Source organism: Temnothorax americanus, unplaced genomic scaffold (genome assembly GCF_048541705.1).
Source record: "Temnothorax americanus isolate GAGA-0224 unplaced genomic scaffold, ASM4854170v1 Scaffold5, whole genome shotgun sequence".
In the NCBI taxonomy this organism is placed as follows: domain Eukaryota; kingdom Metazoa; phylum Arthropoda; class Insecta; order Hymenoptera; family Formicidae; genus Temnothorax; species Temnothorax americanus.
Genome location: NW_027509657.1, coordinates 4,157,754 through 4,218,506, shown reverse-complemented (window position 1 = coordinate 4,218,506; position 60,753 = coordinate 4,157,754). Strand labels below are relative to the sequence as shown.

General features: G+C 39.2%; 6 protein-coding genes across 7 annotated transcripts; 5 read left to right on the top strand and 1 right to left on the bottom strand.

Moving 5' to 3' along the window:
• Positions 1-2,929: 2,929 nt before the first annotated feature.
• On the top strand, positions 2,930-7,844 carry LOC143903763 (proton-coupled amino acid transporter-like protein pathetic). Its single transcript, XM_077417654.1, has 5 exons — positions 2,930-3,356; positions 3,897-4,339; positions 5,634-5,812; positions 5,901-6,082; positions 6,417-7,844. Exons 1-5 carry the CDS (start codon positions 3,099-3,101, stop codon positions 6,486-6,488), a joined length of 1,134 nt encoding a protein of 377 aa, XP_077273780.1. The 5' UTR covers positions 2,930-3,098; the 3' UTR covers positions 6,489-7,844.
• A 337-nt stretch (positions 7,845-8,181) lies between these two features.
• On the top strand, positions 8,182-20,284 carry LOC143903761 (proton-coupled amino acid transporter-like protein pathetic). Of its 2 annotated transcripts, none has more exons than XM_077417651.1 (8): positions 8,182-9,223; positions 14,154-14,216; positions 15,040-15,129; positions 15,948-16,305; positions 17,471-17,752; positions 17,987-18,165; positions 18,253-18,422; positions 19,814-20,284. In XM_077417651.1, exons 2-8 carry the CDS (start codon positions 14,161-14,163, stop codon positions 20,065-20,067), a joined length of 1,389 nt encoding a protein of 462 aa, XP_077273777.1. In that variant the 5' UTR covers positions 8,182-9,223; positions 14,154-14,160; the 3' UTR covers positions 20,068-20,284. The 2 variants fall into 2 exon arrangements, with proteins under 2 accessions (XP_077273777.1, XP_077273778.1); XM_077417652.1 differs by lacking the exon at positions 8,182-9,223 and adding an exon at positions 13,291-13,345.
• A 309-nt stretch (positions 20,285-20,593) lies between these two features.
• On the top strand, positions 20,594-34,211 carry LOC143903762 (uncharacterized). The gene is made up of 6 exons (XM_077417653.1): positions 20,594-21,380; positions 22,210-22,365; positions 27,415-27,653; positions 28,001-28,290; positions 28,406-28,676; positions 28,760-34,211. The coding sequence occupies exons 1-6, from the start codon at positions 21,240-21,242 to the stop codon at positions 29,025-29,027; spliced, it is 1,365 nt and encodes a 454-aa protein (XP_077273779.1). The 5' UTR covers positions 20,594-21,239; the 3' UTR covers positions 29,028-34,211.
• A 154-nt stretch (positions 34,212-34,365) lies between these two features.
• On the bottom strand, positions 34,366-36,182 carry Cpr19 (cuticular protein 19). The gene is made up of 3 exons (XM_077417655.1): positions 35,992-36,182; positions 35,473-35,730; positions 34,366-35,142 (listed from the first exon to the last, which is right to left on the bottom strand). Exons 1-3 carry the CDS (start codon positions 36,004-36,006, stop codon positions 34,672-34,674), a joined length of 744 nt encoding a protein of 247 aa, XP_077273781.1. The 5' UTR covers positions 36,007-36,182; the 3' UTR covers positions 34,366-34,671.
• A 3,937-nt stretch (positions 36,183-40,119) lies between these two features.
• Positions 40,120-42,648, top strand: LOC143903832 (uncharacterized). Its single transcript, XM_077417818.1, has 3 exons — positions 40,120-40,374; positions 40,739-40,838; positions 41,093-42,648. The coding sequence occupies exons 1-3, from the start codon at positions 40,363-40,365 to the stop codon at positions 41,929-41,931; spliced, it is 951 nt and encodes a 316-aa protein (XP_077273944.1). The 5' UTR covers positions 40,120-40,362; the 3' UTR covers positions 41,932-42,648.
• A 2,864-nt stretch (positions 42,649-45,512) lies between these two features.
• Positions 45,513-54,438, top strand: LOC143903737 (uncharacterized). The gene is made up of 9 exons (XM_077417598.1): positions 45,513-45,620; positions 47,614-47,740; positions 48,092-48,340; positions 48,428-48,704; positions 48,808-49,368; positions 50,791-50,821; positions 52,466-52,594; positions 53,617-53,662; positions 53,783-54,438. The coding sequence occupies exons 1-9, from the start codon at positions 45,609-45,611 to the stop codon at positions 54,280-54,282; spliced, it is 1,932 nt and encodes a 643-aa protein (XP_077273724.1). The 5' UTR covers positions 45,513-45,608; the 3' UTR covers positions 54,283-54,438.
• The last annotated feature ends 6,315 nt before the right edge of the window (positions 54,439-60,753 follow it).

The window sequence follows — 60,753 nt, the reverse complement described above, 5'->3', positions numbered from 1 at the left end:
TATCATGAGATGATGAAATAAAATAATGATCTTACTAATACCGATTATTTCGGTAATAATGCAAATAATTATTGCACTACTCTTATAAGAAATTAATTTGTCATAAATGTGGAAGATTTTATTCTGCTGTTGCATAAGATTCATGACAAAGCTTTCTATTAACTTATCAAGGACATATTGATCGAAGTGAATGCTACTTCCGACAAAGAGAAACTGATGAAGAAACTTTTTTCTTTCCAAGTAAAATGCCATTCTCTCACGTATTTTATTGAATTGCCAACGGAAACTTGAGACAATTTATCTTTTCAGTCGTGTGATTATACGAATAAGTGATGAATAATATATTTCCTATCATTTACGTGGTTGAGAATTCCTTGATAAAAGAAAATGCATTCCGATAAATAATTGCGCGGAAAACAAATCGTTTCGCCGTTGTAAGGCTTTTGTTATTTTCGACTATAGCAGCGACTTTACGTTTCTGCAGTATATTTGTATGCAATCATAGGTGAGATAAAAACGTTATAATTATGCATTCAGTTCCAACATCGCAAATACGTGTTTCCTCGACAAGTATTTCAAGTTCACCACTGATCAAGAAAACATTTTGCAATGTCTATGCGAAAAATTGCTTCTTCGAAACGCAAGGTTGTTATTATGCCCAGTTAAATTTCGCAATAAGACAGTGTAGCGCACTCACACCGTCATGTTAAACGGCAAGCAATTATATACGTCGGTTAACACACAACGGATGTCTCGTATTATTTCGGGAGAACACGTTGTGTGACCGCTGCCGCAAAATTGCAAAAAGAATGCCGACCTTTTACATTTAAACGTCTTTAATCTCAAAAAGTGATTTAATTTCAACTTAATAAGTCCGATCAAGAAAAAACACTATATCATTTTCTTTTAAATATAACAGACTCGAGAGTCTCGGTCTCTTTCTTTCCTTTTTCTTTTTTTTTTCTTTCAATTTCGCAGAATACAGGCGATTTAAATCGATAATTCGAGACTTCGTTACTTCGTACTCCTCGGATGTAAATGTCAATCAAAGTTACGAGGTAATTGTCCGTCCGTCTGGTTTAATCGCATTTTGTAATCGCTGCGTTTTTCAAAACCATCGCGTTTTCTTCGACGATCAGGCTGCGCGCGAGTGTTCTCCCGTCGGATTAAATGCCACTGCTTGTGTTAAACGGGTTTGCGGAGAGGCATTAATGCCACTGAACGTCACGCAAGCGGGTTAATACGTTAATAGATATTTATCGTTATATAATTAGATGGTTTATCGGTTGTCATCATCCGACGGGAGCGTCGAGCGTCGTGCGGAATCTCCGCGAGCGGGAGATCCGGATGCTTCGCGTTATCGAAGCTATCCAGAGATGCCGGCAAACCATGCGGGGTTCCAGGCAACGCGCGATATGATCGATAAGTAAGACGTCCCGTACTTAAATATTCAAACGAGATAGATACGTTTTCCCCCCGGACATTATTGAAATTCAAGTATACCGCCTATCTATGGCCATTGTTTAAACATTTAATATATTATGCCCTTCTGGCGTATCTCGACATATGCAGAATGAATGTTTAAACAATGGCCATAGATACGCGTCATACGCGGTATACTTGAATTTCAATAATGTCCGGGGGGGGGGGGCTATCCCCCGTTCCCCTATCTACATTCTCGATCGACGATCGACGACGACGATAGATCCCACATCTCAAGGAGACGAAACGCGGAAGATGTCCAAGTCCAAGCTGAACAGCAGATCCGAGAGAGCGAGTACGATCCCTTTGCCGATCGCCCATCCGCACCTCTGACCTCGTACGTTTTGTATCTGTATCATTCCCTTGATTGCCCTTGATCGTCAGTTAAAAGCTTTCTTAAGACATATGTGATTTTACACGTTAAACTAATAAGCGGACTAGCAATCTGCAATAAACGTGTAAACATATACCTAACCTAAGTCCTTTATAAAATGTCCTGTTGAAATTTAGAGCGATAAACTGATATTTGTCGCAATTGACGCATTGAGAAAATGATCGCAGAATAAATTATAATGATGCAATTTTTTGGTAAATGTATAAACTGATAAAAGGTACCTATCAGCTAATTCCGTATTACTACTCTTGAGCCATATATATATGCTTTCAAATCTTTGGAAAAATGACTTTTAAAAATCATACAACTTATTAATTTCCTATCTGGATTGATTAATCAATCGATTGTTTCAAGACAAGAATCAATACTTGAGTTTATGTAAAACTTTTAAAGATCCAAAGTGCTAACAGAGGCTAAGCTGCACTCACGTGACAAAATTGTTACAAAAAATTATTATGAGATAATTTTCGAAACGCTTGTCGCTTAGAGTCGTTCTCTTATTCATGATCTCTATATGTTCTTTTATTAACGAAATTTTTCATCAAGTTTATTAAAATTATTTTAATAAGAGTTCTATACCAACATTTCAAGAGCATAGTTAATTATATTGATTCGTGTGCCACGATTATAATTAATATATTATATGAAATAATCGTCAATTATATTATTTATTATTTATGCGAGAAACGTTTATCGCAATAAAATTGCGAAATTAATAAGGGTTTACGATTGGATCAACGATTCAATATTATCTTATTTATTATATTGATTAGCAAGATATCGGTAACAAACAGGAAGGTTGCACGCACATTATTCGTGATAAAACCGTTGCAGAGATTTCGCTGTGTTCATGCATCTGCTGAAGTGCGCGATCGGCACCGGCATCCTCTTCCTGCCGCACGCCTTCAGAAGGACCGGCTACGCGATGTCCATCGTCTGCGGTATCGTCGCCGGCACGCTCTCCATTCACACCGCCGTCATCGTCGTACGTGAGAACACGAAGAGCGAGAACTTTTTCTCCTCGAGCGTTATCGCTAGTGTTTAAAAAAATCATAACGATTGGCGAGAAACGAACACATAGGCATCTCTCTTGTTTATCATGCTTGTCCTTGTATACCGCAATGACTTAATTGTTTGCGAATCGGTGCCGCAATCGATGAGATAAGCTACATATTAGACATAGAGAGAAAGGAAAGTCCTGGATCGCGCAAAGCGCATCCGAATGCAGGCAGATTCTTTTTCTCTTTCTTTTTTCTTCTTTCTCGGTGTCCAGGTGCAATGCTCCCAGGCGTTATGCAGGCGCAACCGCGTGCCCATGCTGGATTTTGCCGAAACGGCGCAGTTCTCCTTCCAGGCGGGTCCGGAGAGGATTCGAAAGTACGCCAGGCTATTCGGCGTAGTTACCAACGTGATCATTTGCTTCGTGCACTTTCAGGCCGTCGTGATATACATCTTATACGTGGCCACGTCGTTCCAACAGGTACGACACGGTATATTGCGGTACCACAGTGGAAGTCGGAAGCCGGAAGTCGGAACGATAAATAAGTCGTGACGTCCGTTCGGTGATTTTTATACAAGTGAAAATCCTTTTACGTAGGGTATTCCCGGAACAGACGACCTCAATTTTAATGATCGATTCTTTGACGAAATTTTTTTTTCTTATGGAAGGTCCTTCGCTTCCACCGGCTTGTATCCGGAAATTATAGTTCAATGTTTCAATTAAGGAAATACCGGACCAAAGATTGCTCGAAGGATCTTATTGCAACTTACTCTAATTGCAATTAGATATCGCATTTTATTTTATTCTCCTCGGTCTCGCCTTATATTTTTTTTTATTATTGCAAAATGAGCGGACCTTTAGATATGATACGACAAAGTTGCGGGAAATCGATATCTTACGGAAAAATGATGATTACGAGCATTTTTTATGACAAAGTTTTCAATATAATCTTCGGATATATCTCTGATTTACAGGTAACAAATTATGTAACATATACTTCACGCTTTGCGGTATTTCCAGGTGATAGAATTTTTCTCGGGTCTCGAGATGAACCCGCGGGTCTATATCGTCATCTTCTTTCCCTTCACCTGCGCCCTGGGCTTCGTGCCGAACCTGAAGTATCTGGCACCGTTCTCCATTATCGGCACTGTCTTCCTCTTTCTCGGGGTCTGCATCGCGTTTTACTACTTCTTGGACGATGTGCCCGATCCCCGTAGACTTGATGCCCTGACGGAAGTTCTACCTGTGCCCATGTATTGCGCCATTTTTCTGTTCGCCTTGCACAATATGACCCTGTACCTGCCGCTGGAGAACACGATGAGGCATCCCGGTCATATGCCGCGCCTGATCGTCGCCAGCACGTCGCTCAACACGGTCATATACCTGGCATTTGGTTTCTTCGGCTACAACAAGTATCCGGACGCCTGCGACACCGTCATCAAGAATTTACCAATGGAGGAGACGTAGGTGGTATAATTTCTACCTTGCGAAATACTCGTACTACCGCTTGTCCATGTAATTAATACTTTAATATTGAACATATATTTTACTTATATTTCTCTCTCTTTCCCTTTCTCTTTCGATCAATTATAGTTAATTATATTTAGACCAAAAATAGCTGACTTCACAAACCATTTACACTATTTTCAGCAAACGAAATAGTCGAAGAAATTACATCAGTTTCTTGGGCAAATAAAAATTTATTATTTGCCAGGAATCGCAAATAAATTGTTATCAAAGGCAATTAAACTGTGCATTAACGTGCGACAATCGGCAAATATGTGAGCTGTCTGCTTTAAATGACAGCTGTATAATTAAACATCGCCATAATCTGTGATCACAGAACAGGATGTTAAGAACATTTACGCGATCGTGCGGCTCTCTCCACGCGTGTTCAGTATTCTCGACTTCATTCTGTACTTCTCGTAAGAATCGCAAGAATACGTATCCACGGCGAGTCCTTCGAACAAATTCAACAAAAGCGAAACGAACCAGCCAACCGTGGTAAAGAAATACGCAATCGTGAGGGTCAGTTTGACCGCGTAAACGTGAAGGACTCAAGTCTGACTTGAAACTAGTTTAAAGACAACCACAGTTAAATTATCACAGTCATTGCATCTGGACAATGCGATCTGACGATTTCACGTATCGTTAAGCACAATATATTGCCGCAATTATTCTAGGAATTATCCGATCGCAATTCATTAGGCTTACTTCACACGATCGACATACCTTGATTTCGCGTGGGTTATTAATTCGGTCACTTATCTGTACGTAATGAGTAACGTTCTGTATCATTATTAACACGTGTCCACTGATACATACCTTATCGTATAATTTTGTTATGGAATTTCTCTCTTGATCATCGAGTTGTATAACATCCCGTTCGATTAGAGATCAATACAGTTATACTGCATGCACGTTTCTGCGACGCTGCTGCAGCACTTTGAAATTTAAATAATAATAATACAACATTGCTAGATAAGTAATAAAAGACTGTTCTTTCGTCATAATTATATATAAACGTACGGAATTATACTGTAACATTTTAATTCTACTTCAGCGTTAATCGAAATCTTCCTCTTTCAATATAATAATTGCGTTGTGAGAGAATATCATTATCACATCTCGAATCAAAAGATTGCTTCACGATAAAATCTTAGATTTGTATCGATCGCAGACGTACCAAAATCGCAACTTATGTCCCAAATTAGTGTTCGTTTAATATACTATCGATTGTTTTATACTCTTTCGCAGCCTGGCCCAAGTAGTCAAGATAGCCATTTCCTTGTCGGTCCTGTTTACTGTCGGTTTGGCGTACTACGTCCCAATCAGCGTGCTATGGCCTATGATTCGCTCGAGAATCGTCACGAAGAATACGCTGCATCATCGATTTTATGAATACTCGCTCCGATTAGGCGGCTTAATAGGCACCAGTAAGCGTATTATAAGCACTCGATGGCACGAATGTTGAATGTAATTACCAGGAAATAACCTTGTTCTCGTCCTTCTTTCCGTTCGTAGCACTGTTGGCCATCGCCGTGCCCCAAATGGTACCCTTGCTGGGCTTATTCGCCGCCTTGAGCATCTCGACGATCATGCTGCTGATACCCATACTAATCGAGACGTCGACTAAGTGGGCGGAAGCCACGAGGACGATGCTCGTGAAGAATATCGCTATTTTCGTCGTGTGGCTGTTGATCTTGGTATGAATTTTCTAACAAATAAGAATACACGAAGAAATTTATAGGATTAGAGAGATTTCGTAAAAATGTGAAAAAATTAATTTTATTTCAAATTTTCCAAGATTAGTTTTTTTAAGTTTTTAAAAAGTTTGTTTAGATTTTCGAAATCTGTAATTTGAACCCTCCGAAGTAAATATTAACTTTAGTTTTAAGATTATCGGTTTTCTTTTTCAATTTCATCAGTCCTGAGATTATCAAGTATAAATATTGTTATTATTTGAGATAGTGAATATTTATTTTAATGCACGCGCCGTAATCTTTAAATGATGCAGTATACGCTTGTGTTACTTTACAGATTTTTGGAACGGTAGAAAGCACTTGGTCAATTGTTAGAGAATATAGCGGAACGAAGCAGGAGACATGTTGATCGACAGCTTGTTAAATTATTTGAGAGACTCAACACAAAATTACGAAGCTGCTTCTTGTGATAATATAATACGCTACGCAAAACAGTCTGATGTCACTTGCCGAGAGTTATGACTCTTACAATCACTAGCAAGATGATATTATGATAAAGATGAAGGACTCTTTAAAGCAGCGAAGCGAAAGGTGGATAAATATAATTTTTATAACAATGCTCTTTGATTACATTTGCTTTTCGCGCACTGTGATTCTATACGAGAAGAAATATCTCAAGCTCCACTCGTTACGAGAGCATTTCGGTTTGCGTGCCGGCATCGTAAGGGTGACATATCTCGGTCGTTCTTTTCTTGCGATTTTCTTGCTTTTACATGCCCGAGATCAGCGTGATCGATATCGACCGGTATCGAGGACCCTTAATTTCCGTAAAGATTGGAATGTGGCACTTGCGACATTCCAGGGGGAAGGGGGGACACCTTCAATTTCCCTCGGCCGGCGTTTACGTAACGCACAGCGGAGTTATGCCGCTCGCAATGTGGAACAAGAGCGGCAGCCTACAATGAGAAACTGCACCGCGGCGCAACACGGCGGTCCAGAGAAGGTGGGAGACTCGCCGAGGACCTTCTTGCAAGAGGACGAAAAGAGATGGCGAGCGCGCACGCCTCGTGAATGGAAGAAGATAAGAGGATACAGGTGAAAGGAAACGCGCGAGATGCAGAGGCGCGAATCGCGAATCGAGCTGATCGCACAGTCGAATAACCGACGTCTTTATGGGTACGAAACTCGAGGACGGTTACTGGACGTAGTATACTTCAGGAGCCGGAGGTGTCGACGATTTCTGATTCCGAGTGACTCGTCGCGCGTCTGTTTTTTACCGAACCTTCGACTGTAAAGTTCCGTTAATCAATTAATTACGCGGTGGCGAATGCTCGAGCGAGGATAAACGCGCAATGGGATAGAGAAGCGGAAGCGGTACCGCAAGGATTAGATGGAGGGAAAAACGTGAAAGCGGAAAGTGATGGTTATACGGTCGATATAGCACTTCGACATATAATTTCGGATGTTATCCGTCAACACTGAAACGATCGTTCATTCATGAAATCGCAAACATTGAGGTACCTCTTAGAGAGAATTTAAATATTATTTTGCAAATATAGTTCCCTCAAATAGGTTGTTTTCGAATATCTTCATTATTATTTTGCACGCGTCACGTTCTGTATGTTCGATATTTATCTCCAGCTCAATATTTTCGGCTTTGTAACTCTTAGCCATTAGAGACGATTTTTCTGATTTGTGTTGAAATACTTTACAACAATTCCATCAATTAAAAAAAAACAGATAAAATAAAGGAGCTAAACTATTATCCGTTCCCCGCTTTCTTCTTTGCATAATGATTGTATTAATTAATTGTAGATGTGGAAAAATATTTTACTTAACTCTCGAAGCTATATTAATTTATGATATTTAAGCACTTCGGGACGTCGAACCCTAACGCCCATTAATTGTCGGACGAAGCAATTTTTTGTCTATAACATTGGCAAGCAAATCCATTGGGTTTAATCCCTGCCATGTCGTTTATCGTGCGCACTTCAAAGTAACGTCGACTCGAGTACATTACATGCTGTCACTATCTACTCCCTCCCTTTCTGTTGTACTCGCACGAGTGAGGAAGCTCATGCTCGTGGTAGTCACTCACGTGTATTGACTGTCCGTATATATACCTGGCTAACGCCGAGGAAGTTGCCCAGTCGTGTGCGGTCTGTCACCGTTTCACGTTAATTTCGTCTCGTTACTCGTCGTTATTGCCTCCCTCCTTCCCTCAGTGACAGACCAGAAAAAAGAAGCCCATGGCATTATCCCGCGAAATCGACGAAAGTTATTTATCCATTACCCTGTGTTCATCGGCTACTTTGTGGTCTCAGACGGAAAGAAGTCATCAATCTTCCGGATGGTTACCAGCACTCATAAATCCGTCGTCGTGAGACTAAACCCTGTGATTGTACTATTGCGGAAACGGCGGTTATAATTTCCGATGGAATTCAAGGACAACACCTGCAGATGAGTTATTATAGACAGTTTATCTCGGAACCGCGAAATTCTATGGTGGAACCACGCACGAGTTTCCATCGTCGCCGAGGTGAAATCTACCTGATCGTCACCTCGCAGCGCGAGCGTGCGATCTTCGAATTATTTCCAATCTCGCTGAGAAATTCGCGCGACGCACATTTGCGACATTGATAAGAGATAGTGGTCACCAAGAGGATCAACCGGTCGTTGTCTTCTTTGCACAATTGTAAGCTGCGGGATTTATCAGGATCGTCTGGATTTTGTCTGGGAATCTTGTAAATCACACCTGGATAGCTTTAATAATCCGCCGATAAGTCATTATCTCGTTATATTATAAATATAGGCCTTTAAGAAAGGAAGAGGCAGAAGGGTACGAGACCTTGGATAGAACTTAACAGCTCTCACTCGATCACGAAGTTCACGTGAGCGTCTCGTGCTCCATGAGAAGAGGGAAAACAGAAAGAGACAGAGAGAAAATAAAGGCCTTCGAGTAAACGAGAGTCTAAACCAGAATAATAAAGTAAAGCGTCGTTTTTTAAACAAGAGGACCAATATTTTCATTTGAGCAGAATGACAATGTAAGGATTCGATGTACTCCAACGTCGTCAGAGAAAGAAATAAACGTTCTTCGTAAATTAAGCATCTACGTTCGCGTCCACGTCTCAATACACACAAGTAAGTATGACTTTAACGACGCAAGTCACGTACATTGCAAATTATTCGAAAATTTATGAAAATATATTTTTTTATCTAATCGTCGTCTGAAGATTGCGACGAAGGTCTTAACTTACGAATGGCATGTTTATATAAGAAGGTCAGGTGTTTACATTCAGAGAAAACAAATTAGTTCTGCCACCTATAATGTAATAATACTGGGATTTAAATATCCGCAAATAATTTTTATGTCATGAGGATGAGAGTAATTTTTTGAGAATGATTAAAATATAGTTACGACAAAAAATGACGTTGAATATTAACATTATATGTAAGTAGTAGTTGCATATTACTTAATTAGTAATAAATTGAATATAATAATAAATAGTAATAAATTTTCAATACTATTAAATAGTAATATATATATATATATATATATATATATATATATAATAGCAAAATAATTATAATATATATAGTTATACAGGCTTTGTACAATAAGTCATGATAACTATGTTCTTTCAATTCAAATATTTTTTTTTTGAATCTGTCATTATACCATAATAGCGTACCATGACACATTTTTGTGTTAATAATATATTTTTTCTTAATAAAACTATCTTATTACTATTTTTTGTATTTTATCTTACCACATTTTTGTTACAAAAAATGTGGTAAGATACGAACTAAGGGAACATAATAATTGACAATTATTATGTTCCCTTAGTTCGTACAACTTATTTTTCTTACTACAATTTCATAATACATAGTTGACATGCTAATTCTTCTCAATTTTCTAGTTGTGGTATTACTTTTTTCTCCTAGTGTATCACTTGAACATGTTACGTTATAGTAATTGATAAGTTATCAACGCATAAGCAATAAGCGAAAGAAAGTGGCGTATAAATAAGCTTCTTTTTCCATTTAAAAGACTGTATAGATTAATTTGCCTGCACGTGCGGCAAATACCACAAACATTCTTCTCGATGATTATATTTGCAGATTTACTTAGAGACTCTTTACGAGATCTTTATGAGTAATTTTAATGACCGATTTTTTGTGCGTCAGAGTTGGAATTGTATTGTAAGACAAAATCTTTAAGTAATAAAGTAAAATTGAAAATAATTTGAAAACAATTTTAGTGTTTTGTAAATGCAATTTGTAAGAATCTAAGAATGCTTTTATTATAACTTTATATTCTAACGTAAAACACAAAAAGTTTTTTTTTATTATTAAATATTTCTGACGTACAGTTTAATTATTTTTCCGAAATAATTAAATATTTCTGATTAGAGAAGTTTTGATAAAAATTGACTTATATTTATCGAACAATTTCTTAGTAAAATTCAACACTACCAAGATATCGCGTATATAAATCGTATTATTATACTACACATCTGAATCATGATAAGCATTCGTGAATGCTATGCTAATATTTTCCAAGAGATAGAATGTGACGTTCGACAGTTACGTTCATTAATTTTTTTATAAAGAATTGTATCACAGCAAAAATTTACCCTGTAAGCTGATAACAGACTCGGGCGATAACAATCTGTGCTGTGTGATCGATAAGATAATCATTGATTTAAGATGATCTCGTTCTCGACGCGGACTTATTCTTATTCTGAACATTAACACGATAAATGATATATTCGATAAAAATGAAGAGCAATATTTACATACTTGTACTTGTAAATATCATTGTAGATATTTATGTTGCTATCAAATATCAAATTTTAGCTATTGCGTACTGGAAGCGATCGCGGGATCTTTGAAAATGCCACACGGTTCGAAAGATACTTCGCTCTGCGATAAAACACTTTACGTGATATAAAGTGACTGCGTTAACTTACTGACTTGCTTAAAAAATTTAATCGCGTCGTGAGTTATTCTATCTGCAGTAAATTATTGGAATAATACAAGCATTAATCGTTCAGTGCCAGTGCAGGTAAATATATTTTGCAGGAATTTACAACGTATTATCGGCCGTTTTTTTTGTAAATAATCCTAACTTGTGAAAGTTAGAAAGTTTCAACTATCACACTGTTCAATTTTTTGCCGTAGAATACAAATAGTCTTTTGTAATAATGGGATGACTTGCAATTTCTAAGAGAGATAATATTGTCTATTGTAAGCGAGTATTTAAAACAGTAATTATTCAAATAATTACTTCTTGACTGTAAAAGACAATTTTACAACAGACAGTTGTATAGCAAATTAAAAGTTGCAAAAAAGTTATGACGCTTCTAGTCACAACATAACAAAAGTTGCTGAAGAAGACAAAGGTGTATATATCACTTGATAAAATTCTTTCGAAATCGCGTTGCAAATAATAAGAATTGTGTCCACTTGACTTGGTCTTGATGCAAAGCTTATCTGTAAGACTTCTGCGAAGTAATCTATCTCGGTACAACTAATTTGCTGATTAACTTACAAAGAACCGTTACGATTAACAAAATATGTCGACAGATCTTGCTACGTCATATCGATATGACATGTTATAGTGATAATTAGAAATAAAAATAGATATTGATTCTTTTTGAAGAGAGATTTCTTTCTCTCCTTTTTTTGATATCATTAGTTAAAGCGCTAAGTATATATATTATCGGAAACATTAAAACCCCTTAATTGGATCTTTAATCAAATTATTATACAGTTTAGCCTTTAAAAATGTCGAATTTATAATTATTCTACAATTTTTAAATATTAGTCAAAATTGCATAAAAAAATTTGCAGACGTAATTAATTACATCCACTTATATACATGGATGCTCTCTCAGTCATTATTATATATTATAATATTAAATTTTTTGTTATAATTCTTATAATGTTCGATATTTTTTCATGATTAAATTCTACCTCCGCAAATTGCAACCGTAGATTGTCCTTGTATTCTTTTGTCGGCATTATTCTTTGCTCCTCGTGGAATATGTATGAGATGTATGAGTTTTCAATTGTGCGAGTCCTTCGCGTTGAAATCTCTTATATATGCGCTGCGTATAGTCGCTTAATCAATCAAGGATCTACATTCAGGTCCATTTATCACTGCCGAGTGAGGTCACTCCGGTTCGTTCGCGTAATATGGAGTTTTTTTCCTGCCGTTTTTTCGCCGTAAAATGGCGAAAGCAGATCAAGAATCGGTCGCTATCGGCTGGCTGCAATCTTGAGCGCAGGGGGGCCGCGTCTTGCACAACTCCGACTTTTTTATCTCTCATTAATTTCCCACGCGAATCTCGGGTTGTCTGTCGAGTGTCGGGTCGCAATCCACGAAGAATTTTCGTCATCGGTCGTCGGAACAGCGCGCATGGCTTTTGTTGGCAAATAAACTTTGGGAGAAACTTTTTAAGAAAATTGGTCAAGGCGAAGCATCGTATAACATTCATTTGTCAGATGTGTATCGTGTATATATAATATATGTTAAATTTTTTTTTACGTAACCGGCCATTTGTCGATAAGTCTTTAGAAACTCGCATCTTTTTTTGCTGCATTTTTCATGTCCAAATTTCCTTTTATCGTTCTTATTAATATTCTGTATCTCAGAGTAAATCACAACATCCGATAAAATTGATGATCGATAATAATTGAGTGCAAACCTTGAACTATTAAATCGCGATTCACCGATAAACTTTCAACCAATTTTTCACAGAATTACTTTATTAAATTCTTGCATCTGATTAAACAAAATTGATATTCGATCTTTTTATCAATTATTTCTTTATTTGAGAGTTATATAAATTATAAGTGGCAAATTAAGTGATATATATCCAAGATTTCATTGCAGTGTGTTAATCTTATCAAAAAGCGATTTTGAAATACTTGAATTGTAGAGGGAGAACTTCTCTGAAATTCGCGGATTTCTGCAATTCAAGTATTTGTTAATAATTAATACCGACTCATACAGTTATCGGAAATAAAAAGTGTAATATATGTATTCTTGCAATTAGTTAATCCAGAACGTGACTTGACTTTGATCTTAGCATTTTTTTTTATCAAAGAATGTTAATAATGCAGCTATAGTATAGCGTATAATTAACATTGCGCGGACACTGTAGGCTTTTTACGGCACAGTCGATTTTGCGTATTTTAAAATTGTCTTCTGACGTTTCAACACTTAAAAAAAAATTTGCAACAGTTCTGGCCTATGTAAGTATAGAAATCATTTTTTGAAACCTTAAAGATACGTTTATAGACTTTTTTGTAACACAGAACCGCTTTCAAAAACCTTTTAGACTTAAAAGTCCCAGGGTGTCCGAGTGAGTGCTCCAAAAATACGGTGTCCGCGCAGTGTTAATAATACATCTTATTAATGTAAACTTCTTTTTTCGCAATGCAGACCTACGAGTGTAAAGACTTCACCAACATAATATCGCTTATAGTATTAATAATTAAATATAAAGAAAAGTTACAATCGCTTATGGGAAAAGCATGTTTATTTTTTTGAAAGCTGCACTGATTGTTACACTGATTCACGTCAACATAAAAAAATCGCGATCAACCAGTATTTGTTTAGCTGTTTGATTTATATTTACAATATGATACGACAACGAGGAAGCCTTCCGTTTCCAACATGCTTGATCCGATAACGCTTATCTCATTTGATGCGCCGGCAATTCATTTTATACCTAAGATTATTGATTTTTCGACAACTCATCTCACATTAACGAAAATTAAAAGACAGAACTGATGTGAATGTGAATAACGCATTTTTTGCTATTACGGAATAATAAATTATTTTCAAGTTTATTTTCATATTCGTACAATTTTACTCTCATAATAAAATAGTAAGCTTATAAAAATATACAAAGAATTTATTTATTTAATTCTGTAACAATTAATTAATATTAACGTAATAATTCACTTTTATATCATATCATGATTTAATTATTACTATATGTAGTTAAAAATAAATTTTTCTTTTTCAGTTTTTTATATGATATTGTTATTTTTACAGAATCACCATGGGTCGAAAGGAGAAAGAGCAATCAGGCAATCCCATGACGGAATTCAGTAGCAGGTATTTCCCTTATATCATTAATGTCCAATGCTGTATTATTTACACGATGATCCAAACAACAAAATATACAAAGATTAATCAGAATGTAAATTTTGTTCATTGCATCGTAAAAGATCTTGCTGATATTGTTCATGCATGATAACTATGTTAAAATCGTGCAGATAACAATTAAATGATCGACAACGGCTTGCTTAATGAGCAGAGTATGTCATCTTTAAGTGACATACGCGTCAATCGTAGATAACGCCGCGGCGACTTCTGAATACGCAGTGTCTGCAAAAGTAATCATTATTGATAAAGAATAATCGTCGGCTGGAATGCGATTGTATCGCGTTTTATGCGACGATGGCAAACGCGTTGTATCAACTTGGTTTTTCCCTATAACACTTGATTGAAATTCTTTTAATTTTTATTAATATTTGTTGTAAAACTTGACAGGTAGAATGGCAAATAACACTACAAAAATTTTCAAGATTCTCATTAAAACTATCCAAAGTTATATTTAACACGATAGTTATAGTAGTGTATTTTTATTAGAATTTAATTTATTTACAATATTACGATATGTGTGTGGAACTTGCAGTAAAAAAAAGCAACGTGACTTTTCAGTGAGACAAGAATTTTTTTTATGAGAAGTAAATTATTATTGCATAAATATATTTTCTTTTTTATCGGGAAAAATTACAAAAAAAGCGTCTTTTATTATAAACATGAATTCTTTAATGCTCCCATAATTGTATATAGATATGTTATTATATTTCTTACTTATCTCATTGTATTTTATTTAATGCTTTATATAATAATTTATTTTTTTCGTTTTTAGCACGAAGATAGCCCCGAATATTGGCGAATATAAAGAAAAGGATGAACTATACGATCCTTTTGAGCATCGCGATAAGCGACGTTCAACTTCGTAAGTTTCATATATTTTAAGTGAGTCATGACCATTATAATAACAATGAAGTAAATAGAAAATGTGCCTATATACGCCCTACAGACTGGATCTTTTGTGCCTAGGAATATTTTTTGCATAATTTTACGTACATTTTTCGCTTCGCAAACCGTAAGTTCCTCGTAAGTAACCTTCGTAAGTTTCGTTTTAAAGTCTTTATCGGCACGTGTCAAGCAATTATATTCTGACGACAAAGTACCGCGCATTGCAACATTTTTTATTTAACATACACATTAACATATGCATAGGCGTAAACTATATATATATTATGACCGTAATAATATTATATGCATTTATAAAAAGATGCAAACTTATCAGTTAATCTTGAAAATAACTTTCTACATTTTTATTCAAAAATATGAAAATATAGTTGCCTTTAGATGCGATAGGAAATCATTCAATTAAGATCGAAATGCACGTTAATGATTTGTATATATTCAAATAATAACGACAAAGTACTTTTGCAATAATAAATTAATTTACACTTAAATTTATTTAAATTTAATTAAACAAATTTATTTACATTATTTATATAATGTGGAAATATATAGAACATTACAAAATATACATTAGAGAAAATAATTGTTTTTTGAGAACAATTTTTTTCACGAATACAAGGTTTATCTAGTCTCATACTAAATAAATTTATTCCAATCTCGTTTAATCAAATTTTATCGGTAACATATGCGCCATTTTCTATAACCAATTGCATTTTGCACATGTAGCAAAGAAGAAACAAGCGTAAGTAACATAACTCCACGTTTTGTCGCGCGTTTCAGAGACCTGGGCTCCATGATGCATCTTCTGAAGTCCTCTCTGGGGACAGGAATCCTGGCTATGCCGCACGCGATAAAGAACGGCGGGCTGCTATTCGGCGGGATCGGTACGATCATAATCGGCATAATTTGTTCACATTGTGTGCACATACTGGTGCGCACGTCTCACGTGCTCTGCCGGCGCACCAAAACGCCACAACTGTCGTACGCCGAGACAGCGTACGCGGCCTTTCTCTGTGGGCCGAAGCCGATCAGGCCTTGGGCCAACGGCAGCAAGATGTTCGTGAACACGGCGCTGTGCGCGACATACGTGGGCGGCTCATGCGTTTACATCGTGTTTATTGCTAAGACCATTCAACAGGTATGCATCTTGCATAATTCATAACAGCAAGGTCGTCTATCTATGCTAAGACCCGTTTGGCGCGACGAGCGCAACTTATTAATACATTTTTGCCTCATTCCGCTACAACAATGAGTTTCTGTCTGTCATTAGACTTGTACCAACATGTATACAATCTAATGTAAGTCTAATGAGTACGAAGATGTCTTACATATAGTGATATACTATTTATCATATTTATCATGTTAATTTTTTTCTCATTATTTACCGTAAATATTAGATATATACATTAACGGGATAGATGAGAACTAAAGAAGGCGGGAAACTGATATTCAAATTAATAGCTCGCGCGAAGATACTTTACAAGATTATTTTGATGAATTAACTGTCGCTCTGCAATTTTTATGATTTCGCGATATCGAATAAATGTTTTTTCTTTTACGCGCGATGACTATTACACTCTTCAATCAGCAGATAACTTTAGTGTAGTTTATATTTGCGTTATTGTTAGTGAAACAATAATAAAAATATAATTTGATGATACGATAATTATCGCGTAGTTTATCAGATATCTTATTGTTAGATTGTAATTATTGTTAATAGTTCTTATTACATTTTTATATAGCATTATAAAATTCTTCCTCTTTATACGTAATTATTGATTGTGTATTGCAAACACATCCACAGTCATTATCTATCTTTTTACGTCGATACATTAATTGATTGACGTTTTGCGATGTTTATGGATTGTTACGATAATTTTTATTCTTTAAGATATTATACTCAAATAGTCTTGCTTTTTTTGTCTTTATAAAAATGTATGAGAAAATTATAACTCGAGATACGTATATTACACTACAATTGAGTTTATTCGGAAGAATCCAAACGATAGAACAAAAATAATGATAATTCTTAAAAAAAGTCAGAATGACTTTTAAAACATAAATGTGGACACAGAATTACAGAAATATAAAGTATTAAATGTTTTATTAATTAAACAATACAATAATAAGAAGAATTACATCAAATAATTTCGATCGGGCATCGCATCTTGGAGGAATGTTCTACCTCTTTTTGCGAATGTCCCCCGTCTCACTCGTTCCATACGTGAAATCGACCCGAGCCCTTGCATAAGTCGTGTGATCGAATCGATCTTCCGCGTTAGAGCATTTTGTTTTCTTTTCAGATCGCGAGTTTCTACACCAAGAGAGAAATAGATATACAGTTGTGTATCCTCTCGCTGATCCCAGCGTTGATACTGCTCGGTCAAGTGCGCGATTTGAAATATATGATGCCGTTCTCGATGTTGGCGAACATCTTCATGATGTCCGGCTTCACGATCACACTCTACTACGTCTTTAGTAGTAGCAATCTACTATCGTTAGAGAATAAGAAGCTAATCGCCCGGGTGGAGGAGCTGCCCCGTTTCTTCGCGACTGTGATATTCGCCATCGAAGGTATCGGCGTTGTAAGTTCCAATGCCAACTGCCACGGTGACGGTTAGTGTTATTAAACGCGAGTAATTAGTCGTCGCAAGCATAGGTGATTCTTTGTTTAATTAGAAAGGATAACAAAGAATAGAAATAGTTCAATATAGGAAAGCAACTGCTGCTTTTATAAGTAAATGATTCACAATTAACGTCCCTCTTGCGTCTTTCGTATTCTTGAACGCTCTTCGAACCCAGTACGATTGCAATCGCAGGTGATGCCCGTGGCGAACAACATGAAACAACCGCATCACTTTCTGGGATGCCCTAGCGTACTCAACGTCACGATGACGATAGTCGTGTGTCTGTACGCCATGATGGGAGTGTTCGGTTACCTCGCGTACGGCGAAAATTCTGAGGCCAGCATCACGTTGAATCTGCCAACGGAGGAAACGTAAGTGAGAACACAGCTCTCTTTCGCTAAATATTAGTATGTCGTTTTGATATACGCGTTGTAGACCGACGAAAAGCTATGTTTTAGTCTAGCCCAGGTGGTGAAGATCCTCATTGCCGCGGCCGTTCTCTTTACCTACGGTCTGCAGCTCTTCGTGCCGCTCGAGATCATATGGAATGGCATAACGCACAGGTTCAGTCATAAGTATGCAGCCATCGGCGAGACGTCGATGAGGGTATTCATAATTATGCTAACAGGTAAAGTACCTTACATCATACCATTACTGTAGTTAAATCTGAATAGCTTAATTGTAGGTAGAAACAAATTCACAGTCTGAGCTATAAACAAATTATTAAAATGTACTTCAGACGAGAGAATACTATATAATTCAATTTTATGAATATATATTCAACATATTTCGGCTATACACGCGAAGATAAAATCCTTTGACTATACAAAGCGAGCGACTATATGGCTAGTATTATTAAACACGAATAACCGGTCGTCCCATGCGTAGGTGGTTCTTTACCTGATTGGAAAGGATAACAGAAAATATAGAAATAATTCGATACAGGAAAGCAACTGTTGCTTTTATAAGCGGATGATTCATAAGTCGTCTGTATCGCGTTGAGCGCGACGTGTATTCTTTCGTATCCACAAATGGGTCTCTAGAAAATATGTAGTTTTTAAAAAGAATTAAGAGTACACAATTTTTTATTTAGAATCCATTTTATAGAATTTTCTTTTTCGCGCTAGGAGAGAATTTTCTCTTTCTTTTCTTTTCTTTTTTATCTTAACTCTTTGAGACGCAAATTACAGATTTATACATTTAAAACAGGAAAGTAACGTAACTGATATCGCAATAAACAAATTTTTTTTTTTTTACTTTTTTATCGAGGGGTTTGTGTTGCGTGAGATACAACTCTGATCTCTCACGATTGCAACAACGAGTCTAGCGAAATGGTTAGATATTCATCGAATACTTAAAGAGACGTGTTTTTCATATCAACGTGCCTCATAGAGCTAAACGCTGCTTTCCCGTAACCTTTTCCGGTTACGTTTTTTGCGTTTTTTGCCGCGAACGATATTCCAGCGATCGCGAGACGGAAAAACCGCGACGAATCACGCGTTCCTGGTAGAGAGGAGGTCGGTCGGAGACCCGATCGGTGAGACGATCGAATGATCGGTGTCACCCACTTACTCCGCGTGCATGTACGCGTGACGCGCCTTTTCATCACCAAGTGCATCGAGAAAGAAAGGAATTGTCTGCCTGTCTGCCCGTTTCGGTTCGGGTCAGCTTTTTCGTTCGGTCAGTTTGGTGCAATAGATTCGGCCCAGCACTTTGGTCCGCTTATTCCATTTCTCATCGTTGATAGATTTTTTCCACTTATTAGAAGCTGCCGATACGTCATCTGATCATGTAAACACGGTCACGAATATCTAAATACCGCCAAAAATGTGTAGTCTATCTGCAGCTTATTCTCTTTTATCTTTCCTTTAAGTACAATAAAAATGTCATGCTCGTTGATAACATTTCTTGATAATTAAGATGTGTTCTACATGCAAGTTTAATATGAATGTAAGCTTCGAAGTCAGAAGATAATGGATTGATGTGTTTGTGATATATTATTCTTTTTTTTTTTTACAGTGGCCATGGCGGTGTCAGTGCCCGATTTAGATCCATTCATTTCCCTAGTCGGCGCAATATTCTTTTCTATCCTCGGCATCAGTATTCCAGCTGTCGTCGAGACGATTTCGTGTTGGGAGAGCCATTTAGGCACCTTCAAATGGCGGCTATGGAAAAACTCTTTTCTATTTATATTTTCGTTATTAGCGTTAATATTCGGTTCGTGGATCTCAGTGCAAGATATAATCAAGTATTATAGTACGAGTAAGGATTGATAAGTTTTAGTATTTTATTTAGCGTTTTATCTGAATTTCATATACATCTGGAACTCCAGTGTCGACAAGAAACGCGGTTTTTAATGAGAAACAACTATTTAGCGCGATATACTTTTGTATATCCTCGTTATTTGCGTTTGTATTTGACTCGTGGATCTCAGTGTTGAATAATGAACTATTATAGTTGATAATAAATTTTACTGAGTTTATTGTTTCACTAGCGTATATATATATATATATATATATATATATTCTTCTCTCCTCGCTCGAAGCTTGCCGAGCGCGGCCGCGGCGGCCAGAATATCTCTTCCAGCTGGCCAGTTCGGACACGAACCATTAGCACGGACGCAAACCATGTGCGGTTACCGAGCGAAACGACGTAGTCATCCTCTGCGTTCGGTAGATGGCGCGGGAATGCCCCGTTTCTCGAGTCGCTTCATTCGGTTATCGGTAGAGAGCGTTCCGTATTGTGCGCCATGTTTGTCGCGTCCGTGCTTGCCGACAAAGTAAAAATTTGTCAGTTGTCCCAATCTACGGAAATATTAGCTCCGATAGTGCCAAAACCGAACATTTTATATACACGTAACATATATCTGACAAGTGGCTCGCGCTTTCGCTCGTCGTCCTCCTCGATCCAAGATCGCGGATCGCGGCGTCGCGGCGTTCGTTTGTATCTCGTATCGAGAGCGTCTCGTATATGTCGGATCGAAAAGCAGCGGGCGTCGAGTCGGAGTCGTCGGAGAAACGCGGGGACACGCGGGGACTCGACGTGGAGCACGGTGTGCGTGAGCGTGTGCGGCCGACAGTAGCGACTAGCGACAAAGAAAAAGCAGAATCGGCCGCGCTCGATTCTTTCGTTCTCGCGCGATACGGCTTTTCGTGCTCGTAGCTGAGCCTCCCAAAGCCGGGGAATCGCCGCGCGCGGGGACCCACGTTCCCACGGTGATTCGAGTAATCGCGTCCGCGTATTTTCGCGAATTCCGTGATTTTCCGTGCCGCCGGCACGCGCGTGCGGAATTCGTGCGGCACAGCGCGGCATAACCTAATCTCCCGGTGATCGGCGACTCGCGCGCGCGCGCGCGTGCGTGTGTGTGTGCGTGTGGCGTGTGCGCGCGTATACATATACATATACATATATATATAACCCTTTGCATTCCCCGTCGCGCGCGACAATGGCAATGAACGAGGACCTCGGTTTCGCCGAGCTCTGCAGGCTGTGCTCGCTCAAGAGCAGCCACCAGCTGCAGATATTCGACAAGGAGAGCGAGCAGCGGCAGCTGCTGTTCAAAATACGCTCCTGCGTGCCCATCGTGGTGAGTACAGACGAACGACACTTGCCGTGTACGCGGCCACCGCGTTGCCCGCCCGGGACCCCGGGACCCGAAACGACCGTCGTATTTCGGCCGAATTTGCCGAGGCGACGCGCGACAGATCTCGAGACGCGAGCTAGCTTTTGTGCGGGAGATCCTCTAGAAGTCTAGAATTACCCCACGTGCGCGAGAGATATTTCTGAACGGAGGTTCCCCTCGCGAGAGATAAAATTGTGAGTTGAATTATCGGAGCTCCCCCAAGTTGTTAAGAAAAGGGGTATCGTTAAGAATACCTGAAGGACAATTAAAATTGCCTCGCTTGATTGCCATGCACGTGCAAATGCAGAGCTTTCTGCGTTGGCGTGGTTTGTGAATAGCTCCTTGTTTTACGCTCCAATGCTCCAGTATTTGATACCTTGAACTTTTGTGACTAAAAATCGCAAAAAAAATAAAAAATAAAATAAGTGAATTGATCAATCAATCGAGAATTGTCGAAGTCGAAAACGTATTTCTATCGTTTTTAAATTGGCTGTGATTGATCGGTTTGCTCATTCCTTAACTCTTACTACTTATTTTTTTCCTATTTTCGATGACTCGTTCATTTTATTGCATTAAGAAGAACATTTAACAATTCTACGATTAAAACATATTGATTTTCTTGATCGTTATCTTAGCACTTATTTCCTTTCGTTTTATCATGTCCTCGTAACGTAAAGCTTGAAAAAAAAAAAAAGATCATTGAGAGTCAATTCCAAAGAATCCTGAAATCAGATTTACAATTTCGCCAGTCACCGTTTTAAACAGAGGAAAACATGAGATCATTTTATTACAGATAGCAAAAGAGGATGGACTGCCAAAAAATATTTGTCAGAGATGTATCTACAAGTTAGATATGTTCTACGAATTTCGTATCAACTGCTTATCCACAGAGGCAGTATTGAAGAATTATGCAGATTCGTTGAAGAACATTGTTGCGCTTAACAATCAGGCAAGTGAAATTTTCCTCTACGTACTAGGACAATGTTAAATTGCCTAAAATTGCATAGAACTTTTAATCATAGCAAACATACGTTGTTATAATATATCGCACGTGTAACAGGATTGTGTTTTATTCAGTTTTTGTTTATTCACATTTGTGCAATATTACATTTGTAATATTGCGAGAATAATAATGCCCTTTGGTGTCCATGTATCGGATATCGAAATGATTTTCGATTCGGCAAAATTGGTAAAACAGTCATGGGATTTGCTTTTGCGTGGAAGAGGGAAAATAAAATTTTCGGTTTTTTTCACGTCCAATTTCATCACAACTGACCGAGCTGTTTTGCCGGTGTACGAAATGGTACGAGCCTCTTCGACTTCGTAAAAACGCGCCGCAATATTACAAAACAAAGCGATTTTGTATCGGTGTAGCGTACTTAAAAGATTTTTTAACGCAGCGCTCTCGACGTTTTTTCTCTCTTCTGCTTTCTCCTTATAATGACTTGATAATTCAGTGATGCTCAGCATTTTTCCAAAAACCTTGCAACTGAATAGGTATATAAAACTAAAATGAACTTGATGAATTAATTGCCTCCAAAGGAATCAGCTACTAAAGCACCAATGGCGCGAGGAGTGTATCGCTAGATGCATATCTTTTTCTTTCTTCCGTACTCCTGGTAGCGGCAAGCTATGAAAAGGACAGGGTCGGTCGGACGGGAGCACGGGTCCCGTCGGATGGTGATCACGAGGGGGTAGGGGGGGAAGAGAGAGAGAGAGAGAGAGAGGGAACTCGCGCAGGGGGGGGGCGTCACTGATCGGTAGCTAGTAGAGGTGCTCGGGTCCCCCCCGCTGACCCCCCTTTCCGTGTCTGCTGCACCCGGCGGCGCGCGATCTCAATAATTCCACCCTCGCGTACGCAACGTAGACGGGCCGGCAGGAGGTGAGGAGGGATAAATAGGAGGAGAGAGAAAGGGTAAGACAGAAAGAGAGAGAGAGAGAGAAAGGGTGTGTGTACGTGTGTATGTGTCTGTGTGTGAATGTACGTGTGCGACGACCGACGTCGCGACGTCTATTGATCGGCGCGTCGCGACCGCGAGACGCGTCGCGCGCACAGAAAGCGAAAGTCGTAGTACATACAAGTATACTCCTTTCTTCGCTGTCTCGACTGTCTCTCCCCTCCACCTCCCCCCCGTTTTCCTCCTATCTCCTTCTGCAACTTATTTCTCTTTCACCTGCCTGCCGCGTTCCTCCTCTCGTCACGTAACACTCCTGCTTCCTTCTTAATTTCGCTGCGTTTCTTTCCTACACTTCATCTTTCTTCATCTGTCCCTTTTTCTGTTTTATCACTGTTTTATGCCCTTCAGTTTTATCACTCTTTTATCTTGTGCTACTTATTTATCTATTCTTATACGAACGTGACGCACGTTACTATTTCATTCATTTGTCACATTCATTGTCAAAAAGGATTCGTAATCGTAATACTATATAATGTTAGAGTTATCATAGTCGTTTCGCGACATTCCTTATCAGTTGCGTTAATTTTCTCTTAGATACATTTCTTTTACAAATATGCATTCGTTCGTCATGTTCCGAAAGGGTTTAGTCATAGAACACGGCATATAAATCCCATCCTCCTCTCGCTTCTCTTCTCCTCCCAGTCTCGCGCTCTCTCTCTCTCTCTCTTTCGATCCCGGATCGCTCGATCCTCACCGCGCCTCCTCCCAAGTCGTCCGCTCTCCCCCGGGCCCCGCCGATTCGGCAGTCCTAGGCACAGGTGCAACGTGAGTTGCCGTGAGCTCGCGCGGCCGAGAAACCTGTTTCGAAACCCGGGATACCCCGACGAGATCGACGCAGCCTCGTTACGTGGGTGACTCTCTCCTTCTCTCTCGTCGCCGGACGCGCTCCGGAATATCGCGAAACGACGTCCTCGTCGTCCCTGACGTCTCTCCGGTCTCTCCCATGAATCGCTCCCGTGTTGCTTTGCGACATGTGTGTGTGCGCGCGCGCGCGCGCGTAAGTTCTACCTCCCCTTTTGCTCTCCCCCTTCTCCTAGGATCTCGCCCTCTCTCTCTCGCTCTCTCAATGTCAGTGTCAAGGTCAGCGGGCCGACGCACCGGTCGCTGCCGCCGTCGCCGCCACCACTGTTGCACCGCGCACAACGGCGATGCTCCTCCTCGTGCATCCCGATATCGCTCGCTCCGCTAGTCGCGTATAATACGTATACGCTGAACGAGAGAGAGAGAGAGAGAGAGAGAGAGAAAAGGGAATCGAATGGAAAGGAAGGACAGAAGCGAGAGGCACCCCCACGCGTCCACCCTTAACGCCGCCTCGTTGTTCCTCGTTGTCTCGCGTCTCGCTTCCTCCGGTCCGGTCGACCGTTGGTTCGCCGCATTCCGGGGATATCCGCTCGGTATATCGTAACGCGTCGCGTTCGTGCGTCGTCGGTTATCCTCCAAGCGCGCCCGCCGGGGCGGTCCCCTTCTCCCTTCGGGCTTTTCTTTCCTCGCCCGCATTTTTTCTTTCTCTCCCTCTCTTTCTCTCGGTCTCTCTCTCTCTGTTACATCTCCCAGCCTCCCTTCTCTCGTAGCAGCGCGACGTTACACGTCGCGAGAGAGAGTGATACACACGAATCATCGCCCCACGCGCGCGCGCGCGCGCGTACATATTATATATATATATACATATATATACACGTATAAACACACACCTTGCGTTCCTTTCTGCCGATCGGTGGTCGGCCAGCGGGCCGGCCCCGTTTGTCTCTCTTCCCGCTCCCGGCCCCCCTCGTCGCGTCGCTTCCCGATCTCCTCGTCTCCTCGTCGTATTCGGCGTGCCCCCGCGCGCGCTCGCTCGCTCGCTCGCCTCTTCTTCGCTCCGTCGCTCCGCGCCGGCCGGCCGCGCGCGCGGTGCATTCCGCGGGGAGCCTCCGCTCGGCAACGTTTGTATCGCGCGTCGCTCTTCCATCGGTGTGTGTCACCGGCTGGCTCTGCCTTACTTCTTTCTTTTCTCGTCGCTTTCCCTCTTCCCGCCCCCGTCGTCTTCACGCACACGGCACGCATACATCGCTCCGTCTTTATCTCCGTTTCTCCTTCTCTCCCATTGAACCTTCTCTGTCTCTTTCTCTTCCTCTCTCTCTTCTCCCCCTTCACCCGCGGTTCCGTCTTTCTTTCCTCTCTTTCTTCTTCTCTCCCAGTCCGACGGCGAGGGAAACGTCTCCCCGGTTGTCTCGCGCTTATCCCCTCCGCGCGCCCGTCGGCTGCTTTTTTTTCGCCTCTTTGTCCTTGCATCCTCCCGCGCCGGGAATCGGCGGCGGCGGCGGCGGCTGCGGTGGAAGCTGCCAGCTTCGCGGCTCTCTCCTGCCTCGTGAACCCGCGGATATTCCTTCGAACGCGTCGCGAAAAGCACGAAAGCGCAACGTACAAGCTTTTTGCGCGTAAAGAGCCCCGCGAACGTGCATGTCAGTGTTAACGTTTGTACAGTGAACTGTCCCGCCGTAGCGTGCCGGTTGTCGTCGCTCTGGTACATCCGGAGTAATCTGATATTGCGTGAGTTTCTCAACTCCCCGAAAATAAACATCAGCTTCGCGTCATCGTTATTGCTACTTTACGTAGCTTACCGAGCTACTGCATCGGTGCTGTGATAAAAAAATCTCGGTCGCGCGATATTTTTTGGGGAAAAATCCGCCTCCCTCAGGTCGTAGGTGTTCTCCTGGCCCTTCGATTCCCGGAGCCCAACGGTCGTCTTTGGAACGTGGATTGGACTCCGTTGGTGCGTGGTAAGCGCGTCCAAAAAGACGGGCGCCCGTTTCTTTCGTGAGAACGATCGACTCGCGCGATGGCTTCTCTCTCTCTCTCTCTCTCTCTCTCTCTCTCTCTCTCTCTCTCTCTCTCTCTCTCTCTCTCTCTCTCTCTCTCTCTCTCTCTTTCTCTCGCTCTGTTTCTCTACTCTGTTTCTCTCTCTCTACTTCCGGAACGTCTCTTGCTCACTAATCGTTATTGCGCGATATATATATTTTTTAGATTACTTTAGATTATTTTAGTGCATTTAGAAAGTTGCAGAAACGCAGAAATGATTCTTGTCCTTTTATCGTAAATTACAATTGTATTGATAGTCCATTGGCAGTGAGCAGGATTGAGCGTGAAAGAATAATTGACCGACGGATTACGATGACGATTATTTGGATTGGAGCATTCTCCAGAGTCACTTCCCTAACGCGCGTGATAGCTTTCCTCATTGTTCTTTCCTCCGAGAGACCTTGACGGAGCTTAGCGTACGCTGGCGCCGGGATGGAGATGCTAGGATCCGGATGATAGGATTATTACATGAGAAAAAAAAAATTTGAAACATGACTGATATATTTTTAGACCATTACACGAGAGAAAAGTATCGTTGATAATATCAAATAATTACTTCACGATGAGCGTTTTAAAAGAAGTGCAATAATATAGGCGATAATAGCGATACGAGCTAACAATACTCTCGGAACACTGTTATTGTCGGTTATTATTAATAGATTATGACCAAGTATGGAACTGTATAACAGGAAAAAACATCCTTATTCTGTGGCAATTTTTGAATAATTTTATTTTATGTTATTTTTTGTCTGTGCAACAATAGTATTTCAATCGCTTTTGTATAAGAGGACTCCGGGCTACGAAGTATACGCACGGATTTCCGGATCTTCGTAAAGCCATCTTTGATGCGCCGTTCTCGTGTCAGACGACGGTTTGACGCCATAGAAAGGACGATACATAATCGAGACACGCCGAGTATTCGTGTGTCTCCGTTATGAACTTGCATTCGTAATTACATTTTGAAATAAATTAACATTTTGAAAGACGTTAAATCTATTTATTTAGAAAATATACAGCTATATTTTAACGAGTTACGTGCCGTATCGATAGGAAAAGAAAATGAAGTGAGTCTGAGACGAAAGTTATCTATCTCGTTAGACTTTTGCGAAGTTGATCGAGAGCCACGTGGCGTTCGTCGCGTTGTTAAATAAATAAGGATTAATTATTGCACTACGTGTGATCAATTAACGGTTTTAATTTAGAATACGGACAAGGACAAGATGTCAAACGGCGGGCAACAGCAGCAGCACGCGAGTTACGCGGAAGCGCATACTGTGGCACACGCGGCACTGCAGCAGCACATGGCACAGCAGGCCGCTCAGGCGAGGTCTCTGGCTGGACCTCACGCGGCCCCGCAGCCACCGAATCCCACGTTCACCTTGCCAGACGACGGGCTCGGCTACGATGATGGAGTAAGAGTTCTGAGGTCTATTGGAACATGGTACGTATAAAGGGTGCTTTGATCGGTTCTTTCTTAAAGCATCGCTTTCTAGAAGCGAGATCTTCCGTCAAAAATATTCTCGAGTCGTTGCTCGATTATAATTGTTAAAATATATAAATGTTTCTGCGTAAAATATCTGACGATCTACCTTCATAGAAGAGAAATATTGCAAAAAAAGGAATGCTCCCTAAAACACTTTCTATAATATCCTTACGTTAAAATCTTATTTTGCTACGCTTATTTTAAAGCTATATGATTGCTTTCTGCGTTAAATTTCGCATAATTATATTTTTATCGGTCTCCAAGCTAAAGATATTGCAATACGATCATTGGTTCTTACTTCACAGGTCATCGGATTACTCTGCTGCGATGCGTCCCAGCATGATGCCAGCATTTCCTGGAACGGACCAACAATTTGGAAGTAGAGCACCGGCAGTAAATCAACCATTACGGACAACGACGGCAAACAGCGTGAATGTTCGTCCGGGATCTGTTTCGAAAGCGACCAACACTGGCGAGCCAACGACGAAGGCGTTTGCCTGCTCTGTGTGTGGCAAGGGGCTCGCTCGTAAAGATAAACTTGTCATACACATGCGTATACATACTGGGGAGAAGCCATATTCTTGTGAGGTGTGCGGTAAGTATGAAAATCATATAGAATACATTCTATCATTAGATACACATTATTTTGAATCGCAGATCATCTACCTTTAAACGGAAGCGATGAATAAAGAATCCTATACATGTTGTAGGTAAAGCGTTTGCGCGTCGAGACAAATTGGTCATCCATATGAACAAACTCAGACATAAACCTGGCGTTTCACCTCTGTCAGCGCCTACCACACCAAGATCGGATCAACATCAACAGCAGCAACAGCAGCAGCAGCAACAGCAGCAAGCGCAACAGCAACAGCCATCTCGTCAAGATAGCATTCATAAACTGAAGGAGGAGCCAGTGAGTTGGGCCTGCGAGCTGTGCGGACGATCACTCGCTACTAGAGAGGAATGGACGACACATGCTCGGTTAATATTTCTTTATTTTCAACATTAATATACTTGTATTTTAATTTAACGTTTTTTCTACAATTATATTTATTCAATCGCAGGTCTCATTTGGTTGAAGGAACTGTGCCGCCACAACACGCCGCTGCGTATTTTCCAGGATCTGTCCAACCGGCGCAATCCTATACCACCGAGAGGAATTTTTGCTTAATGTGTCGCGCAGACTTCACAGATAAGGCCGAATTTTTGTTCCATATACGTACGCACTGCGAGCACGGGCAACAGTCGGGTGGTAAACAAAGTGGCGGAGATGCTGCGACGGCTGAGCTCATTGCCAGGGGACTCGTTGATCCTAATGGATTATGCAGCTAGAATTACTCTTTTCCCTGTCACTACGTACCGTCGATTTGTGTCTTACCATAGTACAAGTTTTCTGCTCTATTCCGATCAGAAACTTTCGCATAGGGTGTCATGCATATTGTGATTGTAATGATATATATAAATATATATATATATATATATATATATATATATATATATACACCAACTTATCGATAATAGATACACAGTAGCATATTTGATAACGATAATTAATAACGAGTAGCAATGTTAGTACAATACCCATGATGGATTAATTTGATAATTCCGTGCAACTGTGATTATTTTCTAATATATTTTTATTAGAGCCTTTTGCACGTGATGGAAGGTGGTCATTTATGACTAAGGACATAATCTCGAAGATAAGCGAATTTTATATATTAGGTTTGATCATTCCCTTATACGTTTTACAAATTACTGGAAAAGTTTATCTAATATTTCTTAAAAAGATAACAGTCTTGGCAAGTTTATTTCACAAAAGATTATTAAAGAAGTAGCAATTTACGCACTTTGTAATAAATACATATCAGAACAGAGTTACGTAGAATTATTTTCAGGCATACACTACTGTGTATCTTGACACGAGATAAGATTACATTATTGAGAAGAAGAAATTTTAAGTATTGACATGATACTGACTTATGGTAAGAATGTGCACTATTATGTCAGTATTTAAAAGCTATTACTTAATAGTATACGTTCCTACATAGCTAGCTTCCTGCTATTTGTAGGTACTAGAAGACCTATTCTGTAACTTTTTAACATATAAGTTTTATTCACGTTATAGATACAGTAATTCGGTCGCGCTTGTTTCAATTTTTTCAAAATTCTGCATTTGAATACGTTTTGTTTAATGAATGTATTTTATTTTCTATTTTTCTCTTGAATTAGGCTTGAGTCTGTTTTTCCAATTTTATAGCGCCTTTTCCGAGGCTTATTGTCTTGTGAGCATTCATTTTTGTTTTATCGTGGATAGGCTACTAACCTTGCCCACGAACTCTTCTCTTTTACTCGGGCTTGGGACTGGCAGTGTTGACTCCTGAGTGTTATTACTCTTTCGTCACTGCACATGCGAAGTAAACAAAAATGTATTTTATATTAAAATAATATATTTTTAATATTTGAACATGACTGGCAATGTAAATAATTCTATTTAATTCTATTTCATTAATTAATATTCTTTACTAATGAATATAGCCAGACTGGAGTGCAATTGGATTGTTATTATGTGTGTGTCTAGAGACTCTATAATCAGAGACTAGCCATCAGGCGATTTCTTCAAAATCCTGCGAGAGAGAATGATATAAGAGAAAGAGAAAGCGATATACATTCATATTGCTTTCTCTTTCTCATATATCTCTTTCTTTTTCTTTCTCTTGTTTTTGAAGAAAAATGGCGGACCAATCAAAAGTGGCTCCCTAATTTCTAGTCTCTGATTAGGTTTCTAATTATGTCTATATAGCGTGAATAAAGCCTAACGGTAACCATATAGTTGCATAAAACGTATGCATAAAAAGACCGATTAATGATATATGACATAAAGGATATACCATATATTGCTGTATCATAGAGTTAGATTTAAATAGTTACAGTTAGAAAGTTACAAAGTGGGCCTGTAATAGCATGTATTCTCTGATGTACAGGTTTGTTCTCAATGCTATTATATTTTTTTATATGTATATGTATGTTTTCAACTGCAACGTTATAATTTAGAGAATTTATTATTTTGATAGCACATCGCTCTCTTTGATCTAGATTTTAATATCAATGAGGATGAATTGTGTCGCCGTTTACAGATCTGATTTTGGAAAATTAATTATGTCTTATACAGAATGATTCATCTAATTTGATTAGCTTAAATTACTCTCTTTAACTTTTCCTTACATAAATAAAATTTGAAACAAAAGTTGGTAGTGTGATTTTAAGACATGTATATTTTATAGTCAGTTTATATCGGAATAAAATTGTGTAAGGATCGTTATTTAAAAAATTATGTATATAATAATTTATTTTGAAAAAATTAAAATAAAAGATTTTTAATTTCTATACGACATCATATCTAAGTTGTCAAATTCGATGAATTATCTTGTGTAATTTTATTATACTTGTCAGTCACTCGTTGACTATTCGCTTACATGTGTTAATATATGTTAAATCGTTATCTAGCGATTTGTAGTATACTTTTGGCGGAATTTTATGAACTTGTAAAGACAGTGGGTTCGAATACATTGTCAACTTATATACCAAATATGGGTCCCTGCAGTGCGTAAATATCAGCGATGGTCGTATATCTAAAAACGAAGCTTTCGCTTGAAAAAAAAAAGTTTAAATGACAAACTTTAATTTGAAGTGCTCCGAATTTCTCCAATTTTTATTTACATTTCTCGAAGAATTTCCTATAATAAGCATATGTTTTTTTATTACATTTTTTATTACACATGTGCTAAAAAATTTAATATATATTATTAGTCGATTTTTTTAGTGCAAGTAAAATTTTTTTTATTAATGTTTTTTACTACGGTACGATTATTCCTTATTGTTACGATCATCCTTGAAATCTCAAGTATCAGCATGTACTTAATCAAGGACGTTCGAGATTTAAACTTAGTTATTATGAATATTGACGATGCATGGTAAAGACTTTCTCGTATGATTAATCATGAATCATTTATGATATCTTATACGTGTGTATTTCCATTATGGAAAAATATGAAGAAAGTTTATATTTTTTAATTTTTCTCTTGCGGTATATATCTAGATCTCGGATAATTATTCATTGTTTTATCGGGAAAGAGACATGTACACGAATATATGTATTATTCGCATCGGGAAATTAGCGACAATAATCGAGTTCCAATTTTTTGTTGGAAACTGAAATATGCTCGTCAACATATTTGGCAGAGACTCTCAGGCGTCTTAATGTGAATTTGCATTGTGAACAAACTATATCTTCCAGAAAGAAGCCGATAGGATTCGCTTGTTACAGCGCTTAAAGCTTCCTCTCGTCTCCCTAGAATAGTTTTCTAAGATAAGCCAGTAAAAAATGCGCTAAGAGAAACGCGAAACTGCCGTGCCTCCTGCCCCCACGTACAAATCCGCTTCCGAGTTGTTTTCCATTCGACGGTCGCTTCATGGGACGACCGTGCCTCTGCGATGATATAAAAATCAAAAGTTGGAGCCTAACGCTGAGCGTATATTTTGTGTAACGTAACATTTACAACTATGTCACTAGAGGTATAATCACCGCGACAATAGCGACTATCTTAGACTATCGTACCGCATGACAATTACATCGGGAATATCCCGAGTCTTGACCCGAACTTATATTTTTAGCGTAGTGCGATTAGTGAATAGCACTGCCCGCCGCGAGGCCGATTTTTTTTTTACTTTACGACGCTCGTCCGCATCGCGCGCGGCCGTATTGTCTTGTCGCGCGCGCGTGTTGAGACGAAAGCGCAGTCAGATTTAGATCAATGCCTTCGGAGTCAACCACTGTTTGCAGTTTAGGGGATAAATAATTAACATTCGCCTACAGATCGGTCGTGAGCAGGACTAACGTTAGTAGCGTTCGATAGAGAACATTAGGAATACTTGAACAAATAGCATTCTCCACGTGGGAACGAAACAACGCAGGTCGATTACACGCTTCGATTGTATATCGTTCAATGTAAGCGTGAGAGTGTATGCACAGTCATTGTAACTTGGATTTCTTTACGAAGATTTTTTTTTTATACAAAAGAAAGGGAGAAAGAGTAAAACGAAAAGAAGGAAAAAGCGACGCGTTCAAGTAAACGCGATACGTAAACGCGTTCTCGTTGAGGATTTGGAAGAATACGACGCTAGTGCCTTTTCTCTGGGACTTATTCACACCATCGTCATCATTTTGAAATTCACGTGTTGGGGAGGCACACCGGCATAAATAAAACATTGACATAAGTTAGTTACTTAGGTAAGACGGCGTTTAGTTTCGTTTTTTCGTCCTTCTGTTACGAGGAGAGTGAACGTTCGATGCCACACTGCCTCTACAGCAGCTGTTTTTAGACTACTTTTATACTGTTGATGTCACGCGCAGCTAATCAGAGTCTGTATATTACTGCCATAATTATATACGGAACGAAATGTATACTCAATATACCTTTATAAATAAAACACGACCAAAAAAAGAAGACCCAAGTCGCACTCATTGCCGTCGTCGTGTTCGATGGATATTAATCTCTCAGCGGGTTTTACTCGAGGACAAACTGATGTCGCACACGTTACGACGTGGCAACGGTAAAATCGGTAATACCGTCAATTCGAACGACAATAACGTAACGCGTTTTCTCGGGCGACAATGTCGGGGTGACCTGAAATATCACGGGCGTGCAATTTCTTTCTGCCCACCTTTCGGAGTTGCCGAGTTCCTGCTCGGATGCAGGCGGTTCGCCTTGCCCGGATCGCGCCGCGCCCGTGTTACGAGCCAACAATAATAATGGCCAGCGAACCGGCTCGACTTCGTTGCATTTTTATTTCCTCGCCCTTGCCGACCCCTGCCTCCTCGCGCGAGCGATGGCGCGGTGCATTCGCATTATCACTCGCGAGCCTGGATAATAAGATAATCGCTCCTTTGTCCCTCCGTTTCTTCCGTTTCTGCCGGTAATTCGTCGTCTTTCATGGAATAAGATACAACGATGAAGCGCTATTTTTGTGATATTTTATAGCGGATAGTCCCATTTAAATATATACGTATCGACTTTTCAAATTAATTTCAATAAAGAGCATTTTTATTAAAATATTATTAACTATTTTATGTCGCTCATAAAATTAAAGAGATGGAAACGAGTCTTTTTAATCTTTATTTGTTCTCGAAGTCAAACTTTTTCTATTATAATATTAAATAAATTTAATTGCAATTGTGAATTAAATCAAGATAGAATAAGTATACGTTTCTAATACATGCGTTTCTCGCATAAATATATATGTATATCGGGCGTATCCCCACATTTTCTTCGATATCGTGGGATTCTCAGTTGCAACATCGTGGAGAACGCAAAGGTTACCGGATGAAAGTAAGCCGACCCCATGAAGCATGTGATTGTGCATGCATTTGTACGGGAAATTGCTATGCAAGGTACATCGGGCATTCCACGAACGATCGAGACGAAAATTATTCGATTCTGTGCAGTTCCGATGTTTTATTTTTCAGACGCAAAAAACTGGACATAATGTAGAAGAGAGAAGGGAGCTCTTGTGTGAGAATATATTTTAATACATTTTACGAACAATGTTACGACAATGAATCATTGATAATTAATATTTAAAAATTTCATAATTATTAGATTTTTAACAATCGAGCACATTAAGTTTAAAATTAATTTCAAACACGAAGTAAAAATAAATGTTGGCTATAATTTTGAACAAAAGTGATAATTTTTTGCACAAGATTCTTTTCTAGTTATTAATTTTCTTTATTGATTAACTTTTAGTTGATAATTTTCTTGACACTCAACCACGTTTTTATTTCAAGATTTGGATTTTTTAAGTAATGACGGGGGTCGTGTTCTTTAAAGACCCGAAATAACACGTTATTAAAATAAAAACTTCGTTAATTTTATCACGGATACGCCACCGCTTTTCACACCGTAAACTCGCGTGCCACTCAACTCTTGCTAAACGTATAGGAGAAGCCGTCGGGGGTCCGATTGAAGCTGAGTTTCCCCGGCGGATAAAAATTGCGGGGCGCCGGTGTCGTTATCGCGTTGTATTGCGGCGCGGGCGCGGGTGCGGGCGCGGGGCGAAGTGGAAGCTGATAGCGCGGCTGATAACTCGGTGGCGCGTACGAAGATATACTTTGCAACTCCGAGGGATAATGATAGCGAGGCGGCGGCGGCGGCGGCGGCGGTGGCTGCGGTCGGTATTGGTACTGCGGTTGAGGCCGCGGTTGAGGCCGTGGTTGATAAACGACAGGTTGCGGTTCGTAATCCGGTTGATAGTGCCGCGGATACTGCTGAGGGGCTGGCGATGCGTAACTCGGGGGTTGGTAATCCGGCGGATTATATTGCGCCAGTGGTACATACTCCGGCTGCGGTGGCACCTGCGGGGGTGCGCTGGGAATGTGATCCCCGGTCGCCTGCGAGACAAAAAGTTGCGGCTTAACTTAAACTCTATTAAAATTAATGAGATAGGATTTTGAACAAAATTGAGCTTCATATCATGATTAATTTGGCAGTAAACTAATGAATTCGTTGGGCTCTTCAATTATTAATCTATAATCTTTTCTGAAATATTTATATAAGATATTTATATAAAATTCATATAAAAATCAATGAATTATAGGATCATAAAATTAAATTATAAAAATTTAACAAAAATAAATTATAAAAAGTTATAAATTTAGCGTCATATAATAATATAATTAATGAACAAAATTAATTAGCACGCAAATGTGCACTCTGCGTACTTGGAACCCGTTCTTTCCGGCCGTATAAGTCACGGTGCGCCTTTGTCCGGTTGGATCGATGTACGAGTATGATCCACGTCGATTACCCTCTACATCGCTTTCCTCCTTAAATTCCACTCCGTCTTCCTGAGAGTAGGCGGCGCCGAACGTGCCATCACCCGCGAGATAACGAGCGTCGCTCAAAATCGCCGCCTGATGCGGCGATTGGTAATAAGGCTCTTGACTGGAGACACCGATGATGATACCCAACAGAATAATCTATGTACGTGATAAAATAAAATTTGAATACTTATACGGACAAATTTTTTAGTCCGACGAATTGGAATATCTGAGAAATATCTAAGAGCTACAACTGCTACAAGACATAAAATATATCTGTATTTAACATATGTATACGTTTTATGACATTGCGTAATTATTTTCTGGTATATATTTTATTAATTTTAACTTTATATAGAATTACATTATAGTTTAAAAGGGGAGTGATTTGACGAGAACGATTTAAGACTAAACACTTACGACTACGGCGGGCATGTTGAAGGAATAATCGATCCTTAGGCAGCGGGAAGCGCAACAGTGCTCCCAGAAGTCGATGAGAGGGGCGTTTTATACGACGCGTTGGCTCAGGGCAACCCGGCGTAGAGGCCTTGATGGGCAACCCGCGCGTCCCAGTCCCGGATCACATTGGTCTTCCACCACGCCCCGCGAACGATTTCTGTACACAAGTTTCTAAACATTACTTCGCCGTGTGATAACTTAGGCTGACATTTCGCTTAGGAAACCGAGGATTCCGCTCGTAAAATTTCGACGAAGTTTTCAAAAATTCCTCGTTAATTTGAACTTGCTCGAATATTGAGAATCGATCGTGACAAAAATGTCATTTTTTTAAATTAATGTACTTTTACAACGCAAACAAAGTGCATTTCTACACAAATGCATTTGTAATCTAATTTATTTCAAAATTAAAATAGTATAAGCAAAATTGTGCTTTGTTATCTTCTGTTTTCAAATTTAAATTATGTGCAGGCAGGTATAGATTAAGATTATAGATTAAACGATCAACCAATTTATGTATTTAAAAAAACGCGATGAAATCAATATCAAAACGTTGATATAGCTGTTACAGATAATATTTTCATTAACTTTCGGGAACATTCGAACATCGGAAGATTATGGCCATTTTCATCACTATAATTGCTCTTTTTTTTTCATTAGGCGACAATTTAAAAAATAAATTATTTAAATAATTTAAAAGAGAAAAGAACAATATAAAGAGTAGAAATGCTAAAATCGCGTGCAATCAACACAACGTTTCAACAAAACACGTTTTAATAAAAAAAGAATCATTATCAATTCAAATAGCTATAATATAATATATATTAATTTTACAAACGCATTGAACCGACAAGTTCCGAGGTCAAAGAAACAGAAAAGCCTGGGTGCGCTCTCAGGAATTTCTCGCTGACAACTCGCAATGCCGAGGACTCAATCCTGAGGTCTTTCGCCTGTACACTACAGTAGATTATGTACCGACTTTACCGAACGCTGTTACCGACTTCCAATGGATTATCGGAGGCATATAACGGCAATCGTGCGGAAGCTTGGGGCATTCTTCGGGGTTGGCGTCGCGCGCGATCCTTGAAATTGCTTTTCCTTCCTGTCGTCGGGAAAAAGTCATCCTCGTCGAAAAACAAGATCGTTGCCCCCTCACTCGCCGTAGTAACCATGATCATCGATTTCACTCGCGAACCCGCGATGTCACGCGATCGCGGTAATGAGTTCTTATAATGCCCATTACCGCATCGCCAAATTGGAATCGACGGTGAGAGACTCCGGGAAAATCAAAAGCCGAGTGGCACTTTAATTGCCTCGGCGCGCATATATTAATCGCGGCGTAATACTTCGTATACTCCGTTCGCGTTTCCGTTTTCCTTAATAACTCGATAAGTATGGCGAAAGCGCGCGGATCTCATTGCTCTCGGCCTCGAGCTATCAAGCATTTTTTTTCTCGTTTACGATATTATTTCTGCATCTCGCAATCGCAGGCGCGGCGCGGCGCAAACGTATGTACGCGGATTATAAAACTCCTCCGACGGGGCAATGGATATCCTGTTTCGCTTTTTTACTCGTCGATTACTCCAAACGCGCGATTTTCCTGGTATTTCCGATTTTTGTGACTTCTTATATCTTTACCCCATCGACGTCTTGTTTTGACTTAAATGGGTAACTTAATTAAACTTTCTATATGAGACATTTTGTGGAAGTAAATTGTATAGTATATTAATTCATGCGTGATGTTTATTGAGTGCAGTTGAAGTATGTACATATAATCGTGTCGGTCGAGATACCGCGTATCGCGGACATCGTTCGAACGGAAGGAAGTCATGCATTTCTATACATTCGCCTGCGTGAAATAAGTTCCCGAGATACCGCGATATCGGGCGCCACAGACGCAGATCTTCCCAGTCGATCGGCCGAGAATAATCGACTTTCTCCGCCCGCTTCCTCCTGTCAAATCCTTCTTTTTTTTTCTCTCCTCTCTCAACGATCTTACCTTTCGAATCTTATCGCGGCTGCGTGTTTTTCATCATCTACATCCGCACGCGCGGATCAACGTAGGTTGACGCCCGTTCGAAGTGTCGCAACGTTCGCCGTTTCGTTTGTAACCTGGGAAATTGCCGTTAATTCGAAACGAGATTCGTCAAGGAAGGCCGTTTTATATACGAGATTTTCATGGTTTCGCTTAAACCGCGCAATGTCTACCCGACATTGTTCATGATAATCTTACACATGTATCCGGTATTCCTTTATTCGGCCCATTAATAAGTTACTTCGACGTTGAACGGCTTCTCGGAAAAATTGTTTGGCAATCGGAGATTCAATTGGCAGGTGAAAAAATTCTATTTTCAGGATAAGATTATACAGAGGGAAACCATATATCTTATTTCAACATTTGAACTACTAAAAGGATTAATGCAATGCAACGTCCGCTATTCATTTCTTATACTCGGTACCAGTAATGTAAACATAAAAATTTTATGTTATCCGTATACACCGCATACACGAAAAGCAGCAGGATACGCTAGGCACTTATAGGGTTTTAATTTACGCGGTTTAATACGTCAATGAGTTAAAGTTGGAAGATAATGATCGTTGTTCACGAGCGGTTGCGTTGCACTCTCATCGCATTAGTGGCTCGCGAGCGTCACGCGGCCGCGTAATTATCTCGTCGTACGCGAGCGGTTTTCTTTTCGCGCGCGGTAATAAAGCCAGCCTGGTCCATTATCTTACGGAATTTATAGATCCGAGCTAAGTAGATCCCCTGTTTTTTTTTCCTTCCACTGCTTTTCACCCCTTTCATTTCGTCCGACTTGGCGGAGCGCTATAGATTGCCTCGCCTGCGCAAATTGGTAATGTTTAGCGCACGCCAGACCGTTTGCGCGTCGTAAATTTAATTATATGCAACGCATAGAGACAGTGTAGTTACGTACAACATGGTTTATTTTTTTCCAGCATGCTTCTCGGCCGTTTAACTAAAAAGATCCGCGTTGCTTTGACTCACGTCATCGGAGATTCTTGTATTCCATGTTATAATTCAGTTTAGTCAATCTTTAAATGCATAAAACTTTATGTTAGACAAATTAAAATATGATTAATAAAATAAAATTATAAAAAAGTAATAAAATAAATAAAAAATAAGCTTATCTTGATATTAATCTTTTTCTGGAAAATTAAAAAAAAAATGTATAGAGTTTCAGTGTATAGAATTGCACTTACTCTGCTTGGTGAAATTTATTAATCAGTTGGAAATTTATTTTATTTTAAATTCTTTTTCTTATAACTATTTTATTCTATTTTTATTGCTACGCAATTATATTAATTATTACTTCGCATCGTTAAATACAAGGAAATACTCGAAACTAAATTCTTATTTTGATTCCTTTTTTTGCTTCGTGCAATCACATGTAATCGCAATAAGAATTATTACGAGCATTTGCTCTACCACATAGCGCGCTTTCTTCTCGTCTTTACTCCTCATTTGAGACAGCTTAAGCGCATACGCGAACCTTACCGGCTCCGCTTTAGCGCTCTGAAACGCGAAATCAGCTAAAAAAACACCGCGCCAATGTTTCTTATTACGTCATCGTATAGCCTCGTTAAAATCCTCGGGATCGCATGGAGCCTAACGATTTCACCATTCCAGCTCCTAAAGTTTAAAAAATCGCTTCGGAGAACGTGAAGTTGAACGCTTCAACCCCTCCTGCTACTTTAATCTTTCTGACCTGAGAGAAAACAATCCATATAAGTATTACTGCATACTTTTATTTTCTTAAATTTCTATTTACACTTTAGAATACATTAACTATGTGTTAAAATTATACTTAAAAAAAATACTGCTTTTATTTATTAAAATCTTTTATTAAAAAAATCTTCTCTAATTACTCATTTTCCTTCATTTGCAAATGACGTTATCAAGGTGTGCAATCTTTTTCTATTAGCTTGAAAAATACATTTTTGAGATGCGACAGTTTTAACCTTACAGAGAATTCTGCAGATAAAAAATTATCGTGCTATCGCGAAAAAAGTAGAAGTATTCCGAGTTCTAGTGGAATCACCCTTCGAGAACAATTCTATAATAGCGTTACGCCAGAGACGCGCATTCTTGCAACGATTGATAATATATCCTCGAGGGGGGGAACCTTTTGTCGGAGTTTGCTGGTTACCTGAGGCGGAATTACTCTAAAAGTAGGTAGCTACCACAGCCGCGCGCCACCAATTACGCCGGGGCGACTACGGCTATATAGAAGAGCCACGCCGACTCCGCCGGCTGATTTCTGCGAGTAAACTCGACGCGACAATCCGCGTACATCTTTCTCTCCACGCGCAGCCATGAAACTATCAGTGAGTGTTCAGGATATTCTGATTGATTGACCGCGTATTAATCGTGTCGGTATTAATATAGTGACGAGAGATATTTTAATTTTTCATCAAATTTTACTTCGCGGGACTTGTTGCCGATTGTGACTGTTAAAAGTGGACTATATTTTTCAATCGGTTTCTGTTCGTCAAATGATGGTCATTTCGAGAGTCTTATTCAATTAAATATATATTGCATTTTGGTGATATTGATATGATTTTATCGTACAATTATTCATGATTTATTTTTTAACGTTGTATTTACCTCAGTTTTATTGCTTTTAACTTAAAGTCAGTATATGACATCGTCGGATGTATCGTGCTAATATTATTTATTATAAATTTGCAGATTCTTCTTATTGTGGTGATATCGATTGCGTGGGCGAAAACGGAAAATGTAGGGAGGTCTGCTCGCGCGCCGCAAGGGCAAATCAAGTATGTCGATGGCGGTAAGTACGAAGTTTTCTCGATTATTCGCTGTTGAAGACACGCCTCGAGAACCTTGGACCTATGATGTATCGCAATTAACTGTTGCCGTTACTGCAATTATAACGCACGCGAGAGTCCGTGTTTTTCACATCCCAGATCTTTAGAACAATTCCTTTGTGATCCCCGATAATGAGGTCAGCGTTGCATAAAACACCAACAATCGACGACCGGCGATAAATTGGATGACGGAACGGTGTTCCTCTCGGTGTTTCAGATTCGAGGATCAACTGGGATCTATACCTCGCGCCCCAGAGCCAGTTGCAGCGGGCGAATGCTCATCGGGCTCAGCGCGCCGAAGGCAGCTCACCCCTTCGTCTTCGACAGGCTCAGCAGCATCGTGCCCCAGCGTCGGCGCCGCAGCCTCAACCCCAGCAGGTCCAGCAGCAGGCCCAGGGTCCGCAGTACTACAGTTACAAGCCGTACTCGGCGGTGCCGAGTCACATCAGACAGCTGATCAATTCGGTCTATCAGCCGCAAGCTCCCTACGTCGATCCTACATCTTTCATTTACGGCGGCAACCACTTTGCGGCGGCACCGCAGCAACGTGAACAGCAACAATTAGCCCCAGCCGCCTCCGAAATTCCTCGCGGTGCCTACTTGCAACCATCGGCGAGATACCAATCGATCGATGCTCAAAGAGCGCAGCCCAGATACGAATACAGCGACAGGAGAGTGGAGCGTCAGGATAAAATCGCCTACAAGGAAGATTACGAGCAACAGCAGCAGCAGCAGCAGCAGCAGCAGCAGCAGCAGCAGCCACAAGTAGCGTTTCCGCTAGGAGCCATACCCGAACCTCCGCTACCTACTATATATTTGGACAGAAACATGCCTTCGGAAATCAAGCAGTTGCTGCAATATCAGGCGCAGATACCATACGACGTGACAGCGAATCGCATTCAGTACAAACCGAAAAGCACTTTTATCCCCAAGCCGTTATCCGATGACGTTAAGGGACCCTATTATTACCGCAGCAGAGTTTACTATCCGAGCGACGACAACGTCGACGCAGAATATCAGCAGGACAAGCCGGTCGAAGAGGGACAGCGCCATTGATCAAGAATTGACCTACAGGGTAGTAATACGATTTGTATAATTTAATATTCTATTTCTCGGTGAACGTTTTCTCTTCGAAGAAAAGACGGCTAGCCTCAAGACTCGCTCGAGTTGAATCCAGTTTTTACTCGCGGAAACAGCTTTTTGATATCATCAAGGGTTTGTTGAGACTAGTATCTAACACGCTTTAAATTGTTGTATCACTTGTTGACATTTTAATGACGTATGTCTTGTATTACCGTGTATTTGACAATAACCAATGCGGTTTTCTTCTATGACGGTCAAAAACGGATGAATGTTCGACACTCGATAATTAGAATCAATTTACTAATTAGAAAAAATAACTACTCGATTTATAATTAACATAGAATAATTTGCTAAATATAATTAACATAGAAAGTTTGTCTTTAAAAAAAATTAATTGAATAAAAGATTGATAAAAAATACTTAATTGACTTTCACGGAAATTTACATAATACAGCAATTAATGACGAAAATTTATTAAAACAGAAATGGCAAATGGGGTATCTTGGTCTAACAGACTTCTTTTCGATTAATTTTCTGTTCGTTTTTCATTTCACTCAATTATAAAAAGGTGTGTATTCAGTATTTTTCGAATGAGTAAGTGTGTAAAGATAGAAAATACTTGACTATATACGGTAGCGCGAAGAATGTAATTTTTTGTACGATTAGTAAATAAATCGTTTCCGCTTCTGGCATCATGGAAGTCATTCACCTTGTCGTAGCGCAATCTTTGCTTTTATTATTTTAGCTCACGGAACTTGGCGGAACTTCCGCTCGTAAAAAGGTGAGTTAAACGCCCGAGCGAAAATTCGATAAAAGCAAAGCTAACGTTTACTCCTTTCAGGAAGTTTCGCGTTTCGCGCGACGAGTAATTTGCTTAATTATACATGAGAAGTTACTATAGTCCCACGTTATTAGAGCAAATAGAAAGCCGGACGGTTTTTCGCTTTCTATTGAATAAAGATACCTGATCTTCCTACGAGGTTAGAAAGCGATATTCCATCTCATTTACAGAATCGCTACGTTATGCTATCATTATACGATAAGAGAGCGCGTTTGAGATATAAATTTTGCGAAAGAAACTAAAGTGAAACGACATAATCTGAGAAATTTTTTATCAGATTGAGTCACATAAATTACAGAAATTACTGCCAGGCGTGAATATGACGAGAGAAAAAAGTATACGACAGCTAATACATAACACTTTTATTAATAGATTTTATTCTGATTAGAAAGGGATTAAGTTCTTTATCGATAGCAAAAAATTTAATGCACGGAAATTAGAAATCCCCCCGATCAGGCGGATTTCATCATCGATGCATGACGATACGAAGGTGAGAATATTCATAATATGTGAGGATTCGAAAAAGCGTATCGCCTGATCACATATGTTTTCGTTTTCACGTAGAAATTGAAACTTCTAAAAGCATGGAAGGATAGCATTTCTCCGGACAAGGAAGACCGACAATCCACTTTCGTGGCCTTCACGCTTCGCGTGTCGATGCACCCGTCGAGTCGCCGCAATTGCGAATAGTCGCGTTTTCATTTTGCGCAATCTTCCTTTTCACTCCTTACCGACGCCTCTTACACAGATAGATAATTCGCCAGGATTACGCCCTTTTTAAGTTCACCAAGATTCTGCTCGAGGAAATCGAAGGGACTTACAGCCGTAATTTTACACGGTGATTCGTAACAAATCTGGCAGTTAGTTAATTGCGTTCATCATAATGAAACCTAAGAATATTTGAAGTACAGGAGAAATATACAGTATAAAATGTGCGTGCAAAAAATGCTACAAAGAATAGTATACGTATAATATTTTAATTATGATAAACTGTAACTGCATTATGTTTTATTTTATTATATTTAAATTAAATTTAAATACGTGTAAAATATTTACTTAAGATATATTAGTAACAATTTGAATTTATAACTAATCACAATTGGTTTTCTATCATACATTGTACTTTTTTCCTTCTTCTGAATGCTATATTATCTGGTAAATTAGCTTCTAAAGTTTGACATTCTCTTCGTGAATCATTCTGTACGTACCGTCCACTTTTTGTTCATTACATATTTTTTTTACCATTAACCGAATGGTACTGTAAGAATTGTTTTTCGCATGTCGATACAAGTTACCTGGGGTAATCTATAATTTCACGGGAGATCGACGATCTATCGCGATGCGACACGGTGTAACTTTCTACTGTAACCTGACGTAACGCGGCATTTCCATCTGTGAGTAAGAGCGACTTTTGCAGTCAAATAATTGGATAAAAGAGAAGTATACGCTCTTATAATTGCGTATCTGAAATAGGAATCTGTGAAACTAACAATAAGACTTTACGAGTTTAATGATACGGAGCATCAGAGATCTATTATCGAATCTTATTGCGAAATTAGAAACCTAGTGAATCCTAGTATAGAGACGATAATGCAGCGTCAAGAATGATATAGGTTTAAGATACATACGGAATAATGCGGCTTAATTCGAAGAATAATTCCCCTAATTACATTTCTGTATATGTGCAACCACTATCTATACCAATCGCAATACTATTGTAATACATTAAAACTTCTTATTTTGCTTGCCTTTAAGATTCCATTTTTTATAGCTTAAATCTGTATTATTAGCAGCACTTTAATGCTAAAAGCAACGGTGTGCAGTGCCTTTACATAACGCGACAGGACAATGATTGAATTCAATGTCGACAATTAATTGCGGATCCTCGCGTTCTTTACTCCGTAACCTTTGAATGGCGATTGCCTGGGAAATATCGTGTTGCATCACATTCCGCCGCAGCTATTCCGTAGTTTTCCATCTGTGTACTCGAGACTTTTCACGATTAAAATACATCGCGCAGAAGATGAATGCCTCGTAGCTGGATAAAGAAAGCTTGATGACCCGAGACAAGCAAAACTCGAGATGCATTTGCAGACAAATGTATACTTTCTTGTTATCATGTAAAACAAAAATCATATTATTGCAATGTACAAATAAATTATTATATAGGATTAATTTAGTAAAATGCGCAATATAAAATATTTCGTACAATTATTGTATAAAAATTTTTTTATTCAGGCATGTATAAAATTCTTTTTTATTTATTCTCTGCATGCTATAAGAAGTTAGAATTAGGTTGTAATGAAGTATTGTGATTTAGTTAAATTAAATATTTATTTTATAAATTTTTATTAAATTACTTTCGAAATGCTAACGGTTGACTTTATAAGAGGTTATCAACATTTTTTAATTAAAATTTTTTCTTTTTTTAACAAAAGAATTTAAAAACTAGAAGTAGAAGTTTACAAGAATAAAAGACTAGCGCTTATAAGTCAAAATTTAATTTATATAGTCCGCAGATGAAACTTTACAATGGAATTAACGTAAGACTGTTACTTAGCGCCGGAAGCAATTTCCATTAATATACGCTCGCGCGTTTGCATGAAAGAGCAATGACTGCTGGACTGTTAGAGCACTATGTCGGCCGGCCGGCCGGCCGACGAGGTGCAAAATGGAGGTGGCTCTCGCCAAGTCACATCCCCGTCATCGAAAGGCTCCTTTTACGTGGCCGACTATAAAGTTGTTCTGGTGACCGCGCGCCCGCCTCAGAAACACTCCACCCTCGAACGAATCGACCAGCTTTCACGCCATGAAATTGCACGTAAGTACGCCAGCTGCCTTGCATTCATTCTTTTTCTCCGAATCGAAAGTCCTCGTTCAAAAAGTAAAGAACAATGTAGAATGCGCGCGAGAGAGATTTTCCGAGAGAGTCGCGCGTTTCTCTTCGGCGTCTGATGTAGGCGAAATGAAGTCGCGTGCGCCTAATCGTGCTGGATACGCAAACCGGATATATCAGCGATAAATTAGGCGACGATTCGATTAACAGGTGTCGCCCGTTGTTTTGCGCTATTTTGTTCCTGAACATTTTCTCGCATATCCGCCGATTAAATCCTTAATCACACTGTGTGTCAATCACTGTGTGAATCTTGTAGAGACATAATTCGCACACTGACCATCTCGTCGCGTCAAAAACTGGGAAAAGTGTAGAACGATCGAAGTGTCGCGAAAATATTTTTTCAGATATTAATTGGACGACCAATTTATTTCGCCGTGTCTTTCGCACCTCCGTTTTTCACGTTTTTGTCGTGAAAATATTGAATACGCTCTCTTATACGGTTTTATCACAACGTGATCGCAAGACTCGAAAACGGGAAGTCGTTTGTTTTGTCAGAGGTACTGGTCAACCCGCCTCCCGTCAAAAGGCAACAAGCGTGAATAAGGGAATGATGAATGTCGTGCGCGTAATTGCATCGTTGGATGTCGTAAAGAGGGTGACGATTCAGAATGCCGTTTAATTACCGCGGTCACTGGCCGGGAGTGCAGCCCTACGTTTCGCGACACAATTGTCGCAGCCGCGGAAACAAGTAATCAGACTTTTGCAATCTCGTTGCAAGCTCGCGGATGGAAATTTCAACATGGGGAGTAGCTTGTTCTGCTTGTTCCATCGACTATTTTCTTATCTTTAAGAGCTAAATCTACAACGGCATACAAAAGGCGTTCATAAGGAGGAAACAAACTGCATAAACACGCAACAAGAATAAATGCGTTGATTGAAATTAAATATTGGTTTATGTACGCTATTTTTAGCCAATCATAATATCTTTTTTTTTTGTCGTGATTCTTGCTTAAACGGGAGAACATATGTATGTAGACCTCAATAATCAGCATGCGTGTCGCGACTTGTTTCTCGCGAAATGTCGCTCGGTTTCCGCGTTCTCCGAGATACGATTCGGGCAGATTCTGGAACGGCATTTTGTCCAGCGACAGTCGCGGTCGCAGATATTTTCAAACGAGTCAAAATTTATTTTTTTCGAATAATCTCGTCGGGCGTGTCTGAACGATTAATATCTACCTCGCTTTCTACCATGTAACGCTCGCAGCACAACGCATTCGATCGCTCAGTTATAAGTCGACTGACGACTTACACTTTTCTTCTTTTTTTTTCTTCCACCTGCCTTTTTGTCTTGCGGCCGCGTTCCTAACGACCCAAGTGCGTCTACCGATCGCGAATGTTAACCGGCAACGTGCTCACCTTTTCCCCGATTACCGTGATTAAAGATTCATGCGCTCGCGGACTTTCCCTTCCAGCTTCCCGGTGCCGGTTGCTCGATACGCTTCCATATACGCAATATAGTACATACCGTAAGACGGATTCAGGTTTAGTGCCACGCGCATTAGATAATGATCTTTGATCGTCTGATTGCGAAATCGAAAGCGCTTAACATCGAGAGCAAAGTAAATAACGTTTAAATGTATAATAATGTTACATTCCGATTTTACTTTGTTATAATGATTAGAGATAAAAAAATTATTATGTCGATCATAAAAAGAGATCAATATAATATAATGATAAATATAATTTTAGTATCTTTTCCAAGTATTAAATTATTGGAAAAATAATACAATTACATAAAAATTATCAACGTGTAATTGAATGGATTTTATTCATCCCATTGTATAATCAACTTTCTCTTTTATTATATACCGATACTTGATTTATTTATGACGTATATAGGTATAAATCATAACGCATTCTATTATATTATGTCGTGTCATACATTGTATACAATTCTATCATAAATCTTTTGTCATAGATTTTACTATTGACGGCACTACCCATGTGCCTGGCTGAATTTTCAATTCAGGGGCCTAGCGACGGACACCGACGGGCTCAAGGTCTTAAGTTCAGCGAAGAGAAAGGAATCGAATACACAGACGCAAGTGGTAAGTGCAGATAAACGTAGACAATGCGGACTGGAAAGTATAAAAACAGGGAAACAATTTTATACTTATCTTTTTATCTTTTTATAAAAGTTGCCCTTTTCAGAATATTTTAGTTTTTTTCAATAGATTTTTACATTTTTTTCAATCGACAATTATTCCGCACAAAAATTTCTTTTTAGACATTTACCTTTATATATCTTTTATTCTAAAACTTCCTAGGTTTTATAACTTTATAGTTATACTAGTATTCGAACATTATTTAAAATAAGGTACCTATGTTGATATAAGTGTAATTTAGAATTTTTTGTGTAGTTTTTTAAATGATATTTTTGAATGTTCGGTTTTTAGAGGGAGGTGGTCCGGGAGACTTTACCATTCAAGGCGCGACCGACGGTAATACTAACTTCAGGATCCAAGGTGCTACGGACGGGCACTCGAATTTTCAAATTCAAGGGCCCTCGGATGGTGGATCGGCCACCTACAATGTACAAGGGCCGATTGATCGATACGGTCAGCCCACAGTCCAGCCCGCAATCCAGCCCGCTTACGATGCTAATCAAATTAATGCAAAAGCGCTCCAATACGACGATCCTAGCGGTACTGTCATCAACTTTGTTTCACGAGCTTTGTCACTATGTCTCGGACTATATATCGAATCGAATTGTCATAAATATGTATCAAAAGGTTACAGGGTAAACTGGAGATCGTATGATCGTCAACCACGTCCGCAAGCTCAGGCGGAACCGCAATACGCGCAAGCAGCGGCGCCGATTCCGCGAGCGTCGCCCCGACAAAGAGTTCATCGACCGCAACCGCAACCGCAACCGCAACCGCAACAACAACAACAACCGGAAGCAGTGCCGAATTACAGGCCTTACTCTAACGCACCGCCGCAGATCCAACAACTGCTCCAATTCCAGCAGCAAATTCCGTACATCAATATAATTCCGGAACCTTACAGGTACGAAATAATAAGGTTATCTTTATGTCTATATCGATCTTAAATATCATTATTTTTCTTATAACCGAGATACGCAATTTCAATGATCCTTAATCAATTACAGATTCGACGAAGAGGCCGCCATACGGGCTCAGTCTCAGCAGGTCCAGGAACATCTTCGAAAGTTGGCTCAAGAAGCGGCAGCCGCGCCTCCACCTGAACCCGTGATCCGTGGATCACCTCGTCAAAAGTCACGCGGCCACTCCAGAAGCAGACGTCAGGCTGAACAGCAACATCAGCAACCGCAATATCGCAGGGTATCCCAACCGCCGGCAGAGCCGCAGATTCAGTACTCGCCCAATCTGCCATCTCAATTGCGCGACCTGCTGAAATTCCAGGCGCAAACGCCATACAACATTTTTGCCAACCAGGTCGCGTACCGTGCGGGAGAGCCGTACGTGCCGCATCGCGCGGAAGCGCAGCAGCAGCAGCAGCAGCAGCAGCAGCAGTTGCAACAACAACCGCTGCAGCAAGCGCAATACCAAGGTCAGGGTGGCGCCTACGACGGTCAGGCTAGCGCGTACACGCAGGCCCGCATACAGCCCGCGTATGACCAGAACCAGCAGTATCAGCAACTCGGTTATAATCAGCAGCAGCCTGGCGTAAGACCCGTCACCGAGAATCAGTACTGATTAGCTTGACGAGGCATCCTCATTGCTATGCCTAGAACGAGTCTTTCTAACAGGACTGGATTCTATTCTACAATGTGATAAATCACGCTCGAGTTCTTTTTAAACACATATAATTTGGTCAAATAAATAAATTTACTATATGAAGATAGGGTAAACATTGCTTTTATCTTGAGACTTTACTCGTTAGGTTTATGAAAAGGATTACAATCAAAAGAAAATCATAAATAGCTTTAAATCTCCTAAATTCTTTTTGGTCTTTCTAAAGTAAAGAGGAAAAAATGCTCTCTATATTTAATGCGATATTTGTTAAGTAATAGATATGAACGATACGTGCGGTAATTAATATGCGACATGAATATTTTAATTTTTCTATTGAATACATATATCTAATTTTTTTATTTTTTCAGTTTTTGAAGCTCGGATTTTGATATTAAAGTTATTTTTTTTCGATTTTATCCAACAAATAAGAAACATTTTATGAATGAGAGAGAGAGAGAGTTCTCTATCACTGTCAATATTTTGCGAAATCTGTGTTTGAAAAAAAAAAAAAATAAATTCTTACAGATTTCTCATATGTGACCAGAAGTTTCGATATATCACAACGAGATAGAGCGAGATAGACGTCTAAGAATCAATTTTTTTCAGGATTCTTATATAACGAAAAGAGAAATACAGCCGAATGTTGTTCTCGCGATAATATATTCAGACGAATATTGATATATTTGAAAAAAATATATATATGTAATAAGTTTATCTGTATTATAGTTTTTTACATTTATACGTGTTTCCAAATAAAATATTTGCGATTCTATCCTTGCGATGTAAGTTTGTTTTTTTCCAATCTAATTTAGCCATCGATATATAAGTCAAACTCTAAACAATCTACCTATATTCTTCAATAAATTGGAGATAGTCGTTATTTTTAAAGTCTATTAAATTTAATTATTTCCTTACGCTTTATATTGAGGAGAAATGTAAAGATATTTTTCTCAATTTACATATTTTAAAATTCATATCAAATAATTCTGAAATATAAGATTTTTATTTAATGCGTCTAAAGGTTAGCATTAAAATCATTAAAGAGATTATTTTAATTGCGTTCTAAATTTTTTATGCGTGCACTATAAATCTCATCTCATCATAATTTTTATTTTTTAAGTAATTACGACGCTCAATCGGATACGTTTTAATGTTTAATATATTTAAAGCATTAAAAGGAATTCGGAATGTTGAAAGCGGAATGCTGAATTCTTTACGCAATCTTGGCTCATAAATATATATGTGTACACACTTGACGATAAAATTGCGATAGAGAGAGAGTAGTATATAGAGAGAGGGAGCTGATAATCGCGAGCGAGCACTGTTCCTACGATATAGAATTACTCGTCAATTAAATTGAGCGATTTTTTTTGCAGAATGTTGAATGCAATATTCTTCAATGTCGATGTTTTAATAAACAGCAGGTGTGTTTCGCAGACGATCTTTAGATATTACAAGAAACTTTCGTCAGAATGTCGATATATAATAATATCTTCATTAATTTATTATATTAATTAAGGTGTATTATGTCGATTCGAATATTTTTATGTATTGGTGTATCTTGTGGCATCCTTAAAATGTGCATAACATGCCGCGATATGTTGTTGCTGTGCACTTAACGATGCACTCGATTTACGACACGCGTCGAATACGGAAGCGATGCGTGCGTTCGTTTCCTGTATGGTGCCGGCTCAACCATTACGTGACTGGATGCAATGCATACATATTTCACCCTTCCCTACGAAGCAGATATCTATTATGGTGCACCTTCGTTCATTCGTCGAGCACGTGGAATGTAACGTATCTATCGTGAACATCGAGTTCGCGAATAATCAACGTGTAGGTATATTCGCACGGACTGCAAGTCTCGGAGTACACTGGCGAGATTGATACGCTTACGATATAGAAGAAAAATATTACGATTTATAATTTCTTTGAAAGCTGAGATATAGTGCTTGTTATTAAAGAAATCATAACTGGTTATTAATATAAAAATAGAAACAAACTGAATACCAATTCTGAAAAGAGCTAGATATCGCGAATTTTGGACATTAGAACTTTGAGACTTTTTTGAAATATAATAGGTAATAAAGATAATTATATATAAGATAATTATAAAGATAATGTTAGTAATAGTCTAAGTATAAGAATAATTAAATAAAGACTTTTATGACTGAGACTGATACTTTATATATGTAACATAAAGCTACAATTGCAAAGAAACGAACAACTTTCAGGTCGTTCGAAAATAATTGGTGATACGCATAATGCATGACAATGTTCGCTTTTACCATAGTCAACGACTCGATAAGCAACGCAAAGTTTTAATCTAAAATTCGACAGTTCTACATGGTTGCAAGAAAAACACGGGGAAAAGAGACACGGTCGAACCACTTTCACGTAACGGTATCGCTATAATCTACGATGTGATGTAAAATTACATAAACCTTGTATGAAAGGAATATTAAATTCCACGCAGGAGAAATTAATTTACTATTATTGCAATTTTGTTATTTATAAATAAACATTATTATTTACAATTAGTTTCATTCGATGTTTTTCTCTCATAAACTTTATTAAATTTTATGTTTTCTTTTCTTTTTTGTTGCTGTTAATCAATAACGAATAATGAATAATAAAATTTGCTGGAAAATATTACTTTTCGGTAAATATAAAATTAATTTATAATAATAATAGTATAATAATGAAATCTTTTCCGGATTAATTGCAGTATCTTACTTCTTCGATAATATTTTACAATAATTTTCCGATTTATTTTAACTTTGATTTTAAATTTTATTAAACAAAAATTAAAACCAAATTATTATTTTTTACAATTCTCTACGAGGCACTGTATACCAAAGAGACAAACGTATACCGTATACCGCGCTTTGACTTTTCTATACTGCCACTGCGCCGGTCATTTCCTGGAGCAACTAGCGGCCAGCTAGTACGGGGCGCGTTGGTCCGTTGCGTTGGGTACGTTACGTGACGACGGGCGGGGGATTTGCGAGCGAAAAAAATCGGTCGAAACCCGTCCAACCATGAAAGCTGGTAGTGGCCGACGGCGCGGTCCGGTCCGCGACGACTGGGCCCCATATAGAAGTGCGTCGCGACGCGGCCGCCAGTTTCGTTCCGCTGCCCTTCGGATATCGTTGTTCAACAATCATGAGATTCCTCGTAAGTCTACGCGACCCTAAAAACCTCGCGAAATTCCGCGGCGCGGATGCACGCGGGGAGAAAGCGCGATCAAAGCCGCTCCGTGGAGTATAGCCGACGTCCGAGCGAGTGCTCGCTTTTGCTTTCCAATCTCGCGTTGATCGTTAAAATCTCGTCGCAGTTTTATTCCTAACTCCACGTAACTGAAGGAAAAAAGGAGAAGATAAGCAAAACTTTATCGTTCGTCGATCGCCGAGTGTTAAGTATATCTCCCATTTCCGAGTATAAAAGATTGACAAAACCGAACGTTCGCGTTTAACGATCTTTCCTTTCTTTTTCTCGTGGAGAAAATTAACGTTCGGTGTATTGGATCATTTAAAGATAAAAATAATGTTAAAAAAATGGAGTTTGCTAAATTCGCAACTCTTCTCATTCAGTTCAATGAGACATGTAATTTTCTTATGTTTTTAATCTTTAATTTATGACCGATTTCTATAAATATTCATTACAAATTCCATTATGTTCATTTTATTATATGAATCCTGTTCACAGAGAAAGTTAAGATGGTATATCTTATTGAAATATTACAAAGTCCATTAATATAGCTTCATAAATAATGTTATTATCGATAACATCTTTATTTTTAAATTCAAGAATTATTGTATAATATCATCGTAGCGAGATACTTTGCACGCAATCGTCACGCTTGGAAAATGTCGTATTACATTTCTTCCGATATGAATCAAGTGCGGTGATCTAGTTAAATTTACCAATTTACGTACCTCGATAATCGATTCACTTCTCGTGGTGCAAATTAAGGCGCCGATGCATAAATAATCAATGTCAGCTAAGAAATTCTATTTACATCATGCAAATAAAAATTTTTTCAGCTTTCCAAGATAAGATTTCTATTTTACGGAATGTATGAAAAATTACACGTCCTTCCGACTTCAATTGATACAGTTACATAAAAAACATCTATGTCTTGAATTTTTTTGTACGCGCAAAAAAGTGCTTTCGTTATTTGATATATTGCCTTTCAGTTTTTGATCCTCTTCGTGGCACCCGTGCTGGGAACGGAATTCCACAGTGAGTAATCAAAATTTCGACGTCTTATATTTTTTGAGAATATATTTTTCCGTTGTGTCGTCAACATATAAAATCCATTTTTCTGCTGAAGATTTGCATTTGTTTCCAATTATCTTATAGGCCATATTCGGGAACGTAGACAAGCACAGCAAGGCAATTACCGAGCTTACAATCAAGCACCGGCAGCGATCAAGCAGATATTGGCCGCGCAGCAGTATCGCGATCCGATTGTTCACCTTCCGCCGCAACCGGTGCCGAACTTGGCGCCTTCGAGACCCATTGAGCCTCAATATTTGCAGCAAAATCAGCTGACTCAGTATCGACCGCAAGTACAAGTAGGTCAGGCGCCTCAGCAGCCAACCTATAAGCAGATTCCCGTACGACCAGCTCAATATAATCCGCCACCCGGCGCTCAACGACCGCAACAACAATACAACCCGCAATATCGCTCCAATTATGCGCCGCAACCGCAACCGCAACCGCAACCGCAGCAGCAGCAAGCCAGCCAGCCTAATTATCAGTATTCCAGAAATCTGCCGCCACAGCTTCAGCAGCTTTTGCAAATCCAGCAAAATCTGCCCACTGCCAATGCGATTCCACAAGGACAACGTCAGGGATAATCTGTTCAGGGCACTGGGACGACGATATCTATAAGGCATCGGTCTCCTTTTTCGTAAAAACATCCATTCTTTACGTATCATTTCATCCATTGCATTCATCAGATTTTACCATTGATGAATTCGTAATCTATTCGTAATCCTCGTTGAAACGCGAGGATACTATATAATAGTATATATATATAGTATATATATATATATATATATATATATATATAGTGGCTGTTTATTTTCTTTCGTAAATATTTTATTATAAACATCTTTACGTTAATTTTTATTGAGACAAATTAAATCGAAAAAAGTTAAGTTTTAAGACTTTCTATTTTTATCTATTTAGTTAGAAAAAGAAAAATTAATTTCTGCTAAAGAATTATACTCCTATAATAATTCGTGTCATACTTTTACGTCCATTTAATTCACTCCCATTTCACATAGCATTATTTCATTCATTCACAATCGCCTTTAGATTTTCACGCCAATTTGTAAATTGTGGGAATATGTGTTGTACGAAAATTGTATAAATAAATGTTATTCAAGTTTTTCTCGATCTAAAAATCATACAAATCGTTCTGTTATATCAAATCGTCGCTTTGAAATTATACCGTCATCGTTTATACTTTAAGATTGTATTGTCATCGTTTATGTCAACTTTGAGACGTATGTTTGTACGTTTAGTTATGCACCCCTTTATCGTCCCTTTCGGATCTACCGGTCGCTCTCAACCATCGACGTAACCATCGCATTTCTTTAAACTAAATTTGTTCCAATGAATGAATATTAGAAGAAAACATATTTCTGCCGACACAAATGCAGTTATAGAGAACGCTCGTGCTCATAACGTGCGCGGCAAATAGTTCGGCCGAGAAATCCGAGGGTATCATCGCACCGATGGTTCCGCACAAGGGGCGTATCTGTACGTCACCACTCCGGCAGGACAGGCCAAAGAGATCACCCCCTTGTGTGTCACCCCCTTCACGCCGCCGCGCCGCGCGCCGTCACGGCGCGGCCCGCACGAACGAATGCAGTCTTCACTTCGCGCACCCCAGAGAGGCGCACGCACCGCAGTCACACCATCCCCCGTCCTGCCCAGTGCCCCCTCGCTGCCGATTCTTACCTCCGTGCATCCTGAATACGTGCCCCCTCGCCGACAAACAGGGAAGAGGATTAGCGAGTCCATTAAAGTCGCGGACTCTATTATCCGGAGGGCACGGCCACGGTGACATCAACTGCTCGTCATTGGCGTAGACCGTACGACGACCTCGCGAATCAAACTTTCATTGCTCTTTGAGGCTTATAGAAAGAATTTGTTCTTGCAGAAAGAAAAAAATTTACTAGTTCTTTATAAATATTCAAGAATAATTTATTTTCTTATTCCATCCGTTGTAGAATGGCTGTGACAATTGTTTTGAACGATTATTTCAAACATTTATGTTTTATATGTAACATGTAATTTATTTACATAATACTAATTTAATTTTGTAATCTATTTTATACAGTTGTTATATAGTCGTTTACTGATGCAGTTGCATTGACATAGTAAAAGCACGATAGATTAGAATTGTGTGACAAAAGTGGCGCACCGATGGCTAGAAGATTGTTGAAAAACGCGCGGGGAAAAGTTCACGGAAAAAAATCGACGCCACTGAAAAAAGAGGGGGGGGGGGTCATAGAGGCAAATTACAAAGGGAGGATTACCGGCAGCTGGACTACCAAGCAACCACGTCTCTTCTAGCTCTCGCGCGAGCGAGTGAGCCATCCACGTCGCTCGAGAGCTCTTTGTCCTTCGACGCATTGGTAACATAATTATCGGAGTTATAGCAAGCCAAAACCCAAGCCGCATCCCAAAAGGGGTGACGAGCGGTTAGGCTGTGACACCACGTGTGTACGTGCGCGCACGTGGAATGCGTCTATCAAGCATTAGAGATTTATTGACGAAGCTGCGGAGTCGCGAGTTCAACGATTTGAAAAATCTCGAAATATTTGCTGCAAACTATAAAAGATATATATCGAGCATTGCTTCTCGTCGTATTTATTGTATTTATTATTACATTGTATTTATTGTAAAAAAAAAAAAACATATGCTTGTGCTAATCTTTAGTTCACGCAACTTTCCGACTGGCAGTAATTTATCTTTTTCTTTACTGTTAACAGTAAAAATAAAAATATAATATGCAATCAAAACTCTACAAACTATGAATTTTAAAACATCATATAATATCGTATTTTGACAGCTCGCAGTATTATGTACGTGCGTGCAAGAATACAATAAATCTAAATACTGTAATAAAATGCTGATAGAAAAAACTAAAAATTTATCGAAACCTTTGTTTCCTTTCTTTGAAAAGAATTTCCAGCTGTTTAATATTCATATAGATACAACGCCAGTGAATAGCATCGAGAAAAAAAAACACTGCCATAACTGCACGCTTAACGAAGCCAACTCGCGAAGCGTGATCGGGAAAAAATGCAACGACTAGCATATCATTCGTAGATATAGACTACGTAATGTACTTTGCATGACTTTTGTGCAGCTAATTACGAGGTTAACGCGATATAGGTACGTACCTCAGCTCGCTAAAACATACGTTTTTCGTTCGCGGATTTTGCAACTGTGCTAACGGGTGTCATGTTTCCTTCGTCGAAGTAATACGAGGAAAAAGAGAGAGGAGGTCGGCTTTCGTGGCTTTCATCGACGAGAAATATGTCAGCCACTTGAATTCGAAAGTGTTATACAAAGTGTCCTGAATTTCCCGCATTTGAGATTATTCACAATTTTTTTGGCAAATCTTGATCTTGAACGATAATGTATAAATATTTTTTTATATTACAGCTACTCATAGTTTTAAAATTTATTAGATTGGAATGAGCATCGTGTATACGAATAAATAATACTAGTTTAATATATGTTCAATTTAAAATTAATTTTGATAAAATTCTTGTTATTAAATTAATTACAGAAATTAATTATTAAAGACATAATGTTGAAAAGGAGCGAGAGAAATAGGTGACACCTTATACATATACTCGGCACGTTGCAAATTCTGGTGTACAAATCGCGATTAATGTTACCTCGTTATTACTATTTTATTGCAGTTCGCTAAAGTGCACATTCACTTAAATACAAGTCTTATAATTATTTCTTCATAAGCACATGTTTGTGAGAAAGGAAAGGTCGATATTTTCAAAAAATAAGATATGTGCAAGATATCTATTATACTCTTTATAATATTTAATATTTTTTTTGCTTTTAGTTATTTATAAAATAATATTATAATATATCTTTCTCAGAAAACCTTTCAAAATTTTCGATTATTAAAAAAAAAAATAACATACTAAATAAATATAAGATATACACGTAGACATTGTTTTATAAACATAAAAAATTAATTTTCTTATAAGTCAGTATTTTTTTACTCACAGTCCTTTTTTTGGAGTTAATGTAATTGCAAGTAGAATGCAATTCAGGTTCAAAATTACGTTTCTAATTCATATACGAAAGATATACGATCAAACTATTATTTTTATATCTAAATATTGACCGTGCATTTATTTCTGCAACTTTCGAAATATATTTTAAAATTTAAATATATTTTAATAGAGCAAGAACTTTCATAACAGTCCGAAATGACACAAGGAGCGTGTGAAACGGGTTGTGGTCTGCCGAAGTGATTCCAATAATTGCGCTTAATCCTTAGGGTGGCGGCACGCGGCCGACAATCGTGGACGTGTCCCCAGCAACCCTCTGTCTTTCTCTCTCCGTCTCTTGACCATTTTCTCCCGTGCTACTGCTAGCTTAGGCCAGATTCTCTTCAGAAGTGTTAGCAATGATTATGACGGGATTTATTTCAATAACAGAGGCACGCCGCGCTTCTGTTTGTTATAATCTCGTCCCGCGGAATATTCCACGTGTCACCAGCAACAGTCAAGGGTGTCGTCAGGCACGAGAGATTTTCATGCCGCACGTACGAATTTAACTCATACGTCTTTCACGCAAAATCTCTCGGTGTTAAAAAATATAAATTATATGAAAATGTTCTTTTTCGGTTTTGATCATTTTTTGGACAATTGATTCGACGTTGATCCAGCCTATTTTATCGAGTTGACGAGCGGTGTTGTCAGTTGAACAATGAATGAACAAAACGCTCGCGGGTACGCGAGAACGACGTGAGATGTTATTGGGCGACCCTGATCTTTTGCGAAGTTACTGACCCCGTTCCAAGTCCTCCGCGTGTACCATTGTGAGGAGAAGCCAGACCGGAAAGATTCAGCATGGCCGACTAATGGTAGCGGCCAATCGCTGCACTCTTTCTATGACAGCTGCGCATCCCTCGGAAACTCGCTCGTTCGGTAGTCCCTCTCTTTGCGCGCAGCGCCGAGATGTAGCGCAGGATCGGGGGCCTAACTTTCTGATTTTTGCCTTACGAAGTCAGCCATTGTGAAAGGGGCCCCGTTCGCCCGAGTATCGCGCTGACGTGCGTGATCCTTCATGTGGTCTTAAGTCGTCGTAGCCGGTCTCGTAATTGTCTGTCGCACACACGTGCTTTTTTTAGCGTCTTAAACGCGCGCCCAACACTGGGGATATATGGTCCTTTGAACACCGATGTCGTAACACAAGGAGAAAGGATATATCTGAAAAGCTGTCATGGTGTCGTGTGACGTTTTTACTTTGCGCGCGCGAGAGAGAGAGAGAGAAAGAGAGAGAGAGAGAGAGAGATAGAAATTGTCAAATAAAAGCATGCAAGCTCGCGTTACTGGGTTTTCACTTTCAAACGCAACTGATAATTTGATTAAAAACCGTTTCTAGAAATATTAGTTAATTCGATAATTAAAATTTCTATATCTTTTTGCACTATGTGCTTTTTTTTATAGCTTATATATATAGCTTATAGGTATTTAAAGTAAAACATAACTGCATCTGAATACAGTTTTAACAAGTATATGCGCTATCCGTTAAATTGACTAAACCATAATAATATTCATTAACTGTCGCGGATTTATTACTCTTCTGCTAATTGTAAGACAAGAATATGATTTTACTTATAATAAATGAATAAAATTAGATATCAAAAGTATGATTATTAAAATTCACACAGATGGCTAATTTCTCTTATCTCCATTTCTTAATTGAAGAATTTCGGAGTATTTCCGACCGCGCGATCTTAATTAAATCATTCATATACATATTTTTCATTATCTTGCTTTAATAAAACTTCCGTTAAGGTGTGCAAGTCAACGATTTCGCGATTAGCATACTGGATATTAAAAATCAATCCAACCTGTTTATGCAGAAATAATATATGTCTATTTTTAGTTATGTAAGTTGTTGCTAGATATTATCACGTAACGTGTATATATTCGATATCGGTTAATTTTAGTTTCGCGCATAATGTATGAGGATGTCGTGCACAGAAACTGTTTTGTGTAGTATGATTGAGATGTCTACGCGAGAAACCTTAATATATGTGTACAAAGAGATAAAAATTATGAAAAGTAATTTTTTTTTTACAATCGACAATTATTTTTACAAATCTTTTTCTCTTTGTGTACTCTTTTTAGCATCCGCAGAAAGTGATTGCTTCGGAATACCGTATGTACAGGGATTTCTCCACTATTGTTTTGCTGGATCGCGTCGGGCAACAAGGGAACCCGGCAGCTGGAAGCGTTCCCGCGACTCTGGCACGGCTTCTCGCGACTCGGGGTGCTTGGTTGAATTTAGCGCGTCCGTCGTAAGCAAGCATCCCGAATTGCTCGTCTCATTCGGGGAACGAATATTTGCACGTGCCGGGCGTTTCGCGTCAGGAATTTAATAAAGCGAAGCCTTCGGCGCCGTGAACCTGAGGTGGGCCGAATGCGTTGCGTTGCGTTGCGTCGCGTTGCCGTTACCCGTGCGTGCATCCGCGCGTTTTAAGCGTGCCACTAGGAAACGACGACGACAGTCTCACCCTACGGCTCGCCCCTTCGCGCGCGGGCCCACTCACTAGTCACCCTACTTTTACCACCCCCGTCGATTCTCGGGCGCAACCACCACGCGCGCTCCTGTAAAATGCTATCCGGCTCCCATTGTCGCTTCCCGCCGCTGATGCGTCCATTATGTCTACTTGGCTGATGGGAACAGATTATGTTGGTCGCTGTCATTGAGGGGCTCATCACCGTGCCTGACACTGATGCCTGCGGCCCGGCGCGGTGGCGGAGGGGTAGAACGCCTGTTAGACGCATGCTTATTGTCCGAATAAATTATATCGAGGGCAAGCCGAAACCTTTCCGTAACGGCGGCACGGGGTGTACTCGATTTATATCGTTTATTTCTTTTTCATCTTTTTAGATTTGATATTGATATAAAGATGAACTAAGACGTTAGCAAGAATTAAGACTTCAACGCAATAATAACGATTTAATGCATTTAACATCATATTTTTCTCTCTGATTTTTGTTAGACGCATTAGATGATTAGATCAACGTTATACTGATACTGCT

Bases quoted from the DNA above. Each gene is read 5' to 3' on its own strand.
- LOC143903763 (XM_077417654.1), top strand. From the start codon at position 3,099: ATGCAGGCAGATTCTTTTTCTCTTTCTTTTTTCTTCTTTCTCGGTGTC. The intron at 3,357-3,896 runs GTACGACACGGT...CGGTATTTCCAG, and splicing joins TGGCCACGTCGTTCCAACAG to GTGATAGAATTTTTCTCGGG. The intron at 5,813-5,900 runs GTAAGCGTATTA...TTCCGTTCGTAG, and splicing joins AGGCGGCTTAATAGGCACCA to CACTGTTGGCCATCGCCGTG.
- LOC143903761 (XM_077417651.1), top strand. From the start codon at position 14,161: ATGGGTCGAAAGGAGAAAGAGCAATCAGGCAATCCCATGACGGAATTC. The intron at 14,217-15,039 runs GTATTTCCCTTA...TTTCGTTTTTAG, and splicing joins ATGACGGAATTCAGTAGCAG to CACGAAGATAGCCCCGAATA. The intron at 16,306-17,470 runs GTATGCATCTTG...TTTTCTTTTCAG, and splicing joins TTGCTAAGACCATTCAACAG to ATCGCGAGTTTCTACACCAA.
- LOC143903762 (XM_077417653.1), top strand. From the start codon at position 21,240: ATGGCAATGAACGAGGACCTCGGTTTCGCCGAGCTCTGCAGGCTGTGC. The intron at 22,366-27,414 runs GCAAGTGAAATT...GTTTTAATTTAG, and splicing joins TTGTTGCGCTTAACAATCAG to AATACGGACAAGGACAAGAT. The intron at 28,291-28,405 runs GTAAGTATGAAA...TACATGTTGTAG, and splicing joins ATATTCTTGTGAGGTGTGCG to GTAAAGCGTTTGCGCGTCGA.
- Cpr19 (XM_077417655.1), bottom strand. The intron at 35,143-35,472 runs GTACGCAGAGTG...TTTGTCTCGCAG, and splicing joins CCGGAAAGAACGGGTTCCAA to GCGACCGGGGATCACATTCC.
- LOC143903832 (XM_077417818.1), top strand. The intron at 40,839-41,092 runs GTAAGTACGAAG...TCGGTGTTTCAG, and splicing joins AATCAAGTATGTCGATGGCG to ATTCGAGGATCAACTGGGAT.
- LOC143903737 (XM_077417598.1), top strand. The intron at 47,741-48,091 runs GTGGTAAGTGCA...TTCGGTTTTTAG, and splicing joins AATCGAATACACAGACGCAA to AGGGAGGTGGTCCGGGAGAC. The intron at 48,341-48,427 runs GTACTGTCATCA...ATGTATCAAAAG, and splicing joins CCAATACGACGATCCTAGCG to GTTACAGGGTAAACTGGAGA.